This window comes from Muscardinus avellanarius, assembly GCF_963383645.1.
Source record: "Muscardinus avellanarius genome assembly, chromosome: 10".
NCBI lineage: Eukaryota > Metazoa > Chordata > Mammalia > Rodentia > Gliridae > Muscardinus > Muscardinus avellanarius.
In genome coordinates, this window is record NC_137796.1 from 54,968,971 (window position 1) to 55,038,605 (window position 69,635).

Sequence of the window (69,635 nt, forward strand, 5' to 3'; positions counted from 1 at the left end):
GCGCACGCCCCCGCGGACGCCGCGCGCCGTGCCCCCGCCGCCCGCCTTCCGCGGCGCCCCGCCCGCGCCCGCCCGCCGCCCGCCGACGCCCCCGCTGGAGTACTGGGCCCCGCTGCCCCGGCGCGCGGCCGCCCCGGCCCGCCCCGACTGACGCGCGCGCCCGCGCCGGGGGCGGGGCCTCGGGAGGGGGCGGGCCTTCGGGGCCGCATCTGCCCCCCGAGGGCCCCGGGCGGCCTCTGACCCTCACCCCCCTCCCAGGCCGGGAAGCAGGTGGAGGAGACGGCGGCGGCGGCGGCGGCGGCGGCCCCGAGGGGCCGCGTGGTGACCACGGCCGAGCCGGGCGCGGCCTCCCCGCCCCCGCCCGCGCGGCCCCCCCAGGCTGCAGACCCGGGCTGGGACGGCCCCGCGCCCCCCTGCCGGCCGCTCGCGCCCCCGACGGCGGCGCCGCACACCGGCTTCACCGAGTACTTCAGCATGCACACGGCCGGGGGCCCCGCCCCCCCGCTCTGAGCGCCCCGCCCCGCCCCGGCCCCGCCCCCGCCCGCCCCCCCGCCCGTGCCAAACGGTCCCGCGGGAGCCGCTCTCCCCGTCCCCTCCCTCAGCCCCTGCCCCGCGTGGCGCCGGAGTCTGGCCTCCCGCTGTTCCGTGATCTCCGGCCCCCCGGCCCCCTCCGAGACCTCTGACCCCGCCCGGCTGCGGAGCCCCCGAGACGACCGCCGGGACCCTGTCGGCGACCCTCCAGGACTCCACGACCCCGAGCCACTGTTCCCGGGACGGATATTGTGCAGCTGGTCTCGACTCTGAAACCTCCCCTTGGACGTGTGACCTCGGACCCGTGCTCTGCCTGCCCCTGTCTGCATCCCGGGGCCTCCCCTTTGGGTCCCTGGCAGAAAGACTTTGACCCTTCTTGCCAAAATAAAGAGAATTCGTTTTTATCTATAACGTGGCTTCTTTTACTTTTTCTTTTTTCCTTCTTGGTGGCGCTGGGCATTGAACCCAGGAGCATTCTATTTCCGAATTGCAACCCCAGCCCTATTTCATTTTTGTTTGGAAACAGGGTCTCATTAGGTTGATGAGCGTCTCACTATTGGCTAAGGCTGTCTTCGAATCTGCGATCCTCCAGTTTTAGACTCCCGAGTATTTGGGATTACAAGCGTGCGCCACCCCTCCCGGCGTCTTCCTTTTTTTTTTTTTTTTTTTTTTTGTGGGCCTGGAGATGGAACCCAAGTGCATTCAACCTCCAAGCTACACCCCCAGCCCTATTTTTTATTCTATATTTTGGAAGAGGGTCTCACTAAGTTGCAGAGGGCCTCACTAAGTAGCTGTGACTGTCCGCGAACTGCGATCCTCCGGTCTCAGCCTCCGGAATGCTGGGATTACAAGTGTGCGCCACCACGCCCGGCTCCTCACGGTTTCTTTTACATCTTGATGGCGCTCAGCGGTGGGGTCGAACAAGAATGATTTCAGACTCAGGATTCAGTGTGATTATCTATACAATGGCATTCTGGGTCAAGAGATAAGAACCTGCATAACCTGACCTTTATATTGACCCAGGATCTAGGAGCACAGAAAATATCAGACATCTAGCAGAGCCCTAGATTGCACCGCTCCTTTATTTTTACCTTCCCTTTTCCAGGCGGAGATGGAGGCGCCCTCCAGCGGCACGTGCTTAGTTCAGCCGCCGGCCCAAAGCTTGGCTCGCTCTGATTTTGGGTCTCTCTCTTACCATTGCGCATGCGTGATTCTCTCTGCTGGGCTAGGCGAGAATCCCGGGCTGCGCATGCGGCAGGGAACAGATGGGCGGGGAGACTTCCGGAAGTCTTCCTTGGCCGAGGGGCGGGGCTGGGCGCTCTGCGGTCCTCCCAGGGCCTCTCTGACTCGCGTCTCCTGAACTTCTCGCCTCCTCCGCCGGTCCTCCCCCAGCGGCCGCTCGGCTCCCCCTCCCGGCTCTCCCAGCGGGTCTTCCCTGGGCCGCTCTGGCCCGAGCGTCCCCTAGTCTCTCTGATCTGTCCCATCCGGCTCCGGAGGGAGGTGCGGGTGGCTGAGCTAAAGGAGCGCGCCTATGGGATCCGGGCCCGAGCCCCTGAGGACAGGCTCCGCCCACGACACCCGCTCGCGCCCCGCCCCGGGCTGGAGGGGTCTCCCCGGGACCGTCCGGGCCTGGCGGGTCCCGGCCTGCACCTTTTATGGAGACTGTGGCCGGGTCGTAGAACCTTTCGCCCCTGGGGACCTCCCGGTGGATAAGGTCTGTTTTGGTCTGCAGCTGCCCGAGTCTAACGGCTGGACACAGTTTATGGGTTCGAACCTCCTATGGGGGCCCGTGTCCATAAGGGACCTCTCCGGTCCCTAGGGGTCGGATCCATCCACAACGACCCCGTATTTAAGGCCCTCCATGGATCGGTAGGGTCTGCCCCTCGGCTTCCAGAACCCGTCCACAGCGGCTGTTCCTTGGCGGGGACTGCTCCTGGACCTCCCGGGTCTACAAGGCCATGCTACGCCTATAGAGGTGGCATCTGCCGGGCTTCACGCCGGTAGAGGGTCCTCTCCGGGTCTTTAAGGCCCTTCCTGTCTCTTAAGGGGTCAGTGCAGGAGGCGGCGATGGCCTCGGGCCGGGCTCTGGGCGCGACACTGGCCCTGGCCTTGGTGGTGCTGGGGCTGCTGTCTTCCAGGGCCCTGGCTGGGGACTGCAAGGGGCAGCGGCAGGTGCTACGGGAGGCGCCAGGCTTCGTGACAGACGGTGCGGGCAACTACAGCGTCAATGGCAACTGCGAGTGGCTTATCGAGGGTGAGTGGAGCCGCGTGGGTCACTCACTCAGTCTAGTTCATTCATTGGTGCACTCAGCAGTCAGCACATTCCGGGAGCCCGGTTCTGGCCCAGGGCTTTAAAATGCTGGACACCCAGGGGTTGTGGCCAACCCGGGCCCTGTCATGGAAGGCCTGGAAGTCTGGTGGGTGAGATGCCTGCAGACGAACCAGGAGCATCGGTAAGGGGTATTCTGAGTAGTGGCTCTGAGTCCAGTCACTTTGGTTTAGAATTGAAGCTTTGACTTGGAAGCAGGTGTCTTTCTTTCTCTGAGGTTCAACTTTTCTTACCCCAAATGGGGATGACTATAGTACTCACCTCCTAGGGTTGTTAGAATTAAATTAGATCCGCTTTTTAATATGCCTGATACCTGGAACACAGTAAGCGTTCAATAAATAGTATTAGGATGACTAGTGTTGTTATGTTTAAAATATTTCAGTAAGCTGAGCATGGTGGCTCACACTTAAAATCCCAGTACCTAGGAGTCTGAGATAGGAGGAGCGCAGGTTTGTGGTCAGCCTCAGCAACTTAGTGAGGCCCTCTGCAACTTAGCGAGGCCCCGTTTCAAAATAAAGAATAAAATAGGGCTGGGGGTGTAGCTCAGAGGTAGAGGTAGAATGTCCCTGGGTTCAATCCCCAGTACAAATAAATAAATAAATAAAATAAAATAAAGTATGTCAATAAAAGCATTTCTTTCCTGTTATTCATGTGCTACACATTTTATTTGCAGCCAGGACGTAGCAGAATACCAAGACAGCCCCAGTAGTCTCAGTGACTTAGGTCTTGGAGTCCAGTGGGGGAGAAAAACACATTGACAGAGAGTGACAACCTAGCGTGGCCTGTGATGGAGGAATCCCACAGGCCTGGGAGAGCCGAGAGGAATTACTTGGCCCAGGAATGGGAGACAGCAGAGAGGCTTCCTAGAGAAGATGTCAGAGCTGAGGCCTAAGGGTCCAGAAGGACTCAGTCAGGAGGAAGAGCAGGAGCACTCCAGAAAGAGGGAACAGCCTGTACAGAGACTCCAAACCTCCATTATGGGCTCCCGGTCAATAGCAAAGAAACCCAAGAGTCAGGTGCCCAGAGAAGATAGCTGACTTCGCCTAAGGTTTAGTTGAAGGTACGTTTCTCGGGGTAAGCATGTCTACCCATCCCCAGCTCAGGACCATTCTTGCTGCAGGATGAGGATAGAATGGGGAGTGTGTGGTGAGAGGACGAATCATGCTCTGGCTTTGAAGAGGCCCAGACTGGTTGGAAATGGTGGTGTCTTCAGTGTGCTCACTGAGACAGCGCTCGGGGCTGAAGCAGAGGGAGGTGCAGGGGGCTGTGTGGGTGGGCCAAGGGGAGAGGGAGGAATGGGCTGGAAATCATAGAGGAGCCACTGAAGTTTTTTGGGTTGAAAAGGGAGGCTGCTCATCTGGTTTGGCTGCACTGCGGACTGGGAGATGAGGAGGGAGCCAGAGGCAGGGGAAGATGGGCCTTGAATGCTCACACTGAGCACTGGGCCTTTTTCTTGGGGTTGCTCAGGAACTAACCACCCATTTTGAGCAGGAGTGGGACGTGGCTCTCAGGATGAGTGGGGGCAGACTGCAGACTCGGGTGTGCTGGTCTCATAGGAGAATGAGTTCTGAACTGGAGCAGGGCCTAGGGGGATTGAGAGGCATGGAAATTGTAGGGAGATGTATGTGCAGTTTCACCAATGAGACTTGGGAATCCAGCTGGCTGACTATCAGGATGAGGGAGGCATCTGGAAGACTTCCAGGTGCCTCCCTTGATGTCCCATCTTCCCAATGCCTTTTACCTTGAAGAACCAACATCTTCCTTCATCTATTAAAAAGCAATAGGGCTGAGCCTGGCGTGGTGGCGCACGCTTGTAATCCCAGCATTTGGGAGGCTGAGACAGGAGGATTGTGGTTCGAGGACAGCCTCAGTTACTTAGTGAGGCCCTTTGCAATTCAGTGAGAACCTTTTTCAAAGTAAAGAAGAAAAATTAGGGCTGGGAGTGTAGCTTAGAGGTAGAATGCCCCTGGGTTTCATCACCAGTACCACAAAATAAAAAAAAAAAAATATATATATATATAATATATAAAACTAATATAAAAGAAGGCTGGGCATGGTGGCGCACATTTGTAATCCCTGCACTTGGGAGGTGGAGACAGGAGGATCACACAGGTTCGAAGCCAGCCTTGCTGGCTTAAGAGACCCTGTTTCCACATAAAAATTATAAAATAGGTCTGGGAGTGTAGCCTGGAGGTAGAAGGGCTTCCAGGAACCTCAGTACCACCACCACCACCAAAAAAAAAAAAAAAAAAAAAAAAAAAAAAAAATATATATATATATATATATATATATAATAAAAAGAATATATAATATATAATATATATAATAAGATATATATAATAAAAATAAAATAAAAAATAAAAAAATTTAAAAAGCATGTGCTGTAGCACATGCCTGTAATCCTAGTACCTGGAAGGCAGAGATAGGAGAATCTCAGACTTGAGGGCAGCATGTGGTTAATTTAGTAAGATGGTGTTTCAAAAAACAACTAAAGCAAGCCGGGCATGGTGGCGCATGCTTGTAATCCCAGCATCTGGGAGGCTGAGACAGGAGGATCACAAGTTTTTTGGCCAGCTTCAGTTACTTAGTGAAGCCTCTGCAACTTAGTGAGACCCTGTTTCAAAATAAAGAATAAAAAATAGAACTGGGAGTATAGCTTAGAGGTAGAATGCCTCTAAGTTCAACCCCCCAGTACCACCACCGATTAAAAGAAAGTAAATAGAACTGGGTGTGTAGCTCAGAGGTAGAAGCCCCCTAGAACCAGGTGTGGTGGTGCACACCTGTAGTCTCAATACTTGGGAGGCTGAAATAGGAGGATAGGTTCGAGGACAGTCTCAGCAACTCAGTGAGGCTCTCATCAACTTAGCAAGAACCTGTTTCCAAACAAAAAATAAATTAAGGCTAGGGATGTAGCATGGAGGTAAAATGTCCCTGGGTTCCATCCCTAGTACCACCAGCACCAACAAAAAGCCCCCTGGATGCGATCCCTAGTACTACACACGCACATATTCACAATAGGGCTCAGGCTGAAGATGTAGCTCCGTGGTAGAGCATTTGCCTAGCTTGTGCAAGGCTGTTTTCCATCCCTAGCACCCTGTGTGTGTGTGTGTTAGGGGGAAGCAACCCACCGACTTTTATACCATGGTCACACTTTATCTAGTCCCACTTCTAACATCCTCACTAGTGAGAGCATCCTGCTTTTGAGCTGGGGCAGGAGGTGGTGGTTTGGGATCAGATTTCTGTGGGAAGGTTGGGTGGAAATAGGAGACCTTGAACTTAGGGAGGAGCTTGGGAAGGCAGATGGTGAGCTGGCCTCATCTCGGCAGGCACTTGACAAAGATGTGCTTGTAATTCCAGGAACAGAGCTGTGTAGTTTGGTTGAGGCTGGTGAGATTCTGGGAGGTCTGTTTGGGTGGGGATTTGCCTGTGGTGTTCCCTGGGGGCTCTGCCAGCTTCAGCAGACTTTCTTTTGTGCATTTCTTCATTCTGTCATCCAGTATTTGCTGAGCTGTTGCTCAGTGCCAGGCCTCATGCTGAGGAGGGAATTGGGCCCAGGCTCTGGTCCTGCCCTGTGGGCCTCCCTGGGCTGCAGGGAAAGTAGACTTAAGACACAGAAGGCCCTGGTCCATAGGAATGAAGGTTATCACGGGGCTTGAGAACCCCAAAGAGGGGTTCCCAACCCAGGAAAGGTTGGGAGGGGAGGTTTACCAGCCAGAAGTGAAGCCAGGAGGGAAGGTTTACCAACCAGAAGCAAAGATGTGCTCTCCAGAGCTAGCTTATGTATAGACCTCGCCTCCCATGGAGCTGCAAGCGCTGGGGTGATATGAGATACCAGGTTAGGGAGCTGGGTTTCCTCGTAGGGTGGTGAGGAGCCATGCAGGACTTTTGAACAGAGAGACGGCAGGGTTAGATGTTAGGTTGTGAAAGTCCCTTAGGAACCCGTGTTAGGGCAAGGCTGGGGGCCAAGCCCAGGAGGAGGCAGACTCAGTGCTCCTGGTGAGAGAGGAGAAGGCTAAGGGCTGGGCACGTTACTCTATTGAGTGCTCCGGCTCTGGGCTGTCAGGGTACAGCCATTGTCTCAATGAATGTTCACACCAGCCGTGGTAGGTGGAGAGAATCATTCCTGTTTTACAGTTAAGGAAACCGAGGTTGAGAGAGCCCGTGGAACTAGCCTCTGATCACACAGCCGGAGCGAGTGGTAAATGAGCGTCTCCAGGAGCCACACGAGGGTGCCTAGTGGTCCTGCAGGCCTCCGGGCTTCCCCAGCCCGGGCTCCCCGGGGATGTCTGCAGTGGCCTCCTGGGGCCCTCTAGTGCAGGATGTGGACTGAGAGAACCTTCTGGAGCCAGGACCCAGATACGCAGATGTGCATGTGCTAGGCCCATGTAAGCACTTTATGGGCATTGTTGCCTCTCACACAGTCAGCTGGGGCTGCATCATCCGATGTTCACCTGGGCTGGGTGTCCAGGAGGTCCCTGCCAGGGCCGCTGTGGGTGGCTGTGGGTGGCTATGGGTGGCTGTGGGTGCTGGCTGTCGGGCGGAAGCTCAGCAGGGGCTGCGGGCTGAGTGTGTGGCTTCTCCAAGTGGCTGTGACATGCTCTCTTTGTAGCACGTCAGCTGTATTCTGAGAACAAGCAGTCTATAAGGCCCAGGTGAAAGATGTGAGGATTCTTGTTTCCCAGACGTTTTATCCAGAATGTTCTGCTGCCTTTACTGGTCAAGCAAGTGACTAATGGCTCTTTCCAGGATAGAGGGAACAGAGAATTAGATCTCACCTTTTTTTTTTTTTTTTTTTTTTTGGTACTGGAGATTGAACCAAAGGGTATCTGCCTCTGAATTACACCCACAACCCTATTTTATTTTATTTTTATTTTTATTTTTTGTGGTACTGGGGATGGAACCCAGGGGTATTCTACCTTCGAGCTACACCACCAGTCCTATTTTTTCTTCTTTATTATTATTTATTTATTTTGTGGTACTGGGGGTGGAACCCAGAGGCTTTTCTATCTCCGGGCTATACTCCCAGACCTATTTTATACTTTATTTGGAAACAGGGTCTCACTAAGTTGCTGTGAGCCTCACTCAGTAGCTGAGACTGGCTTCGAACCTGTGTGATCCTCCTGTCTCAGCCTCCCAAGCGCTGGAATTACAAGCATGCGCCACCACTCTCGGCTTCATTTTTATTTTTTATTATTTATTTATTTATTTTTGTGGTACTGAGGGTGGAACCCAAGGACTTTTCTACCTCCGGGCTATACTCCCAGACCTATTTTATACTTTATTTGGAAACAGGGTCTCACTAAGTTGCTGAGAGCCTCACTCAGTAGCTGAGGCTGGCTTCCAACCCATGTGATCCTCCTGTCTCAGCCTCCCAAGTGCTGGAATTACAAGCATGTGCCACCACGCCTGTCTTCTTCTTTATTTTGAAGCAAGATCCCACTGAGTTATAAAGGGCCTCACTAAGTAGCTGAGGCTGTCCTTGAACTGCGATCCTCCTGTCTCAGCCTCCCAAGCTCTGGGATTACAAGCATGCACCCCCATGCTTGGTTTTATTTTTTATTTTGAAACAGGGTCTCACAAGCCTGAGATCCTCCTGTCTCAGCCTCCTCCCAGTGCTGAAGTTACAGGTGTGCACCACCACACTCTGCTTAGTTCTCACCTGTATTATTTTATTTTTGTGGTATTGGGGGTGGGATCCAGGGAAATTCTATCTACAAGCTACACCGCTGGTACTATTTTATTCTTTTTTATCTTGAAATGAGTCTCACTAAGTTGCAGATGACCTCACTCACTAAGTAGCTGAGGCTGGCTGTGAACCTGTGATCTTCCTGTCTCAGCCTCCCAAAGTACTGGGATTACAAGCATATATTACCAGTTCTCACCTTTAGTTTTTTTTGGGGGGGGTGATACTAAGGATTGAACCCAGGGACATTTGACCTCTGTGCTAAATTCCTAGCTCTGTCTTTTACTCTTTTCTTTTCTTTTCTTTTCTTTTTTTAACAGTACCAGGTATGGAACTCAGGAATACTGTACCTCTGAACTACAACCCCAGCCCTATTTTTTTTTTTTAGTCTCTTTATTTTATTTATTTATTTATTTTTGATTATTATTATTTTTTTTTTTTTGGTGGTATTGGGGGTGGAACCCATAGTCTTTCTACTTCCGGGCTATACTCCCAGACCCATTTTATATTTTATTTGGAAACAGGGTCTCACTAAGTTGCCGAGAGCCTCACTAAGTAGCTGAGGCTGGCTTTGAACCTGCGCGATCCTCCTGTCTCAGCCTCCCAAGTGCGGGGATTATAAGTGTGCGCCACCACACCCGGCATTTATTTTATTTTTTACAGTACTGAGGATGGAACCCAGGAGCATTCTACCTCTGAGCTGCACCCCCAGCCCTATTTTTTAAATTCTTTTTTCCATTTATTTATTTATTTATTTATTTATTTATTTATTTATTTATTTATTTTTGCAGTACTGGGGTTAGGACCCAGGGGCATTCTACCTCTGAGCTACATCCCTAGCCCTATTTATTTTTATTTTATTTTTATTTTATTTATTTTTTTGGTGGTACTGGGGTTCCTGGAAGCCCTTCTACCTCCGGGCTACACTCCTAGACCTATTTTTACATTTTTTTAATTTGGAAACAGGATCTCCTAAGCCAGCGCGCTCCTTTTGTCTCTGCCTCCCAAGCGCGGGGATTACAAGCGTGTGCCACCACGCTCAGCTAGCCCTATTTTTTTATTCTTTATTTTGAAACAGGTCTTACTGAGTTGCAAAGGGCCTCACTAAGTAGCTGAGGCTGTCCCCAAACCGCGATCCTCCTGTCTCAGCTTCTCAAATGCTGGGATTACAAGTATGTGCCACCATGCTCGGCTTAGTCTCTTTATTTTGAAACAGGGTGGCACTGAGTTGTGAAGGGCTTCACTAAGTAGCTGAAGCTGTCCACAAACTGTGATCCTCAGGTCTCTGTCTCCTGGATGCTGGGATTACAAGCATGGGACACCACACCAGGTTTATTCTTTATTTAATTTTATTTTTTGGTGGTACTGGCGGGCTACACTCCCAGACCTATTTATTTTTATTTTTATTTTTATTTGGAAACAGGGTCTCTTACACCAGCACTGCTGGCTTCAAATCTGCATAATTCTCCTGTTTCCGCCTCCCAGGCGGGGTGGGGGGGTGGGGGGGGGACGGACCACACCCGGTTTATTCTTTATTTTGAAACAGAGTTTCACTAAATTGAATGGGCCCTATTAAATTTCTGAGACTGGCTGTGAACTTGAACTTGCAATTTTCCTGTATTAGCCTCCTAAGTACTGTCACCTTTAATTTGAGAAGTGAGCTGAGTGTGGTGTCACACACCTGTAATCCCAGTATTTAGACAGCTGAGACAGGAGGATGGCAGCTTCAAGGCCAGCCTCAACAATTTAGTGAGGCTCTCAGCAACTTATTGAGATTCCGTTTCCAAATAAAAAAATAAAATAGGGCTGGGGTTATAGCTCATGGGCAGAATGTCCCTGGGTTCAAACCCCAAGAAAAATATTTTTTTTTTTTTTTTTTTTTTTGTGGTCCTGGGGATAGAACCCAGAGGCTTTCTACCTTCGGGCTGCACTCCCAGACCTAGTTTCTATTTTATTTGGAAACAGGGTCTCACTAAGTTGCCGAGAGCCTCAGTAAGTAGCTGAGGCTGGCTTCGAACCTGCACAATCCTTCTGTCTCAGCCTCCCAAGTACTGGGATTACAATCACGCACCACCTCGCCTGGCTAAGAAAAACATTTTTAAAGAAGTTCCTAGAGAGCCAGGCTCTGGTGCACACTTGTAACCCTAGTACTTGGGAGGCTGAGACAGGAGGAACTACTGAGGAAGACCCTCTGCAACTTGGTGAGACCCTGTTTCAAAATAAAAAATAAAATAGGACTGGGGATATAGATTGGAGGAAGAATGCTCTTGGGTTCAATCCTCAGTACCGGAAAAAAAAAAATTGTGGTCTGAAAAGTTTCTTTTGTAGTGCCTCATGTATGCTCATGGCCTCATGTATGCTGGGCAAGTGCTCTGCCAGTGAGCCGCATTCTAGCTCTGGCCCAACAGGTGTTTGGATCAGCTACCGTATTATTATATCCCCACTTTACAGATGAGGAAATAGAGCCGGGCGGAGTAGGTGACTCTCCCAAGGTCACACAGCTAGTGGCTCTTTAGTGGAGCCAAGACTTGAGCCTGGGTAATCTAAGTCCAGAGTCTGTGCCTGTAGCCACCACAGTAAACAGAGTGAGGAGACTGTGAGTGCAGAGGGGGACTGTGATATTGCAGGAAAGTCTGGGCTGGGTGTGGTGGCATACACCTGGAATTCCAGTACTTGGGAGGCTGAGTCAGGAGAATCACAGGTTAAGAGGACAGCCTCAGCAATCTAGCAAGTCCCTGTTTCAAAATAAAACATAAAAAGGTCTGGGGGTATAGCTTGGAGGTAGGATTCTCCTGAGTTCAATTCCCAGAACTACAAAATGAATGAATGAATGAATGAATGAATGAATGAATGGTCAAGGCTTTGTTAAGGGGTGGCAATGGGATTTCCCTTGGAGTGTGTTGGGCTCTGCACAGGGAGTCCCAGGGCCTGGAGTGTCTGAGGCTCAGGTATGGATGAGGCGAATGAGGCATTGGGAAACACTATAGCCCTGTGACTGCTGGCCTGGGCTTTCCTCTCTGCACCTTGGTTTTTGCATATGAACAGTGGGGAGCTGTTCAGCCTGGTCATGGGGCTAACACTGGTTCCTTCTCTGGGCTCCTGCCCCTCTGGCTGTCACAGCTCTGACCTTTTTGGGCTGTGAGACTGGACGCCCCTCAAAGTGGACCCAGGCCTGACTTACCTTTCAGCCCCCACATCAGCCCAAGGCAGGGCTTGGTGCCTGTGGGCGGGTCGCATGGAGAGCTGGGGAAGACGGGCTCCATGTGAACCTGGTCCCTCTGCTCCCTCCCAGCCCCGAGCCCTCAGCACCGGATCCTGCTGGACTTCCTTTTCTTGGATACAGAATGCACATATGACTACCTGTTTGTGTATGATGGTGACTCCTCCCGAGGCCCGCTGCTGGCCAGTCTGAGTGGGAGCACCCGACCTCCACCCATCGAGGCTTCCTCAGGCAAGGTTAGTGGGGACCAGGCGGTGGGGCCGGAGCTGGAGGGTCTAATGGGGCATGGGGAGAGAGGGGTAAAACAGGGAAAAGGAAGAAGCCAGGAGGGACCAAGAGACTGCCAGAGGGCATCAGAGAGAAGGATGCAGAGAATGTGGAGAGAGGCCAGATGTGGTGGCCTGTGCCTGTAATCCCAGTACTTGGGAGACTGAGGCCAGAGGATTGCAGGTTTGAGGCCAGCCTCAGCAATTTAGTGAGATGATGTATCATGTTTCAAAATAAAAAGATAAAAGCCGGGCATGGTGGTGCACACTTGTAATCCTAGCATTAGGGAGGCTAAGATAGGAGGATGAGGTTTGCAGACAGCCTCAGCTACTTAGTGAGGCTCTTTGAAACTCAATGAGACCCTGTTTTTCAAAATAAAGAAGAAAAGATAGGGCTGTGGGTGTAGCTTGGAGGTAGAATGCCCCTGGGATCCATCCTCAGTACTGCAAAAAAAAAAAAAAAAAAAAGATAAAGCCGGGTGTGGTGGTGCATGCTTGTTATCCCAGTACGTAGGAAGCTGAGACAGGAGGATGGCAGGTTTGCAGCCAGCCTTGACAACTTCATGAGGTCCTCTGCAATTTAGTGAGACACAGTTTCAAAGTAAAAATTTAAAAAATAGGGCTGGGAATATAGCTCAGGGGTAGAACGCCCCTGGGTTCAATCCCCATACCACCCCCAAGATAAATAAAAAAATAAAATAGGCCTAGGCATGTGTCTCGGAGGTAGGATGCCCCTGGTTTAATCTCTGTACCAGGCGGTGGGGCCCTGGGTCCCCGCGGGGTGAGCCACCTTCTTGGTCTGGCGCCCGGAGCCCGCAACCTGCCCAGCCCCTTGTCCTGCAGATGCTGCTGCACCTCTTCAGCGATGCCAACTACAACCTGCTGGGCTTCAATGCCTCCTTCCACTTCTCCCTGTGCCCGGGGGGCTGCCAGAGCCATGGACAGTGCCAGCCCCCAGGAGTGTGTGTCTGTGAGCCGGGCTGGGGGGGCCCTGACTGCAGCCTGCAGGAGTGCGCAGCCTACTGTGGCAGCCATGGCACCTGCGCCTCGGTGAGCTGTTCCCAGCTGTGTTCCCTGGGGCCCTTGATCTGTGACCACACACACACACCACTCCCAGCTCTGAGACTGGACCTTGTGCCAGTCTGAAACTGCCCCTCCACCATAATACCCCTGCCCCCCTGCTTCCAGATCCCACCCCCACCTGTGGCTCCAGCCCTGTCCCACCTCTGCCCACAGGCCTCCCCCACTCCATTCTCAGCCACATCCCTCCCTACCCGGGAGCTCTGCCTCTGTTCTGTTGCCACCCCTGGGTCCCTCTTCCCGCCTGCTGCTTGGTGTGGCCCTCTGTCAGGACTGTCGTTCACCTCTAACCTTGCACCCGAGCCCTGCACTTGCACCTCGGCATCTGAATTGTGTTCTGAGTCCTTCCTGCCTCGTCCTTCTAGATCCTTCAGATACTCTCTCCAACCTGCCGTCTTCTGCCTGTGATTATTTTTTGATGGGCCTTTGCCTTTTCTGTTGGCATGTCTTCTTTGCTTCATTTCTGTGTCCTCTGTTTCTTTCTCTGTTCATCTATGTCTCTTTTTCTGTCTCTCTCTCTTCTGCCGCTCTGTCTCTGTTTTACCATTCTTTCCCTTCTCGTCTCTCTCTCCTTCTGCCCTGTGTCTCTGTGCCGTGATTTCTCTCTGTGTTCACTTCTTTGTTTCTGTCTTTCTCCGCAGCCCCTGGGACCATGCCGCTGCGAGCCTGGCTTTTTGGGACACGCCTGTGACCTGCACCTATGGGAGAATCAGGGGGCTGGCTGGTGGCACAATGTGAGTGCCGGGGACCCTGCCTTCTCTGCCCGTATTGGGGCAGCAGGTGCATTCCTGTCCCCACCAGGGCTGCTGGCTGTTTTTGGAGGTGAGCAGATGGGGTGAGTATGTGGGGTCTGGAGGCATGGCAACCTGTGTCCAGGGCTTGACACCATCCATCCCTGCACAGGCCAGGACCTCAACAAGGCTCTAGGTGACCTCGTTCTTTACAACTTCTCCTCCAATACGTGGGAGCGCTGGGATCTGCGTCCTGCACCGGTATGGACCCTTCTTTTGCCCTGGCTGGAGGCTTTCTGCTTTGTCAGACCCAGCCAGGGCTCCCCAGAGTGACCCTTATTGCCTGATAGTCCCCAGCCCCATACCCTGATGTAGGAACCTGCTTTTCCTTTTTTCTGCTTTTGCATTCTCTGATCCTCTGGTTTTCTTTCTTCCTTCCTTCCTTCCTTTCTTCCTTTCTTTTCTTTTCTCTCTCTCTTTTTTTTTGGTGGTACTGGAGATTGAACCCAGGTGCATTCTACCTCCAAGCTACACCCTCAGCCCTATTTTTTCTTCTTTATTTTGAAACAGAGTCTCACTAAGTTGTGGAGGGCCTCACTATGTAGCTGAGGCTGGCCGTGAACCTGCAATCCTGTCTCAGCCTCAAATACTGGGATTACAAGTGTGTGCCACCACAGCTGGTCTGAACCAAGAAGCATCATTCTACCTCTAAAAAAAAAAAAAAAAAAATACCCCCAGCCCTATTTAAAATTTTTCTTTTGAAACAGACTCTTACTAAGTTGCGAGAGTCTCACCAAGTGGCTGAGGCTGTCCTTGAACCTTCGATCCCCTTGTCTCAGCCTCCCAAGTACTGGGATTACAGGTGTGTGCCACCACGGCCAGCCCCCCAGCCCTTTTTTGTTTTGTTTTATTTTGAGCCAGAATCTCTCTAAGTTGCTCCCACTGGTCTTGACCTTGCGATCGTCCTTGATCCTCCTGCCTCAGCCTCCCTAGTAGCTGGCAGGCCGCCATGCCTGGCCTGCTCCTCTTTCTTTCCCTTTCACCCTGCATTTTACTTTGTCTCTGTTTTTGTGTCTCTTATTCTTGGGCTTTTGTTCTCTCTTGGTCTCCATCTCTCTGGATCTGTTTCTCTCTCTCAGCTTTTCTGTTACTTCTATTTCTGTCCCCCCCCCCACCCCCCGTGCTTCTCTCTCTCACTTTGTCTTCATTTGCACGTCCCCGTCTTTCTGGGCCTGTCTCTCCTTTTCTCTCTGCCTGTCTCTGTCTTTGTCTTTATCTCGCCATCTGCCTTTCTGTCTCTGGTCTCGTGTCTGGCTCTGGCTCTCTGCATGTGTCGCCATCTGCCTCCCTCTCCATCTCTGTCTCCTTGTCTCTTCCTCACAGGCGGCCCGTCACTCCCACGTGGCCGTGGCCTGGGCCGGCTCCCTGGTGCTGATGGGCGGTGAGCTGGCTGACGGCTCTCTTACCAACGATGTGTGGGCCTTTAGTCCGCTGGGCGGTGGCCACTGGGAGCTCCTGGCACAGCCTGCCTCCAGCGCCTCAGGGCCCCCTGGCCTGGCAGGTCATGCGGCTGCCCTGGTGGACGACATCTGGCTCTACGTCTCTGGTGGCCGCACCCAGCACGACCTCTTCTCTTCTGGCCTCTTCCGTTTCCGTCTCGACAGCTCCAGTGGTGGCTATTGGGAGCAGGTGGCTCCGGCAGGTGGGCGGCCCCCTGCCGCTACTGGCCACTCCATGGTGTTCCATGCTCCCTCCCGTGCCCTGCTGGTCCATGGTGGGCACCGGCCCTCCACTGCCCGGTGAGTGACCTGCCCATGACCTCTGTCCCTCAGGGCCAGACCGGCCCGACACTCCAGGAGCTTTGGTCTTTAGAGGTCTTCACCTACTAACAGGTCCCTGTGGTTCCTTAGCCCCTCCTTCTTTTCTTCCTTTACTCATTCATTTATTTAGCCTTTCATTATCTTCTCTTCTTGTATGTGTGTGTACGGTATTGGGGATTGAACCCAGGGTACTCTAGCACTAAGCTGAGTCCCCAGCCCCTCCCCTATTTGTGGCACTGGAGTTTCAATCCAGGGGCTTTCTCTTTTTGAGCTATACCCCAGCTCTATTTTCTGGGGATAGAACCCAGAGGCACTTGACCTCCGAGCTACACCCCCTGCCCTATTTTTTATTCTTTATTTTTGAAACAGGGTCTTACTAAGTTGCGGAGGGCCTCACTAAGTAGCTGAGGCTGTCTGCGAACCGTGATCCTCCTGTCTCAGCCTCCGAATGCTGAGATTACAAGCGTGTGCCACTACGCCCGGCTTTATTTTTTGTTTTGAGACAGGGTCTCACTAAGTTATTTCACACTGGCCTCAAACTGAAAATCTTTTGTCTCAACCTCCCAACGACTGGGATTATAGGTGTATACCATCACATCTGGCTTTCAGAGATATATATATATATATATATATATATATATATATATATATATATATTTGTGTGTGTGTGGTGGTGTTGGGGATTGAACCCAGGGACATTCTACCTCCAGGCTATACCCCAACCCTAGTTTTTATTCTTTATTTTGAAATAGAGTCTCACTAAGTTGCAGAGGGCCTTACTAAGTAGCTGAGGCTGTCCGCGAACCCAGATCCTCATATCTCAGCCTCCCAAGTGCTGGGATAACACCTGGCTTTGATCTTTAATCTTTTGGTCACTTGTCTCCCCATACTCTCATTTATCTACTCTTAATTAAGCCCCTCATTAGTGTCTAGTCCTTGTCAGATTATACAGGTAACCTAGAGATGAGTCAGGCCCGGTCCTGCCCACAGAGGGGACATAGACCTGGTTGTGTCTAGCCTCAACCCTGGGTTGAGCTCCTAAGAGGAAGGAGAGAGGCCCTTCCTGCCCTGATCCCCTGCCTTGCCTCCCCCCTATAGGTTCTCTGTGCGAGTGAACTCTACCGAGCTTTTCCACGTGGACCGACGGGTGTGGACAACCCTGAAGGGCCGGGATGGGCTTCAGGGCCCTCGGGAGAGAGCCTTCCACACGGCCAGTGTCCTGGGCAACTACATGGTAGTCTATGGTGAGGAGGTTCTCCAATTCTGCTTGCCTGCTAGGGGCCTGAGCAAGCCTCCAACTGAGGATCCCTGCATGGTGTACCCACCTCCTCGAGGCTTGCCCGCTATGCCCCTTTCTTCCTTTCTCAGGGGGAAACGTGCATACCCACTATCAGGAGGAAAAGTGCTATGAAGACGGCATCTTCTTTTATCACCTTGGCTGCCATCAGTGGGTGTCAGGGGCTGAGCTTGCCCCCCCAGGAACCCCTGAGGGTGAGTGGCCCTCTATTTCTCTGAGGCCTCCTGAGGGCCCCACCTTCCACTGCAGTGCATCTGAGCAGGAGCCGCTGTGGTTCTGGCTGAGAGAGCCAGGCATCTTGTTGGAGCAGCCTCTGGAGGCAAGCCTGAGCCTGAGACAGGACTAGGGCATTGCTACAATGGAAGGGGAGGCAGTCACGCAGCATCAGGCCTAGGCTTCAACCCAGGCCTTGCCAGTTTCTGGCTTTCCCCAGGAAACTGCCTAAGAAGCAGCAACTTTTTAGGGTTAGGGTTATTTTTTATTTTTATTTATTTAATTATTTAGTTATTTTTTGTAGTACTGGGGATGGAACCCTTCTACCTCCGAACCACATTCCCAGACCTATTTTATATTTTTATTTGTAAACGGTCTCTTAAGCCAGCGCGGCTGGCTTCAAACCTGCGCAATTCTCCTGTCTCCACCTCCCAAGCGCAGGGATTCCAAGCGTGCGCCACCACGCCTGGCTATTTTTTATTTTTTGTGGCATTGGGGATGGAACTCATGGACATTCTACCTCCGAGCTACACCCCCAGCCCTATTTTTTATTCTTTATTTTGAAACAGTACTGGAATGACAAGTGTACGCATCACACTCGGCTCCTTTCTTTTTGTATAAATTTCCTAGGTTGGGTGTGGGGGGCACATGTCTGTAATTCCAGTACTTGGGAAACTGAGACAGGAAGATCACAGGTTTAAGGAAATCAAATAGGGCTGGGAGTATAGCTCAAAGGTAGAATGCTCCTGGGTTCAATCCTAGTACCGCCAAAAACATTTTTGTTTTCTTAGCTGGGGATGGTGGTATACTCTATATGATCTCAGTTCTTGGAAGGCTGAGACGGGAGAATCACAGGTTTGAGGACAGCCTCAGAAATTTAGTGAGACTCTGTTTAAAAATAAAAAATAAGCCGGGCATGGTGGTGCACGCTTGTAATCCCCACGGAGACAGGAGGATCGTGCAGGTTTGAAGCCAGCCTTGCTGGCTTAAGAGACCCTGTTTCCAGTTAAATATAAAATAGGTCTGGGAGTGTAGCCCGGAGGTAGAAGGGTTTCCAGGAACTCCAGTACCACCGGGGGAAAAAAAATGCCGCGCATGGTGGTGCGCGCTTGTAATCGCAGCATTCGGGAGACTGAGACCAGAGGATCACGGTTCGTGGAGAGCCTCGGCTACTTAATGAGGCCCTCTGCAACTTAGTGAGACCCTGTTTCAAAATAAAGAATAAAAACTAGGGGAGAGGGTGTAGCTTGGAGGTAGAATGCCCCTGGATTCCATCCCTGGACCTGCAAAAAAGGGCCTGGGATATATCTCAGAGGTAGAATGCCCCTTGGTTCAATCCCCAGTATCACAGAAAAGGAGAAAAAAAATGACTTCTTAGCAAAGTATGGTGGCACATGATGCTGATAATCCCAGTATTTGGGACAGGAGGCTCACAGGTTTGAGGACAGCCAGGTGAGCTTTCCTAGGGCTCTCCAGTCTTCTCTACTCCTTGAAGGTGGGGTGATGGTTCCATTTATAGAGAAAAAAAACAAGACTCAGAGAAGTTGAGTCTCCTGCCTAAGGCCACACAGCTAGTAGTTGATTAGTGATTAAAACCCAAGTAAGTGGTAGACTCAGGATCTGACCCAAGTCTTTCTGACCCCAAAGATCATGCTGTGTCTGAGATATGATTTGGGCGGGGAGGATTGGAGCTCAGAGAGGTGAGAGAATTGCAGCCAGTGGAGGATGGAAAGGTTTCCTTGGATAGGTGGGGTTGAAACAGAAGTAAGAAGGCTGGGCTGAGGCTCAGCAGTCAGGGGCGCCACCGCAGGGAAGCCAGGAAGGTGGCAGTGGGGGTCTGGGGCTGATGTTCTTGGGTCTGTGTTTTCCTAGGCCGAGCAGCGCCTCCCAGTGGTCGGTACTCACATGTGGCGGCTGTGCTTGGTGGCAGTGTCCTGTTGGTGGCTGGAGGGTACAGTGGTCGGCCTCGTGGGGACTTGATGGCCTACAAGGTGCCCCCCTTCGTGTTCCAGGCGCCTGCCCTGGATGTGAGCACCCGGTTGACAGGGAGAGGGGGCTGGGGAGGAGGTGGCGTGGCTCCCGCAGGTGAGAGGAAGACTAGAGTGGGCTCCCTGGCCATTAGAGGAGGGAAGGAAGTTCTGCAGTTGAGGGAGGAGGGGACAGATGGCCCCTGGGCTGGGAGGAGAGGGATGGGGTCCTCAAGGAACTGCACAGCTGAGGTTCCCTGGGATGCCCAAAGTGCGTGAGCATCTGGGGGACAGCCCTGTGTCTGAGTACCCTCTTCTACCCTCCTGTCTCTACAGTACCACTTGGACTATTGCTCCATGTACACAGACCGCAGTGTCTGCTCCCGAGATCCTGAATGCAGTTGGTGTCAGGGGGCCTGCCAAGCTGCACCTCCTCCCGGGACCCCCTCAGGGGCTGTGAGTGACTGCCTGCCTGGACTCCCTGTTCCCTAGTACAGAGATATGCCCTGGCTTCCCTTTGCCTGAACCAAGTGGTCAAGGACTTTCCCGCAGCGGGATGGCTTGTAATCACATCTGAGATCTTCATTCCTGCCCTCCCTCACCAGCCTGATTCCCTTTTTTTTCAGTACTGGGGTTTGAGCCCTGGGCCATTCTACCTCTGAGCTACACCCCCAGCCCGAATTTATTTTTATCTTTGAAACAGGGTCTTGCCAGGTTGTCTCACTACTTGCTATAACTATCCTTGAACCTGTGACCCTCCTGTCTCAGCCTCCCAAGCACTAGGATTACAGGAGTGTGCCACTATGTCTGGCTAACTTGATCCTTTATTTTTATTTTTATTTATATTTTTATTTTTTTATTCTTTGTGGTTCCAGGCATTGAACCCAGGGGCATTCTACCTCTATTTTACTTTTTTTTTTTTTTAATTTTAAAACAAGCTCTCGCTAAGTTGCTGGGGCTGTCCTGGAAACTGCAATCCTCCTGTCTCAGCCTCCCAAGTACTGAAATTACAGATGTGTACCACCACGCCCAGCTAACCTGATCGTCTGAGTCCATAACCCTATGCCTGGATTCTCCAACCCCTGTCTTTGATCTCAGTTCCCAGATTTCACTTCCCCATGCAGTTTACTAGCCCATTCCCCCTCAGGACTGTGCATCCTCAGCCATTCCCACGTCCCTTGAGCCCCAGTGGACACTAAGCCCCGTTCCCTCCCATCCTTGCAGTGTCCAGCTGCCAGCTGCCTGGGCCTGGGCCGCCTCCTGGGGGACTGCCAGGCATGCCTTGCCTTCAGCAGCCCCACGGCCCCTCCTCGGGGTCCTGGCGCCCTGGGCTGGTGTGTGCACAATGAGAGCTGCCTCCCTCGGCCTGGTGAGTGTCCAGTGGTGGTGGTGGGAGGGGTGGCAGAGCACCGGCCACTGATTCCCAGCCCCCCACGCCCCTGTCCTCTCAGAGCAGGCCCGCTGCCGAGGGGAGCAGATCTCGGGCACCGTGGGCTGGTGGGGGCCAGCGCCTGTCTTCGTCACATCTCTGGAGGCCTGTGTCACCCAGAGCTTCCTGCCTGGCCTGCACCTGCTCACCTTCCAGCAGCCGCCCAACGCCTCCCAGCCTGACAAGGTGGGAACCACAGGCTGGGGTGTGGTGGTGATGGTCCTGGGCCCACCTGGGCATAGGGTTTGGGTATTTTCAAGTGGTTCTTGGGTTTTTTGTTTCATTTTGTTTTGGTAGGGGGTTGGGACCCAAGGCTTCATACATACTAAATAAGCACTCTGCCACTTAGCTAAGCCCCCAGCCCTAAATGGGTCCTATCACTCTGTGTTTACCCTGAAAGTCTTTATGTTCAAGGGTCCGATTTGCCTTATGGACTTGAAAAGAATATAGGTAGCTGGGTCCAGTGGTGCACTCCAGTAATCACAGATACTCAGGAGGCTGCAGTGGGAGGATAGCAAGTTTGCTACCAGCCTTGGCAACTTAGTGAGATCCTGACTTAAAATAAAAAAATAAAATGGCATGGGGGCCGGGTGTGGTGGAGCATGGCTGGAATCCCAGTCTTTGGAGGCTGAGAGGAGGATTGAAGGTTTGAGGCCAGAATCAGGCAACTTAGCAAAACTCTTAGCAACTAAGTGAGACTGTATTTTTTTTTTTTTATCTTTTTCTTTGTGGTACTAGGGATTGAACACAGGGGCATTTTGCCTCTGAGCTATACTCCCATCTCTATTTTATTTTTATTTTGTAGTACTGTGGATTGAACCCAGGGGCATTCTACTTCTGAGCTGCACCCTCAGCCCCATTTTTTATTCCTTATTTTGAAACAGGGTCTCACTAAGTTACTGAGGGCCTCACCAAGTAGCGAACCTGTGATCCTCCTGTCTCAGGCTTCCAAGTACTAGGATTACAAGCATGTGCCACCACACCCAGCTCTATCTATCTATCTATCTATCTATCTATCTATCTATCTATCTATTTATTTGTTTTGCAGTACTGGGGATGGAACCCAGGGGCATTCTATATCCAAGCTACACCCCCAGCCCTATTTTTTTTTTTTTTTTTTAACGGGCCTGGGGATGGAACCCAGGGGCATTTGACCTCCGAGCCACACCACCTGCCCTTTTTTTTTTTTTTTTTTGGTGGTACTGGGATTCCTGGAAGCCCTTCTACCTCCGGGCTACGCTCCCAGACCTATTTTATATTTTTGAAACAGGGTCTCTTACGCCAGCGTGACTGGCTTCGAACCTGCGCGATCCTCCTGTCTCCGCCTCCCAAGCGCGGGGATTACAAGCGTGCGCCACCACGCCCGGCATTTTGTTCTTTATTTTTTGAAACAGGGTCTCACTAAGTTGCAGAGGGCCTCACTAAGTAGCTGAGGCTGTCCGCGAACTGCGATCCTCTGGTCTCAGCCTCCCGAATGCTGGGATTACAAGCATGCGCCACCACCAGCCCTATTTTTTATTCTTTATTTTGAAACAGGATCTCACTGAGTTGCAAAGGGCCTCACTAAGTAGCTGAGGCTGTCCATGAACCATGATCCCAGCTTTTATTTATTTTTGAAACAGATCTTGCTAAGTTGCGGAGGGCCTCGCTAAGTAGCTGAGGCTAGCTGCGATCCTGCAATCCTCCTGTCACAGCCTCCAAGGACTGGGATTACAGGTGTGTGCCACTATGCCCTTAGATTCTGTTTCAAAATAAAAAAAAAAATAAGCTGGACATGGTGGTGCATGCCTGAAACCTCAGTATTTGGGAGGCTGAGACAGAAAGATCATCAATTTCAGGAGAGCCTCAATAACTTGGCGAGGTCCTTAACAACTTAGACCCTTTTTCAAAATAAAAAATAGGGCTGAGGGCATAGCTCAGAAATAGAACATCCCTTGGATTCAATCCCCCCACATAAAATAAAATAAAAACTGGGCATGGTAGTGCATGTCTATAACCTCCATACTTGGGAGGCTGAGACAGGAGGATTGCAGATTTGAGACCCCCCCTCAGCATCTTAGTGAAGCCTTCAGCAACCTAGTGAGAACCTGTTCAAAACAAAAAAAGAAATGAGGATGTAACTTGGAGGCAGAATGCTCCTTGGTTCAATCCCCAGTATTATAACAACCAAACCAAATAAAAATGGTAACAGCCTGGCACACTGATATGTACCTGTGATCCTAGTACTTGGGAGACTGAGAAAGGAGGATCACAGGTTGGAGACTAGCTTTAGCGACTTAGCAAGGCCCTCAGTAATTTAGTGAGAACTTTTTTTTTTTTTTTTGTGGTACTGGGGTTCCTGGAAGCCCTTCTACCTCTGGGCTACACTCCCAGACCTATTTTTACATTTTTATTTGGAAACAGGGTCTCCTAAGCCAGCGCGGCTGGCTTCGATCCTGCACGATCCTCCTGTCTCTGCCTCCCAAGCGCGGGGATTACAAGCGTGCGCCACCACGCCCGGCTAGTGAGACCTTTTGAAGTAAAAAATAAGGCTAGGAGTGTAGCTCAGAGGTCGAACGCCCCTGGGTTCAATTCCTAGTACTACAAAATAAATAAGTAAGTAAATTAAAAAAGGGGGTTGAGGCTATAGCTCAGTGGTAGAGCCCCCAGTTTGATCCCCAATACCATATACATATACTATGAAACACAACAAAATCACACAAGCAGCATAAGCCATGTACTATGCCCATCGCTTGAAATGTTAGGTTTGGGCTTGGAAGCGCTCAGGTGGGGAGTTGGGGAGGAGGATACTGAAGGCACCAGTCCTGGACTTGTAAGTTGAATTGGAGATAAGTGGGCACTTTGGGTCAAGATGGGATCTGGGACCCTGTTTCTGATGTCTGGATGTGAGTCCAGACTCTTCCCAGGGGATGATGGGCAAGCCACCTAACCTTTGCCCCACTCATTTCTCACTTGCTAAAATAGGGAAGGAGGTTGGTCGACTGGTCTTCTCTGGTTTTGATGTGGTCCGACAGGTAGGAGGAGTTGGGATTAGTCCAAAGAGGGACTCACTTATTTACCCCATCCCTGGCTGGTGCAGGTCTCGATCGTCCGCAGTACAACCATCACCCTGACACCCAGCCCAGAGACAGATGTGTCCCTGGTCTACCGTGGCTTCATTCACCCGCTGCTACCTGGAGGCCCAGGTGGGCCAGGGGCTGAGGATGTGGCTGTGTGGGCCCGGGCCCAGCGCCTCCACGTTCTGGCCCGGATGGCCCGTGGCCCCGACACAGAGAACATGGTGAGGCAGCCTTGGACATTTGGGATGTAGTTTTGGGAAATGTGGTACTAGAGGTGTGGTGCGGGGCATGCATGATGCTATGAAGGTCCCAGGGGAAGACTAGGGAGAAATAAGAAGCGAAGCGTGAGGTAGATCCTGACAGGAGGGTGAGGGCACTGGAGTCTTTAACTGTGAACAGGGTTTAAGGGATTTTGACAAAGTTGAGGAAGGTTTGAGTTCCCAAGTCAGACATCCAAGGAAGAAGTGGTTCACTGGAAAATCCAAGGAGCTCTGAGGCCTTCTTCCTAGGAGGAAGTGGGGTGCTGAGAGGACTGGGGGGGGGTCTTGAGAAAGCAGTATGAAGAATTCTGAGGCCCCTGTCTGTTGCTCACTCCTACCCAGGAGGAGGTGGGACGCTGGGTGGCTCAGCAGGAGAAGGAGACGCGGCGACTGCAGCGCCCTGGGTCTGCCCGCCTCTTCCCGCTGCCTGGGCGAGGCCACAAGTACGCGGTGGAGATCCGTGGCCAGCTCAACGGCTCTGCAGGCCCTGGGCACAGTGAGCTCACTTTGCTGTGGGATCGAACTGGTGTACCAGGTGGCAGCGTGAGTGATCAGCCCAGCCTGTGATCTGTGACCCTATCCCCATCGTGGTCCTCACTCGGGTCCCCTGAGCTCTCTGAACCCCAGGCCACAAACTAACTCCCTGAGTGCTGGCTTCTGACTCTGACTCTTGACCCCTTCTTGACCCCAGCCTCTGACCCCTGACCCTGATACGATCCCATATTCTTTTTTTTTTTTTTTGGTGGTACTGGGGTTCCTGGAAACCCTTCTACCTCCAGGCTACACTCCCAGACACCTATTTTTTTTATATTTTTATTTGGAAACAGGGTCTCTTAAGCCAGCGAGGCTGCCTTCAAACCTGCGCGATCCTCCTAACTCCGCCTCCCAAGCGCGGGGATTACAAGTGTGCGCCACCATGCCCGGCCCATTTTCTTTTAGTTTTGGTGTTGGTGCTGGGATGTAACTCAGGGCCTCGAGAATGTCAGCAAATGTTCTGCCATTGAGCACATCCCAGCCCCAGATCATGTTCTCACCCATGGCCACATCCGGCTCCTCTTGCCCTGACCCTAGCCCTCCAAATTTTGACCTCTAGTCTCTAGCTTCTTTGGGACCCTGATCCTCTTTTGTCTGTTGGGTTTTCTAAATCCTAACTTTCTCATGTGCTAAGTTCTCAACCTGGTTTCCAAACCCGTAACTCCAGTCCTTAGCTCCAAATACGACCCCACCTTAAGGTTTGACTCCAGACCTTCCTGTGGTCCCTTCCCCAGGAGATCTCCTTCTTCTTCCTGGAGCCCTACCGCTCCTCAGCCTGTGCCTCCTATTCCTCCTGCCTGGGCTGCCTGGCAGACCAGGGCTGCGGCTGGTGCCTGAGCAGTGCCACCTGCCACCTGCGCCAGGGTGGGGCCCACTGCGAGGACGACTGGGCTGGCGGGACCCTGCTGGTGCTGGTGCCTGCCCTCTGCCCACTCTGTGAGGAGCATCGAGACTGCCATGCCTGCACCCAGGTGCCCACCGTGCCACAGAGTGGGGATCCTGGGTGGAGACTTACCTAGCTCTTCCCCCAAAAAAGATGGAGGCAGCCAGAGCAGATGTCTGGGATGGCCCCCCAGGAGCTGGCATGGGCAGCCTCGGGGCTCTGGTGGGGAGCAGGAGCAGATAGCTGGGGCTGTTGTCCTGCATCTAGATGTGAGAGCCAGGTGGGATGTGGAAAGATGGGCATCTGATAGTCAGGATATGTCCTGGTGTGGGGCCAGAAAGTGCAGTTGAACCCCTTTGATCAGGGGCCTTTTCCCTCAGGCAACTAGAGTCTCTGAGATGGCCTTTAGGCCTGCTAGCTCCAGCTGTTCAAACGGTGCCAGTTCCCTTTGTCCACATCCTGTTTCTTGGGGGATTTGTTCTAGTGACTGGCAGGGAAGTCCCCAGGCTCTGGACTTTGATACCCCCACTCAGCCCCAAGTGAAAAGAGCCTTTCTCTGTCTGTCCCAACCTCACCCGTACCACTGGCAGTTGGATAGAAGTACAGGAATTTTATTGGCTCTGATTGGGTATTGTGAAAACTGGTCCAGTCAGAGGGTACCATGGTCTCTTGCCCACCTCTGGATCTGCCCTACCCAGCCCCACAGCCGGTGCTGTGGCCAAAAAAGGGTGGATGCTGGGCAGGCAGGATGCATGTGTGTCTGAGGGGAAGTGCGAAGGCAGGCCGCGGGGGAGGGCCAGGGAGGAAGGCAGCTGCACGTTGGGCAGGTGAGGGTGGGCACTGGGGTCCCAAGGGAGTGGGCTGAGCTGAGCTCTGACCAGTTGTCCAACCCCTTCCAGGATCCCTTCTGCGAATGGCATCAGAGCACCAGCCGCAAAGGGGACGCGGCGTGCAGCCGGCGGGGCCGGGGTCGGGGTGCCCTAAAGAGCCCGGAGGAGTGTCCCCCCCTCTGCAGCCAGTGAGCCAGGAGGCTACCAGGGAGCGGGTGGGTGCGCACAGGGGCGCGGGCTGGAGTGACGTGGCCCCTGCTCCCATCCCAGGCGTCTGACCTGTGAGGACTGCCTGGCCAACTCCAGCCAGTGTGCCTGGTGCCAGTCCACCCACACCTGCTTCCTGTTTGCTGCCTACCTGGCCCGGTACCCACATGGGGGCTGCCGTGGCTGGGATGACAGGTGGGTCCTGGGGTGGGGCTGAGGGAATGGAGGTGCCAGCTGACGGAGGGGCCTGGGCTCTCACACCCCTCCCCTCTGCACCCTGCAGTGTGCACTCGGAGCCCAGGTGCCGGAGTTGCGATGGCTTCCTGACCTGCCACGAGTGTTTGCAGAGCCACGAGTGTGGCTGGTGTGGCAACGAGGACAACCCCACGCTGGGGCGGTGAGCAGGGCCGGGCCGGGGGTGGGGCCTGGCCGTCCCTCCTCAGTGGCTCTAACGCCTTTTTGTCTCTCCCCTTGTCCTGTCTGTACCGTCTGCTCTTCCTTTACCTTCTTCCATCCCTGCTTTTCTCCTCTTCCCCTCCTCCTTTTCTTTTTCCTCTCACCTTTCCTTCTCTTTTCCTTCTCCTGCTCTTTATGTCTCTGTCTCCTCCTGTCACTCTTTCCCTATCTCTGGCTTCTGTGTTTATATTGCCCCCGCTCCAACTCCAGGTGCCTACAGGGGGACTTCTCGGGGCCCCTGGGTGGGGGTGACTGCTCCCTGTGGGTGGGAGAAGGCCTGGGGCTGCCTGTGGCTCTCCCTGCCCGCTGGGCTTATGCCCGCTGTCCAGATGTGGATGAGTGTCGCCTGGGCCTGGCACGGTGTCACCCACGGGCGACCTGCTTGAACACACCCCTCAGCTATGAGTGTCACTGCCAGCGTGGCTACCAGGGCGATGGCATCACGCATTGCAACCGCACGTGAGTGAGGCCTGGGTTGTCATGGAGACAGTGTTACAGGGCTGGGGCTCAAGTTGGAGGAAGCCATCGTGGTTCAGGGCTCCCTCCTATGGATCCCCAGTTAGTCTGGGTTTTTACCTTGTAGACTAGGTCCTCATTTAAGTGGCAGGTTCTCCAAGGCAACCCTAGTTACCATGGAAACAGGACACTCACCGGCTGGCCCATAGGCTTCAGCATTGCTGTGGAGATGTAGGACTCTGAGGAGGTTGAGGGTGGGTTTTCACAGTAGTGCTATATGGTTGCTATGGAGACAGATGTCACCACAGATAAGGAAGTTACCTAGGAAACTGAGTCTCCCACACAGCTCGGGACAGTGAATATAGGCAGCCCCTTGTGATGGTGGTGTGGTGGGTGGAGATGATGGGAAGGTGTTTGAGGGCTCTGGCCCTGCCTAGCCCTTCCCCCACCCCTGCCCTCAGGTGCCTGGAGGACTGTGGCCACGGAGTGTGCAGTGGACCCCCGGACTTTACCTGCGTGTGTGACGTGGGCTGGACATCAGACCTGCCCCCACCCACACCTCCCCCGGGACCCCCTCCCCCACGCTGCTCTCGAGACTGTGGTTGCAATTTTCATAGCCACTGCCGCAAGCGGGGACCCGGCTTCTGCGATGAGTGCCAGGGTGAGCAGCCCTCCCTTGTCCTGAGCCTCTTGGCACAGCCCTGGAGGGAGCCTTCTCCCTTTTTGAGGCTCCAGCTTCCTGTTCTCTAAGTGGGGTTAAGTATCCCCTTGTGCAGCTCCATGGCTCCCTACCCCATTTCCCTGTGCCTGACCCAAAGGTTGTCACTGTCTCTCTAGCAGGGCCTCAGTTTCCCTTCTTGGGGCTTACCATTTCTCCCTGGGTAGGAGCCTTGGTGTCAGTCCTTTGAAGCAGTGGTGTTGGGAGTCAGGGATCATCTAAATCAGTTGGTCTGGGCCCCTTCCTGCCCTTGTCCCTGACCCACCTGCTGGGGCCTCCACAGACTGGACGTGGGGGGAGCACTGCGAACGGTGCCGGCCTGGCAGCTTTGGCAATGCCACGGGCTCGGGCGGCTGCCGGCCGTGCCAGTGCAACGGGCACGGGGACCCACGCCGGGGCCACTGCGACAACCTCAGCGGGCTCTGCTTCTGCCAAGACCACACTGAGGGTGCCCACTGCCAGCTCTGCTCTCCAGGCTACTATGGGGACCCCCGGTGAGCCAGGGGCCAGAGGGGCTGGGAGGGTGAGCTTAGGGACACAGCGGGGTGGGCAGCACTGGTCTGATGCTGGCTTCCCTCTGTCTCCCCAGGGCCGGTGGCTCCTGCTTCCGGGAGTGTGGGGGTCGTGCCCTCCTTACCAACGTGTCCTCAGTGGCCCTGGGATCCCGCCGATTTGGGGGACTGCCGCCTACAGGTGGTGGGGCGGCAAGAGCCGGGCCTGGCCTGTCCTATTGTGTGTGGGTTGTCTCGGCTACTGAGCTGCTGCAGCCCTGCGCCCCTGGGACCCTCTGTCCCCCACTCACCCTTACCTTCTCCCCCGATAGCAGCACTCCCTGCACGGTGAGCACTGAGGGTTCAGGCGCACAAGCAGAGCCATATCCCCAACCTTGTCTGGATCCCCAGAGACCCAGATTTCAAATCCAGACTCGGTTTCTCAGACTGTCCAGCCCTTTATTGCAAGGCCTGCAGACCCTCCCATTCGCTCATTCACTTTCTGTTTCCTGAACTCCCCTCCCCCATTCTCTAGATCCTCACACTCTCCTTTCTCAGACCAGGGATGGCAAATTCTTACACTTGTATGCCAACTCTGATCGATTGGTAATGGCTACCAGAAGCTGTGTATTTAGAAAGAGGCTGAATATAAGAGTGCCTGATTGAGCCGGGCGTGGTGGCGCATGCTTGTAATCCCCGCGCTTGAGAGGCAGAGACAGGAGGATCGCGCAGGTTCGAAGCTAGCTGCGCGCGCTGGCTTAGGAGACCCTGTTTCCAAATAAAAATGTAAAAATAGGTCTGGGAGTGTAGCCCAGAGATAGAAGGGCTTCCAGGAACCCCAGTACCACAAAAAAAAAAAAAAAAAAAAAAAAAGAGTGCCTGATTGATTAGCTGCTTTGAATACAGGAGCAGACATGGTGGCCTCTCTGCTACAGTTGAGAGTCTGCCCTGGATATTTTAGTAGCCCATTTTCCAACCTCAGATTGCCCTTTCTTCCTGAAGCCTTCCTTCCAGACCCCAGAGCCCCTTTCTTTTCCTCATGGTCCCCTGACCTTTGAATGCACCCCTCCAGCTGAGCTACGTCCTGGCCTTTGATGGATTCCCACGTTTCCTGGACACTGGTGTCGTCCAGTCGGACCGGAGCCTCATAGCTGCCTTCTGCGGCCAGCGGCGGGACAGACCCCTCACTGTGCAGGCCCTGTCTGGTACGGGGGATGGGGGAAGTGGAGCCTTTGTGCTGGGCTGTATCCCTTGCCCCTGCCCTTGTCTGGTTGAGCTCAGGACTCCTTTCCAGCCCAGGACTGCCGCCAGCTGACAGTCCTTACCCAGGTGCTGCTGTTCCTCTCCAGTTCTGGGCCTCAGTTTCCTTAGTTGAGTGGAAAACATGATTTCGTGATTGGGCTGGCTCTGGAGAGAAAGGCCAAACAGGGACTGTCTTTGAGCGCACAGAATGTGGCTGGTGTGAGGCCCCTGAGCATCTCCGTAGCTTAGTGGTTCTCAACCAGGAGTGGTGTTTTGTCCCTCTGGACATTTGGCGATATCTAGAGACTTTTTTTTTGCAGAACTGGGGATGGAACCCAGGGGCATTCTACAGAGCTACACCCTCAGCCCTATTTTTTATTTTGAAACAGGGTCTCACCAAGTTTCAGAGGGCCTCACTAAGTAGCTGAGGCTGTCTGCAAACTGCAGTCCTCCTGTCTCAGCCTCCCAAATGCTGATTAGAAGTGTGTGCCACCACGCCCAGCTGTCTAGAGACAGTTCGACTGTCATGATTAGGGGTACTTACAGGAATCTAAGTGGTAGAGATGAGAGATGGGGCTGTGCATTCTACATTACACAGTGCAGTCTCTGCAACAAAGAATGAATCTGGTCCAGTGTGCGCAGTGCAGAGAGGTGGAAAACTTCTGAGTGGATGGGGATGTGCTAGAAAAGATTTGTTCTCTGGGGCAATTAAAGAACTAGAGTTGGAAATGCTTCCCATTGTGAGTCAGAGTGGCTTCAGGGCTAGAGGTGGAGACAGATGTGGTTGGCCTGCTGGAGACTGCATGAACCCCCAACCTCCACAGGAATCCCCTAGACTAAGGGGATTTTTTTGTGTGTTCAGCAAGTGTTTACAGAGCACCATGCTGAGGGGCCCTGGTTCGACACTGGGGGGCAGCAGTGAACAAGGGCTGCAGGCGCTGCCTAGGTGCAGGGACAGACTGCAAGGACAAGGCAGCTACTTAGGACTTTCTTGGGGAGTGGGGATGGAAAGCGGGAGAAGGTTTCTTTGCAGATGGTGGACTTGGCTGGAGTGGGATGCTGGAAGTGTGGGGAGTGGGACTCCTCCAGTGGGGAGTCTAGTGACATCAAGATTCCAAGTGCATAGCCGGGCGTGGTGGTACACGCTTGTAATCTCAGAATTTGGAAGACAGGAGGATCCTGGTTTGCAGACAGCCTCAGCTACTTAGGGAAGCCCTCTGCAACTCAGTGAGACCCTGTTTCAAAATAAAGAATAAAAAATAGGGCTGGGTATAGCTCAGAGGGTTTCATCCCCAGTAAACACACACACACACACACACACACACACACACACACACACACACACACACACTAGGGCTGGGGGTAGAGCTCAGAGGTAGACTGTCCCTAGGTTCCATCCCCAATACCCCCCACCCCAAAAGGAGGTAGGGCTGGGAATGTAACTTGGAGGTAAAATGCCTCTAGGTTTAATTCTCAAGACCACAAAAATAAGTAAATATTTAACATATGTAAATTGACAGGTTCTTTCTTGCCCACTTACACTGGGTTTCTCCACACCTGGGGGGTGACTGAGTGAGGCTTTGACTTGCCCCCACTGCTCTCCCCACAGGGCTGCTCGTGCTGCACTGGGAGGCCAATGGCTCTTCATCCTGGGGCTTTAACGCCTCTGTGGGCTCTGCCCGCTGTGGGTCTGGGGGCCCTGGGAGCTGCCCTGTGCCCCAGGAGTGTGTACCCCAGGATGGTGCCGCAGGTGCTGGGCTCTGCCGATGTCCCCAGGGCTGGACTGGCCCACATTGCCGCATGGCTCTGTGTCCCGAGAACTGCAACGCTCACAATGAGGCTGGAATTTGTAACCAGGTATGTTTGTGACGGACCCAGCCAGGTGGGAGGGGTGGTGATCAGGGCTCCCCTGAGCCTCCTTCTGCTGTCTCCAGAGCCTGGGTGTGTGCATCTGTGCTGAGGGCTTTGGGGGCCCTGACTGTGCCACAAAGCTGGATGGCGGGCAGCTGGTGTGGGAGACCCTCATGGACAGTCGCCTGTCAGCTGTGAGTTTGGGGCCCCCAGTTGTATTTGTCACACAGTGTGTCTCATTTGCCCACCTCTATTCCTGGGACTATACCCTAGACCGTCCACTTAGGCCTAACACTTTGTCACGGCTGTAGTCTGACCCTTGACACCCCTATTCCCTCTCCCAGGACACTGCTAGTCGCTTCCTACACCGCCTGGGGCATACTATGGTGGAGGGACCTGATGCCACCTTGTGGATGTTTGGGGGCCTGGGCCTGCCCCAGGGGCTGCTGGGAAACCTGTACAGGTGAGGCCTGCTCTGGGGAGTTGAGATGCCTGAAAGAGAGGTTACCCCACGGGCTGCTGAGATGTCTGTCATCCAAGAGTCACCTGGGGGGGTGTACACAGAAACATCTAAGGTGAGGGGCACCCCAAGGAATGCTGGGACACTCATCACATGAGATTCATTTGTAACACTGTTTGGGTGGTGCTGTCCTAGGGAATGGTAAGATGACTGTCATAGGAAGGCCACCCCAAGGAATGCTGGGGTATCAGTCAGGGAGGGTTCCCTTTATGGATGCAGGGATGACTGTGCAGTGAGGCTGCTTTTTTGCACCTTGGTCCCAGGTACTCAGTGAGTGAGCGTCGGTGGACGCAGATGCTGGCAGGAGCTGAGGATGGAGGCCCCGGCCCATCACCCCGCTCCTTCCATGCGGCTGCCTATGTGTCTGCCGGTCGGGGTGCCATGTACCTGCTGGGGGGGCTCACAGCCGGGGGTGTCGCCCGAGACTTCTGGGTTCTTAACCTCACTACCCTGCAGTGGCGGCAGGAGAAGGTGAGCATCTGTTCCCACTCGACCCCCTTCCCCATGCTGTGTCTGGCAAGGCCAGCCATTGTAGCTCCTGCAAACTTCGCCACCAGAAAAAACAGTATCCTCCCAGGGTTCCATCAAAAGCCCCCATTGAATTTTACTGGCCACGCTGGGTCATGTTGTCCCACATCAGTCCCTGGCCAAGGGCTCTGGTTGGCCAGGCTGGATCACAGCCCCACCCAGACAAGAACAGAGGAACAGGGGCTTCCCAAAGATGCATCAGCTACATGGATCTGAAAAAGTGGACAAGTTGCAGGTCGAACTGACCACCTACCTGGCAGGGCCCTGGCTGGTCGGGAGGCCAGGGTCTGACCAGCTCCGAGGAGCCCACTGCCTCTGCTGCCTCCTTAGCAGTTGAGAGGGAACAGACCATGGGGCTGAGTTCTGCTTCTCCTCACAAGGTAACGCCAACCCATGGCCCCTTGGTGACCTTGGCCCTCTGTCCTCAGGCCCCTCAGACTGTGGAGTTGCCAGCAGTTGCTGGTCACACCCTTACTGCCCGCCGAGGCCTGTCTCTGATCCTGGTAGGTGGTTACTCTCCTGAAAATGGTTTCAACCAGCAGTTGCTCGAGTACCAGCTGGCGACCGGCACCTGGGTGTCTGGAGCCCAGAGCGGGACACCCCCCACAGGTAGGCTCTCTGTCCACTCCAGTGCCCAAGTCACTGCCCACTGTGCCCTGCTACCTTCCGGTTACCCGTGACCCCACCCACATTCTCAGGTGTTTCATCTTCTCTCCCCTTCCCAGACTCTGTGATGAACTGCCCTCCTGCTGCCCAGTGTGGCCGCCACCTCCCTCCCCGTGTTCCAAGTGCCCTCAGGGCTGTCCTCTCTCTATCGGTGTCCCTGGACATTCTGTCACTGCGTCACCCATCTCCCTCCTGTGAACTTAGCACGACTGCCCGACTTTGATTACTCTTCCCTTTCCCTGAATCTCTAATTACTGTCCTTTAGGACCCAAGGAGAGAGAGGACTCCTGCCTCTGGCCTCAGGGTGCAGCGGGGTAGTGGTGTGGTCACCAAGAAGGGGAGCCCAGGAAATTGATGGTGGAGCTAGATGTCAGCTCTGCCCTGCCACTGTGTTCACTCTGCCCCCCCTCCAGGTCTTTATGGTCATTCTGCAGTCTACCATGAGGCCACCGACTCCCTCTACGTGTTTGGGGGCTTCCGCTTCCATGTGGAGCTGGCGGCCCCCTCCCCGGAGCTCTACTCCCTGCACTGTCCTGACCGCACCTGGAGCTTGCTGGCCCCTTCTCAGGGAGCAAAGGTCAGGAAAAGTGGTTCAGACAGATGCCTGTAGAGGCCGGAATGAGGTCTCCCTTCCCAGTCCCCAGGGATTGGCCCTCCTGGATCCTGCCTCCCTTTCCAGTCTCTTCTTTCTCGTCCTGATTTGGGGAAGAATCTCGGCTAGGTGGTTGGAGTCACAGATTCTGCCCCATCTCTGCCCTGGCTCTCGGAGTGGCCCTGGCAGGTTTCTTTCCCTCTCTGAGTCCCATCTATAAAAAGTAGGACCAAGGCCCCTGAGTTTCCTGCCTTACCAGGCCAAGGTGGCAGGATGTACAAAGAGACAACTGAGTGTGCTGTACACACACATTCCCAAGCCTCTCTCGGGAGGGGAGGGGAGGTGGAGAGGACCCAAGGGAGTTCACGCCCCCAGCTGAGGCTGGAGCTGGCAGGATCAATGAGGAATGTGGGTGTTCATCTCTAGGGCTCTGGGTCAAGTCCTAGGGGAGTAGCATGGGCTCCAGGAGCTCCAGGGAAGATGTCCCTGTGGGCTGCTCTGGGAGAGCTGGGAGGTTTCCCGGAGGAAGGAGGTGTGGTTTGAGGAAGGGAGGATTGGATGAGCTGGTTGGTCCCAGGAAGGGAAATTCAGGGGTGGTAGGTGAGCTAGGAGGGAGCATGTGGAACAAGGGACTGGGCTCTGATGGGCCACCTCTCCCATGTGCCTCCCCAACAGCCCCGTCCCCGACTTTTCCACGCCTCAGCCCTGCTAGGGGACACCATGGTGGTCCTCGGGGGACGCTCAGACCCCGACGAGTTCAGCAGCGATGTTCTGCTCTACCAGGTCAACTGCAATGCCTGGCTCCTGCCTGATCTCACTCGTAAGTCCTCTTTGTTCTCCCTAGGAGGTTGGGGGATGTCCAGGAGGATCGTTGTCCCTGTCTTGTAGAAGTCACTCAGGCCAGCTGGGTGCAGTGCCGCACTCCAGGAATCACAGAAACTCACGAGGCTTAGGCAGGAGGACCACAAGTTTGAGACCAGCCTCAGCAACTTAGTGAGACCCTGTCTCACAATAAAAACTAAAAAGGGACGCCGGGAGTGGTGGTGCACGCTTGTAATCCCCACGCTTGGGAGGCGGAGACAGGATTGCGCAGGTTCGAAGCCAGCTGTGCTGGCTTAAGAGACCCTGTTTCCAAATTAAAAAAAGTATAAAAAATAGGTCTGGGAGTGTAGCCCAGAGGGGTAGAAGGGCTTCCAGGAACCCCAGTACCACCAAAAAAAAAAAAAGTATAAAATAGGTCTGGGAGTGTAGCCTGGAGGGGTAGAAGGGTTTCCAGGAACCCCAGTACCACCAACAAAACAAAACTAAACTAAAACTAAAAAGGAGCTAGGAGTGGTGGTGCATGCTTCTAAACCAAATACTTGGGAGGCTGTGACAGGAGGATCTGGGTTTGCAGCCAGCCTCAGCAACTTGTGAGGCCCTTCATAACTTAGGCCCTGTTTCAAAATAAAAAACAAAATAGGGCTGGGGTACTGCTCAGAGGTAAAATGCTCCTGGGTTCAATTCCCAGTACCACAAACAGAAAACTAAAAAGGGCTAGTGGGTAGCTCAGAGGTAAGAGCACCCCTGGGTTCAATCCCCACTACAACAACAACAACAAAAAATCAGGCCTCTTGGACCCATCAGCAAAGTACTCATCCCTCCATGTTATTCTAAAGACCATGAAGATGCCTCCCTTTTTTCCTTTCCTTTCTTTTCTTTTCTTTTTCCTTCCTTCCTTCCTTCCTTCCTTCCTTCCTTCCTTCCTTCCTTCCTTCTTTCCATGCTGGGGATTGAACCCAGGGGCATCTACCTCCGAGCTATTCCCCTAGCCCTATTTTTTATTCTTTATTTTGAAACAGTCTCACTAAGTTGCAAAGGGCTTTACTAAGTAGCTGAGGCTGTCCGCGAACTGTCTCAGCCTCCCAAATTCTGGGATTACAATGCCCAGCACAGTTTACAATATTAAAAAAAAATACATATTTATTTATTTTGCAGCCCTGGGAATTGAATCCAGGGGCCTTCTACCTCCAAGCTACACTCCCAAGCCCTGTTTTTTATTCTTTATTTTGAAACAGGGTCTCACTAAGTGGCTGGCCGCAAACCTGTGATCCTTCTGTCTCAGCCTCCTGAGTACTGGGATTACAAGCGTGGGCCATCACACCTGGCTCTTTACAGTGTTGTAGGACCACCACCTCCATCTGGTTCCAAAATATTTGTCTCTGTTCTTGTTCCCTTTCTGCTTCTTTTTTCTCTGTTTCTCTCTCCCTCTCTTGCTGTTGGATTCTCCTGCCTGTCTGTCTTTGTCTATCTCCTTCTGTCCCTTCCCTCCTTTGACTCTGTCTGTGTCCTCTCTGGGTGTCCCTCCTGACCAGCCTCTTTGTATGGGTTCCCCCTCACCATGTCTTCTGTTTTCTCTGAATACCCCATTTTTCCTCAGGCTCAGCCTCTGTGGGGCCCCCAATGGAGGAGTCTGTGGCCCATGCAGTGGCAGCAGTGGGGAGCCGCCTCTACATCTCTGGGGGCTTCGGAGGTGTGGCCCTGGGCCGGCTGCTGGCGCTCGCCCTGCCCCTGGACCCTTGCCGCCTGCTGCCCTCACTCGAAGCTTGTAATCAATCTGGGGCCTGCACCTGGTGCCATGGGGCCTGCCTGTCTGGGGACCAGGCCCACAGGTAAGCTGACGACTGGCAGCCCATTGCAGGCTGCACCGGTGCCCTCTGAGGGAGGCGCTGCCCTAGGCCAGGCTGGGGAGGGGGCTCTGGAATGTACCATCTGGTTCAGGGCAGAGGCTTACGCTAGGAACTGAGGTGAAGCGCCACAGGGAGGGGCAGCCTGGGCGGCTCCAGCGGGGAGGCTTACCTGTAGGTTAGAACCTCATTATGGACGAGCTGGATCTAAACTGGGCCCTAAATGACCAGTGGATTTAGACCAGCAAATCTAAAAATGGGGTGTGCTTGACATATTTGGGAAATGATCTATATTGAGGGACAGTAAGACTAGCCAGGGTGGTTGGGATTGGCTTACAAATGGCATTCACTGCCTGGCTAATACACTGGGCCATGTCCAGTTCTAGAGTCTCCTCCCCTGCTGTTTGGGAACCAAGACATCCCAGGAAACCAAGAGGTTCCTGGGTTCCCACCAAGTCATTTATTTGGCTCATTAGATCCCTGGATTCAAGGACTGATTATCCTGAACTGATGCGAGGCTATTTGTGGGCTTCCTTTGACCGGTGACGTTTGTTATTACATCTACTACAGGCTTTTTCTTTTTCCTTTTTTGTTACTGGAGATTGAACCCAAAGGGCATTCTACCTCTGAGCTACACCCCCCAGCCCTATTTTATTATTTTATTCAGAAACAAGGTCTTACTAAGTTGCAGAGGGCCTCACTAAATTGCTGAGGCTGTCCTTGAACCTGTGATCTTTCTGTCTCAGCCTCCCAAGTACTGGGATTACAAGTGTATGTCCCAAGCCCAGCTAGGAATGTGTGTATTTTTTTTTTTTTTTTTTTTTTTTTTTTGTGTGTGTGTGTGTGTGTGTGTGTGTATGTATGGGGGGGTACTGGGGATTGAATCCTGATCTACACCCCTAGGTGCATATATATATTTAATTTTTTTGTGTGTGGTACTGGGGGTGGGACTCAGGGGCATTCTACCTGTAAGCTACATCCTCAGCCCTATTTTTAAGTCATTATTTTGAAACAGGGTCTCACTAATTTGCAAAGGGCCTTACTAAGTAGTTGCTGAGGCTGTCCTCGAACTGAGATCCTACTGTCTCAGCCTCCCAAATGCTAGAATTACAAGCGTGTGCCACCACACCTGGCTCTATATTTTTTTGTTTTGAAACAAGGTCTTGCTAGTTTCCTAAGAGTCTTGCTATACTGCTGAGGGTGTCCTAGAACCTGTGATCCTCCTGTTTTAGCCTCCAAAGTATTAGGATTATAGGTATATACCACCATTCCTGGCTTACTACAGGAATCTTTTTTTTTTGGTACTAGTGTGTGTGTGTGTGTGTGTGTGTGTGTGTGTGTGTGTGTGTGTGTTACTGGGAATGGGACTCAAGGGTATTCTACCTCTGAGCTACACCCCCTGCCCTATTTTATTATTTTATTCAGAAAAAAAGTCTTACTTAAGTTGCAGAAGGTCTCACTAAGTTGCTGAAATTTGCCTAGAATCTGAGACCCTCCTGTCTCAGCCTCCCAAGTACTGGGATTACAAGTATGCACCACCATGCCTGGCTGTACTGAGAATTGGACCCAGAGGCATCCTACCTTCTACACCCCCAAATCTATTTTATTTTATTATTTTATTTTACTTTTTGTGGTACTGAGGATGGACCCAGGGGCATTCTACCTCTGCATTATACCCTCAGTCCTATATTTTATTCTTTATTTTGAAACAAGGTCTCACTGAGTTGCAAAGGGCCTAAGTGGTAGCTGAGGCTGTCTGCGAACCGTGATCCTCCCATCTCAGCCTCCCAAATGCTGGGATTACAGTCATGCACACCACGCCCTACTTTATTTTCATTCATTTATTTATTTATGTATCTATCTATCGATCTATTGTGGTATTGGGGTTTGAACTCAGGGGCATTCTACCTCTGAGCTATACCCCCAGCCCTATTATTTATTCTTTATTTTGAAAGAGGTCTCAGTTGCAAAGGGCCTCAGTAAGTAGCTGAGGCTGTCCAGTTTCAGCCTCCCAAATGCTGGCATTACAAGTGTGCGCCACCACGTCCAGCTCTATTTGTTGTATTTTGAAACAGTTTCTCACTAGGTTACTGAGGCTGATTTTGAGCCTGTGACCTATTATCTCAGCCTCCTACATACTAGGGTTACAGGCATGTGCCACCACACCTGGTTTACTATAGGAATTATTTATGTATGTATGTATGTATGCGCATATATAAGTACTAGAGGTTGAACCCTGGGGCATTCTACCTACAAGCTACACCCCCAGCCTTTTATTTTTTTTAAATTATGAAACAGGGTCTAAGTTTTGGAAAGCCTCACTCTAAGTTACTGAGGTTGGCCATGAACCTGCAATCCTCCTGTCTTAGCCTTTTAAGTACCAGGATTACAGGCATGTGCCACCACATCTGACTCACTACAGGAATATTAATGGGTTTGATTGTGGGGTGCTTCCCTGACCTCTGGGCATAGTGGATATACCTACCACTTTTCTAAAATATGGGATGTGTGTGTGTGTGTGTGTGTGTGTGTGTGTGTGTGTGTGTGTTACTGGGAATTGAGCCCAGGAGTATTCTACTTCTGAGCCACATCCCAGCCCTATTTTATTTTATTTATTTATTTATTTGGTGGTATTGGAGTTCCTGGAAACCTTCCGGGCTACACTCCCAGATCTATTTTTTATATTTTTATTTGGAAACAGGGTCTCTTAAGCCAGCAAGGCTGGCTTCGAACCTGCGCGATCCTCCTGTCTCCGCCTCCCAAGCGTGGGGATTACAAGCGTGCGCCACCACGCCCAGTGTCCTATTTGATTTTTATTTTGAAACAGGATCTCTTTAGTTTGATGAAAATCTCACTAGTTGCTAAGGCTGTCCTTGAACCTGCGATTCTCCTGTCTCATCCTCCCAAGTACTGGGATTATATAATAAAATCTGAAAAATTCTGAAGTATATGTACCATCAAGAGCTGGGGGAAGGGATGATGGAGCTGCACCACAGGTAGAAAGCTGTGGAAGGTTTGAGCAGGAAAGGGCAAGGCAGGGCTGGGTAGACAGATCCTTGGAGCTGTTGTGAGGGATGGAGTGGCAGGGGAGGTAGCCCTCCATGCTGGCTGGGGTGAGAGGAAGAGCCCTGAATTGGCCCAGGAGCTGTAGGTTGAGGAGAAGGGATAGCCAGAGAGAAATTCAGGAAGCAGAAGGCCTCAGTGGCAGGACATTGTTTCTTTCTGGTGTCCCTGATCTGGGCGACAGGTGGAGGTGGGACCTTCCTTTACCAAGGGTTAGGGAAGACCAGAATCGGGAGGCCTATGCTGCGTCCAGCTCGGGACACGGCATGGAGGGCCTGCAGGTCCAGGTCCAAGAAGCAGAAATATGGGGCCTGGCTGGGTGTGAGTGAGCCAGGCTGGTGTCATGCCCTCTAGGTTGGGCTGCAGCAGTGCCCCCTGCTCCCCAATGCCTCGGTCCCCGGAGGAATGCCGGCGACTCCGGACCTGCAGCGAGTGCCTGGCCCGCCATCCCCGGACCCTGCAGCCTGGAGATGGAGAGGTGAATGCCCTGTGCAGGGTAGCGAGGGAGGGCCTGGGCTCTGCCTAGTCAGCGGTCCCACCCACCTTAGGGTCTCAGGAACCCCTGAACCCTTCAGCTGTGATTGGGTGGGAGAAGCTGGGTCCGGAGAAGTGCTGGGGGCCTGCAGACCCTCTGTGCCTGACTTCTCCCACCAGGCATCAGCTCCCCACTGCAAGTGGTGTACCAACTGTCCAGAGGGCGCCTGCATCGGGCGCAACGGGTCCTGCACCTCAGAGAACGACTGTCGGATCAACCAGCGAGAAGTTTTCTGGGCAGGGAACTGCTCGGAGGCCGCATGCGGAGCTGCAGACTGTGAGCAGTGCACACGGGAGGGCAAGTGCATGTGGACACGCCAGTTCAAGAGGACGGGTGAGCAGGAGGGAGTGGTTCCTGGGAGGCGAGCTTGGGGCATGAAGCCCCAGGTCTATGGGAGGAAGACGGGGTGTGGACCCCTGGGTCTGAGGGAGCAGGGCTGGGGCCTGCACCCCTGAGTCATAGGGAGGAGGAGTAGAACCTATACCCCTGGGTCTGAGGGAGGAGGACTGGGCCCTGGCCTCCAGGGTCTAAGGCAGGAGGGCTGAGAACCAGACTGGATACCAATGCCTGTGTCCCTGATGCCAGGGGAGACCCGCCGCATCCTCTCGGTGCAGCCCACCTACGACTGGACGTGCTTCAGCCACTCTCTGCTCAACGTGTCCCCGATGCCGGTGGAATCATCGCCCCCGCTGCCCTGCCCAACGCCCTGTCACCTCCTACCCAACTGCACCTCCTGCCTGGACTCCAAGGGCGCAGATGGGGGCTGGCAGCACTGTGTCTGGAGCAGCAGCCTCCAACAGGTACTGTCCCTGGCCTCTGCCCAGCCCTGACCTTCCTTCCTCCGCTGTCCCCTCTCTCCATCCCCTGGCTCCAGCCCATCATCCTCTTTCTCCCTCCTGCCACCATCGCTTCTTCCCTCCTCACTGGCTGCCCCCTGCTGCCTGGCAGCCACTCTCTGCACCTCCTTCCTGGCCTCCCCCGCCCTTGTGTCTCTGGCCTGTTCATCGTCTCCTCTCCCAGCCCTTCCCATGAGCGTCTTTCCCATGCCTCTTAATGCCATGCGATTCAACTCTCTCGTCTCCTTCCTCCTCCATCTCTTTGTCTCTCTGCATTGGAACTTTTGTAAGAAACAGACACCCTCTCAAGCTGCTTTTGTGATAGGAATTGGGGATATTCAGTGGAATCTGAGAGCAGGGAGAGCTGCTGCTCTGTCCTCTCAGGCCACCTGGCCTGCACCTCAGTGGTTCTTCACACATCTGTGTCCTTGGGTTTTTCTTGGCTTCATCATCAACACATAGGGCCTCCAGTGTGTGTGTGTGTGTGTGTGTGTGTGTGTGTGTGTGTGTGTGTGAGAGAGAGAGAGAGAGAGAGAGAGAGAGAGAGAGAGAGAGAGAGAGAGAGAGACTGGTGTCCTACTTCCCAATCACCTCCAGCCCTACTTTATTTTTATTTTGAAACAGTTGCCAAGTGTCTAGCTAAATTTCTAAGGCTGGCCTGAACCTCCTGCCAGCCTCTGTCTCAGCCTCCCAGGTACTGGGATTACAGGTGTGCACCACCATGTCTGGCTTGACACTCAGCTCCAGAGGGCACAGTCCTGCTGGTCATTGGTTAGCTCACGTTCTCAGGGAGAGGCTGCGACTCTGCTCATGAGTCAGGTGTCTAGCCTTTGACCCACTGCAGCGTGGACAGGCAGGGCCAGGAGCTCACAGTTCAAACGCGGCAGGGCAGGTGAGGACCTAGTTTGTGTTCATGTTTTGGAGGGCGACTGATGAAGCTGGGTGTGTCCATGACAGCCCCTAGACTGCCCAGCACATCATCTGTTTCTAAAAAAGTTCATTTCAAAGAAGCCTCTGCCTGGCATAATTAACTGTCTCAGTAGCAGATAGGCATTTGCCTCCACCGAACCCAGTGGGAGCAAGAAATGAGTCTGAATTACACTGATGCCCACTCCTCCTTCATACCTTGATTATGCAAGGCCCAGTGGAGACACATCTGCTCACCAGGCCGCAGCCCAGAAACTAAATGATCGGTGAAGCCACCACCCCGTCTCCTGGTAGGCAAGAGTGCAGACACACTAGATGTGAAAGCTTGCGTTTTGAGAGATGACTATAGAAATAAACCAGCGTGTTTCTTCCTGCGTGTTTCAGCCCAGCAGGGCAGGGCAGGAAGAACTGCAGGCAGCTAGGGCTAGTCACCCCCCCTAGGGAGGAGTAGCCCACTGACTAATTGGCCATGTGACCAGAAGCTCAGGCTCCAAGCTCAGCTGGGCCTGGGTTTGAATCCAGCCTTGCCACCTCCAGCTGCTTGACTTGGGGGCGAATGGCTTCCCCTCTCCTAAGCCTCAGTGAGTGTTTGGTGAAAAGGGAATCATCTCAACAGACTCCATCCCATGGGGAGGGCATACCAGTTAAATGGGAGGATCAGTTAAATGGAGCAGTGCTTGTACTCAGGAAGGACTCAGCGATGGCCAGCTGCTGCTGCTGCTACTGTAATGAGCCGTCCCCCGTTCTGCCCACAGGGAGGATTCCCTGTCACCACCTGAGACACTCCAGGAGGGTCCCTGTGAGGGATCCACAGGGGACTCTGCATGGCAGAAGGGCAGAGGCCCCCCCATGATGTTGGTCAGCAGCAGAGGTATCGCCCCTTCAAACCTGGGGTCCTTCTGATCATACAAGCCCACCCCATATTCTTGAGAATTTCATGATTTGACTTTGTGGGGACTTTGGAGACCAGAAGGCAACCCCAGGGCATGTAGCCCCCCTCCCCATCCCAAGCCTGCCAGGCTCAGATGCCCGAAGAGCCTGGCAGTTCAGGAGATAAGGGAGCAGCCAGGCAAGAGGCAGGAGGATGTGATGGGCCAGTAAATTAGAAGACACAGCCTGCTCACGGGCGCCGGACAGGACAAAGTCCATGTTCTGTGTGACCTTGAAGGACTTTTGCCAGATTTTTTTTGTGTGTGTGGGTTTGGGGATGGCCCAGGGGCATCCGACCTCCGAGCTACACCCTCTGCCCTATTTTTTATTATTTATTTTGAAACCGGGTCTCACTGAGTTGCAGAGGGCCTCACTACGTAGCTGAGGCTGTCCGCGAACCGCGATCCTCCGGTCTCCGCCTCCCGAATGCTGGGATTACAAGCGTGCGCCACCACATCTTCTGATTTCAGTGAAATCTAGCTTTGAAGTGTTGGCTTTCATGTTTAAAAGTATCACTGCACAGGTCAAACTGACAGGTGTGTGGGCCAGCCTGTTAGGATATGTTACTTGTAATGGCTTTTGACTTCAGAGCCTAGGGCAAGCAACTGACTGTTCTCCCTGGCCGGCCTCCTTTCCTCCCATCAACAGTATTGAGCACTTTCCTTGGACACTCTACTAGGCTGTGTGCTTCTGGAACTTAGGGTCACATGTCTTTTCCAGGAACATAGGAAGTACAGCCTCTAGTGTTGGGCATTATTGCATTTGCCACTAGGCAGGTCACAGTGGAACGTACTGGAGTGCTGTTTAGGATTGAGGACTCGGTGCTCTGCCCCCTCCTGAATTGTCCTGTATTCTACCTCCCAGTACACTCAGCCCTATTTTATTTTTATTATATGTGTGTGTGTGTGTGTGTGTGTGTGTGTGTGTGTGTATGTATGTGTATGTGTATGTGTATATGTATATGTATATATTATTTTGTACTGGGGATGGAATCGAGGGGCATTCTACCTTTTAGCTACACCCCCAGCCCTGTTTTTTATTCTTTATTTTTGAAACAGGGTTTCACTGGATCACAAAGGGCCTCGCTAAGTAGCTGAGGCTGTCCACAAACCGTGATCCTCCTATCTCAGCCTCCCCAGTGCTGGGATTACCGCCACCATGCTCGGCAACCTGGTTTATTTTTATTTTTGAAACAGGGTTTCACTAAGTTAATGAGAGTCTCACTACTTGCTGAGGCTGTCCTCCAAATTTTAATCCTCCTGTCTCAGCTTCCCAAGTACTGGGATTACAGGTGTGCACCACCACACCCGGCTTGAGCTTTTTTCTAAATAGGGAAAAAGAGCACATACTTTCTTACATCCTAAGGTTTGGGAGCATTAGACCCCTTGGCATGGAATCTGCCTCTGGCAGTTCCGCAAGGCACAGTTCATGGCTGGCGCAGTCCTCACCGTCTTAGGGCTCTGGCCACAGCAGTCAGGCTTTCCCTTGCAGGATTGCAATGGATGGCTTCAGTTCCTCTGCTTTTTCCTATGTGCTTTTGGGCAACCAGCCCAAATTGATCTCTCCGCTCTTCTACTTAAGGCCCATGTGGTAAATAAGAGGCTCTTACACACCAAGATAAGTTCTCAAGGGTCTGAACCTCACTGTGCACATGGTCTGGGTCCTGATTCAAAAGTAATGGCGTGTGTGTTCTGCCCAGCAGGCCTCCTCCCCCAGGACTCCTCAGCCTCCCAGCCCGGGGCAGGAAGACCCTTTTGGCCCAGCAGCCAGATCTGCAGTTGTTAACAACTGTGGCTTGTAATCCTGGTCCTGACACTCCTTTGTCTTTATCCAGAGTCATTACCTTCCTTCGGCTCTAGGAAATGAAAGGGCCCTGAGCTGAGTAGGGAAAAGGAACTTGCTATACCAAATACACTGGTACCTTTGGGACATGAGGTAGAAAGTACAGCTGAGCCTTATGAGGGGCTGGAGATGGAGCCCCGAAAACTGCCTCTCCCTTGTCTTCAGGATGTGCGCTCTCATCTCCACCTCTTTATGTACCCGCTCTTTTCTGGTCCTTCTGTGTCCTCTTCATTGGTGTCATCTGCATGTCCACATCTTCCTCTGTCCAGGTTTGCATGATTTTCCATTTCTAGGACCTCTTTGGTATGCGGGGTCCATGAAGGCCCAGGCAGTGTCCTGGGCTGATTATGCCAGGGAGGTGGGACCCGGGCAGATAGGGAGTGGTCTTGGGGCCCCACCACGTGTATTTGACCTTCTTTTCCTGTCTCTCCTCTCCACCCCGCATATCCTCTCCCCGGACAGTGTCTGAGCCCATCCTACCTGCCCCTGAGATGTATGGCCGGAGGCTGTGGGCGGCTGCTCCGGGGCCCTGAGAGCTGCTCCCTGGGCTGTGCTCAAGCGACCCAGTGTGCCCTGTGCCTGCGGCGCCCCCATTGCGGCTGGTGTGCCTGGGGGGCCCAGGATGGGGGTGGCCGCTGTATGGAGGGTGGACTCAGCGGCCCCCGTGATGGTAAGTGGGGTTAGGAGTGCGGGCCAGAGGGCTGACTGGGGTCTGGTGCAGAGAACATTGGGGTTCTGGAGGGTTGTCCCAGAGCTGGGGCTCAGAGGAAGTAGGGGTGACGGCCTGGGTGGCTGGGAGTGGGTGGTGTAGAGGCCCCCAGCTGAAGCCCTATTTCCCCGGGGCCAGGGCTGACATGTGGGCATCCTGGGGCGTCCTGGGCCTTCCTGTCATGTCCCCCCGAGGATGAGTGTGCAAACGGGCACCATGACTGCAACGAGACCCAGAACTGCCACGATCAGCCCCACGGTTACGAGTGCAGCTGCAAGACAGGCTACACCATGGACAAGTGAGGCTGTGGGTGGGCATGCGAGGGAGCCGTGGGCAGGGTGCTGCCGGGTGGAGAGTCCCTGGGAGCAGTGAGGGATGCTTCTGGAGTGGGGACGAGACGGTGGGGTGTTGATCTGGGAATAGGGAGGGTGGTGGGAAGGACAGGATGGTGAGATAGACCAAGGATGGAGGAGTTTCTCCCCCTCCCCCAGAAGAGTAGCGTGTGGGCTAGCTCCTGGAGGAGGTGGTGGGCTGGACCCTGGAGGGGAGAGTGGTGGAACGGGCTAGGGTCTCGCAACCAGTTGCTAGCGGGTAAGGCAGACTGGGTAGCTGGGAGAGGGTGGTGTAGAGGCTTTGGGACAGAGGGAAGGAGGCAGCCTAGGACCTACCTAACAGACTGGCCCTGACCCCCGCAGCGCGACAGGCCTCTGCCGCCCCGTGTGCGCCCAGGGCTGCGTGAACGGCTCCTGCGTGGAGCCTGACCACTGCCGCTGTCACTTCGGCTTTGTCGGCCGCAACTGCTCCACGGAGTGCCGCTGCAACCGCCACAGCGAGTGTGCTGGCGTGGGGGCACGCGACCACTGCCTGCTCTGCCGCAACCACACCAAGGTGGGCCCCGGGGGAGCCTGGGATCAGCGCTCTGCCGCTGAGTGAGAGCCCAGCCCTCCTGCTCAGGCAGCTTGGGCCTCATCCTGAGCTCTCACAAGCCACGAAGAGGAAAGTGATGCAGAGCGCTGGGTCCCAGGGAGTGTGCGAGACCTTGGGGATGCTGTGGTGTGGACAGAGTGGAGGCTGGGCTGGGTAGGACGGACATGCGGAACTCAGGAAGTAAGCCGCAGGCTGGGACATCCCACCAAGTACCAAGCGCTCGGTTCCCTAGCTGATTCCAACCCTCTGACCACTCTCTGCTGGGTTCCCAGGGCAGCCACTGTGAGCAGTGCCTCCCGCTGTTTGTGGGCTCAGCCATTGGGGGCGGGACGTGCCGGCCTTGCCATGCCTTCTGTCGCAGCAACAGCCATGTCTGCGTCTCCAGGAAGGAGCTTGAAATGGCCAGGAGGGAGCCAGAGAAGTATTCACTTGATCCAGAGGAGGTGAAAGAGGCTGGGCTAGGACCCCTGGTCTAGGGGAGGATAGCTAGGGATGGGCCCCTGGGTTCTGAGGGAGTGGGCTTGGTCTGGAGCCCTGGGTCTTGAGGGAGGAGGACTGGGGCTGGACCCCTGGGTCTGAGGGAGGAGGGCTGGGCCTGGAGCTCTGGGTCTGAGGGAAGAGGACTGGGCCTGGAGCCCTGGGTCTGAGGGAGGAGGGCTGGGCCTGGAGCCCTGGGTCTGAGGGAAGAGGAGGGCTGGGCCTGGAGCCCTGAGTCTGAGGGAGGAGGGCTGGGGCTGAAGCCCTGGGTCTTGAGGGAGGAGGCTGGGGCTGGAGCCCTGGGTCTGAGGGAGGAGGGCTGGGGCCTGGAGCCCTGAGTCTGAGGGAGGAGGACTGGGCCTCTATCCCAAGTGTGGAGGAGGAAAGGGCTGGTTTGTCTCTTGTGACCACCCTGACCTTCCTTGGCCAGATTGAAAACTGGGTGACCGAGGGTCCTAGTGAAGATGAAGCTGTGTGCGTGAACTGCCAGAACAACAGCTATGGGGACAAATGCGAGAGCTGCCTGCACGGCTACTTCCTCCTGGACGGGAAGTGCACCAAGTAAGGCCAGGGTCGGGACCTCACCCTGCTCACGCGGGTGGCTGTCAGTCAGGAGGAGATGGAGTCCAGGGAGCCTCCAGCCGGGCATGGGCTGGGATGAGATTACACACATGCACCACTGTGCTAGGCTCAGTGTTCCTCATTTTTTTTTTTCTTCCTTTCTGTGGCCCTGGGAATGGAACCCAGGGGCATTCTACCTCCAAGCTACACCCCCTGCCCTATTTTTTCTTTTTATTTGGGAATGGTCTCACTAGGTTGATGAGAGCCTCACTATCTCCTTAGGCTGTCTTTGAACCTGTGATCCTTTTGTCTCATCTTCTCAAGTGCTGGGATTACGAGCATGTGCCACCACGCCTGGCTTTAATGGCCGTCCTTTAAAATGTTCCCAGAACTTGAATCACTTCAGCTCGTGTTCCCACTTAACCTCTCTGTGACCTTGGGGAATTGGCTTGACCTTTGAAAGCCTCAGAGGTCATGTCATGGGAACTCCATAAACCCCATTTTCTTTTCTCTCCTCAGATGCCAGTGTAACGGACATGCAGACACCTGTAATGAGCAGGATGGGACAGGCTGCCCATGTCAAAACAACACGGAAACTGGAACATGCCAGGGCAGCTCTCCCAGTGACCGCCGAGACTGCTACAAGTACCAGGTACGGTTTGTGAGGGGAGTTCTGGGCCAGGGTAGCCACACACCCAAAGGGTAAGGGCTGGGATGAGGCCCCCAGGCCCCAGCAGGCCTGATGACATGGTTCTGAGTCTGGTTTTGAGATCCAGTTCAGCTTACTAGACTGTTCCTGAACTCTGTTCAGTTTCAGGCACTGGGTAGTGATGCTGAGGACCCAGACATGGGCCTCTCGGCTCCCTGACTGGTGCAGAGACAACCTACATTACAGATAGTCACAACTCAAAGGTTGCAAGTGCTAGAAACCCCATCTCATGGTAGCTGAAGAAAAAAAAAAGAAATCTATTTTTTTTCTGGTACTGGGGATTGAACCCGGGAGCATTACCTCCGAGCTACACCCCCAGCCCCACGTTTTATTCTTTATTTTGAAACAGGGTCTCACTAAGCTGCAGATGGCCTCACTAAGTAGCCGAGGCTGGCCAATAACCTTTGATTCTCCTATTTCAGCTTCCCAAGTACTAGGATTACAAATGTGCGCCACTACGCCTGGCTAAAAGAAATGTATTAACTCTCAAAACTGAGCTCTGGCCAGGCACAGTGACACATACTTGTAATCTCAGTACGTGGGAGGCTAAGACAGAAGGATTGTAGGTTTGAGGCCAGCCTCAGCAACTTAGACCTTCAGCAACTTAGTGAGACCCCCCCATTTCAAAATAAAAAATAAAGCCGGGCGTGGTAGCACACGCTTGTAATCCCAGCATTTGGGAGGCTGAGATGGGAAGATCATGGTTTGCGGACAGCCCCAGCTATTACTTAGTGAGGCCCTTTACAACTCAGTGAGACTCTGTTTCAAAATAAAGAATAAAAAAGAGGGCTGGGGGTGTAGCTCGGAGGTAGAATGCCCCTGGGTTCCATCCCTAGTACCGTAAAAACTAATTAATAAAATAAAATAAAATAAAAAATAAAATGGGGATGGGGTCTAGCTCAGAGGTAGAATGCCCCTGGGTTCAATCCCAGTAACAACAACAAAAACAAAACCCCACCTGCGGCCCGGGTCTACTGCTGCCTACAGGAAGGGATCCAAAGTTCGTGATGTGCCAGGCTCTTCTCAACCTCATCTTTATTTCCAGCCAGTCACTGCTTCCCAGACTCACTGCTCTTTCCATGTCTTCTTAGCAGGCTGAGCCCTTCCCAGCTCCTTGCTTTGCTCTTGTTTCCATTGCCCAGAATGCATCCTCTCTTGCCTTTTTGGCCACTCCCACTTTGAGATCCAGTATAAACATTATCTCTGTGATGTTTTTCCTGATTATTCCAGATTTTCCCCCAATTTCTTATTTCGCCGCCGCTGCCGCCGCCTCCTCCTCCTCCTCCTCCTCCTCCTCCTCCTCCTCCTCCTCCTCCTTTTCTTCTTTTTCTCTTTTCCTGGTACTGGGCCGAAACCCAGGGGCCTTCTACCCCCAGGCTACACCTCCAGGCCTATTTTTTTTTTTTTTTTTTTGGAAATGGGGTTTTGATAAGTTGCTGAGAACCTCACTAAGTTGCTGATGCTGACTTCGAACTGCCATCCTCTTGGCTTGGAACCTGCCATCCTCCTGTCTCAGCCTCCCAAGTACTGGCATTACAAGTGTGCACCACCATGCCCGGCATTTCGCCTCTTAGAACACTTAGTACAATTTTTTTTTTTTTGGTCCTGGGAATTGAACCCAGGGACATTTCTACCTGTGAGTTACTCCCCCTGTACTTTTTATTTTTTTGTTTGAAACAGGGTCTTACTAGGTTGCTGGGAGTCTTACTATACTGTTGACACTGGTCTTGGACCTATTCTAACTGCAGGATTGTTCTCTCTCAGCCTCTCAAGTAGTAGGACTACAGGCATGCACCACAACACCCTGCTTATTTATTCATTTTTTTGCCACTGGGGTTTAACTCGGTAATTCTATCTTCAAGTTACACCCCTAGCTCTTTTTAATTTTTTTTTTTTTGAAATAGGGTCTTGCTAGGTTGCTGAGAGTCTAAGGTGCTAAAATTGATCTCAAACCTATGATCCTCCTGTCTCAGCCTCCCAAGTACTGGGATCACAGACATGCACCACAATGTCCAGCTGCACTTTGTACATCATGGAAATTAAATTTGAAACTGTCTTCTTTCATGGCATAGCATCTGGTATAGAAAGTCTTTGGATACCTGCTTCTTGAATGTTTCTGATGTTAGAATGATTACCAGGTTGGCAAAATTAAGGTGTGTGTGTGGTGTGTGTGTGTGTGTGTGTGTGTGTGTGTGTGTTACTGAGAATTAAACCCAGGAGCATTTTACCTCTATACTCCCAACCCTATTTTATTTTTATTTGGAAACAGGGTCTCCCTAGTATTATTATTATTATTTTTTGGTGGTACTGGGGATGGAACCCAGGGGCTTTTCTACCTCCGGGCTATACTCCCAGATCTATTTTATACTTTATTTGGAAACAGGGTCTCACTAAGTTGCTGAGAGCCTCACTAAGTAGCTGAAGCTGGCTTCGAACCTGTGCGATCCTCCTGTCTCAGCCTCCCAAGCGCTAGGATTACAAGCGTGTGCCACCTGCCTGGCTCCTAGCATTGTTAATGAGCATCTCACTATTTGCTGAGGCTGTTCTTGAATCTACTATCCCCCTGTCTCAGCCTTCCAAGTACTGGGATTTCAAGCATATGTCACTATGCCCAGCCACCCCTAGCCCTTTTTATTTTTTGTTTTGAAACGGGGTCTTGCTAGGTCACCGAGGGTCTCAATAAGTTGCTGAGGCTCATCTCTATCCGGTGATCCTCCTGTCTCAGCCTCCCAAATACTGTGGTTACAGATCTTTGTGTGTTGTGCTCTCTTCCCCTGAAGATGCTCTAGGATTAATAGTCAGTGGGGAGTCCCTGCCTTCGAGCTGCAGTGTGCTGTGAAGACAGTGGCAACAGCATAGATGTGAAAGGCTTGTCGAGGCCCTGCAGGGGCCTTGGTGTGGAAGACAGGCTCAGAAACTTTAAATGTTCTGCCCCAGCTCGGCACCCAATTGGATTTGGAGCCTGGACAGATTTGAGTGGTTTCCACTAAGCTTCAGGGTTCTCTTGTAACAGCTATGTCATCCATCCACCCACCCACCCACCCATCCACTAGACACATATTTACTGAGCACTTACTGTCTGTCCAGCACTGTGTGAGGCACTGGGGTCTCAGGAACGATGGAGTGGGCACAGTGCTCTATCCTCAAGGGCCTACATTCTCATGGAGAAATCAGTCAACGAGCAAACTAGACACCCGGTGTTAGGCGTAAGGAGAATATCAAGGCAGGAGGGTGGGGTGCTGGGGAGTAGCAGTGGTAGATACAGCGACCCAGGAGGGCCTTGGTGAAAAGACGGCACTTAAGGGGGAAGCTAGGGAGTCAGACAAGTGGACAGGTGGGGACCGAGCCACCCAGGCAGAAGGACACCCAGGGCAGAGGCCCTGAGGCAGGAGAGTGTTTAATACCATGCTGAAGCAGCCAGGTGGGCAGCGAGCTGGCCAACCCTGTACCAGCCGCCTGTGTGGGATGGCAGCAGTCACCCGAGCGAGCCTCGGTTCCTCCTGTGGAGAGGAAGAGACTAGCTTAGTGAGGCTAAGTTTCTAGTCCAAGGCCATAATACTAGTGAGGAGGCGGAGCCAGAACTCAGCCGAGCTCCCCATCACTGTGCCCAGTGCCACAGCCCTCAGCACCAGCCGCTAGGCTCACTGGGTTTGGCACCAGGGGTGCAGTCCTGAGTGCCCACACCATGGCAGGGACCTTCTGGAGGGCTGTCATAGGAAGTGGCTGGGTACTGGTTGGCGCTGGCCATTAGGCACAAGGTGCCAGTCCTATTGGGCATACAGCCTGCTCTGAGTTCAGTCCTGATGGCCACCTCTGTCCCCACCTTCCCGCAGTGTGCCAAGTGCCGGGAGTCTTTCCACGGGAGCCCGCTGGGTGGCCAGCAGTGCTACCGCCTCATCTCGGTGGAGCAGGAGTGCTGCCTGGACCCCACCTCCCAGACCAACTGCTTCCACGAGCCCAAGCGCCGGGCACTTGGCCCTGGCCGCACCGTCCTCTTTGGAGTGCAGCCCAAGTTCACCAACGTAGACATTCGCCTGACACTGGACGTGACTTTCGGTGCTGTGGACCTCTACGTCTCCACCTCCTATGACACCTTCGTGGTCCGCGTGGCCCCTGACACCGGCGTCCACACCGTGCATATCCAGCCCCCCCCACCCCCACCCCCACCACCACCTCCCGCTGATGGCGGGTCCCGGGGGGCTGGGGATGCTGGGGGACCAGGGGCTGGGACTGGGCCGGGCACCCCAGCGGAGCCACGGGTGCGGGAAGTGTGGCCACGGGGCCTGATTACCTATGTGACGGTGACGGAGCCATCGGCGGTGCTGGTGGTCCGCAGTGTGCGGGACCGGCTGGTCATCACGTACCCACACGAGCACCACGCTCTCAAGTCCAGCCGCTTCTACCTGTTGCTGCTGGGCGTGGGAGACCCAAGCGGGCCCGGTGCCAACGGCTCAGCCGACTCGCAGGGCCTGCTCTTCTTCCGCCAGGACCAGGCCCACATCGATCTGTTCGTCTTCTTCTCTGTCTTCTTCTCCTGCTTCTTCCTCTTCCTATCGCTCTGTGTGCTCCTCTGGAAGGCCAAGCAGGCCCTGGACCAGCGGCAGGAGCAGCGCCGGCACCTGCAGGAGATGACCAAGATGGCCAGCCGTCCCTTTGCCAAGGTCACCGTCTGCTTCCCGCCTGACCCTGCTGCCCCGGCTCCCGCCTGGAAGCCACCAGGGCTCCCACCACCTACCTTCCGCCGCTCAGAGCCCTTCCTGGCACCCCTGCTGCTTACAGGGGCTGGTGGTCCCTGGGGACCCATGGGAGGGGGGTGCTGCCCACCGGCCATCCCTGCCACCACTGCCGGCCTACGGGCTGGGCCCATCACCCTTGAACCCACAGAAGATGGTATGGCTGGCGTGGCCACGCTGCTGCTCCAGCTGCCTGGTGGGCCCCACGCTCCCAACGGCGCCTGCCTAGGCTCCGCCCTGGTCACGCTGCGGCACAGGCTGCACGAGTACTGTGGAGGTGGCGGGGGTGCTGGGGGCAGCGGGCACGGGGCTGGCGCAGGCCGGAAGGGACTGCTGAGCCAGGACAATCTCACCAGCATGTCCCTCTGACCTGCCGAGGAGCTTCAGCCACAGCCACCGAGCCTCCTGATGGGGCCAGCCTGGACTGGGGACCCCTGGACACTGTCCCCTCAGAGACCACTGCTCCCTCCCCCAGGGCCCCTTCCTTCTGCATTCAGTGACTATTTATCGAGCACCTACTCTGTGCCAGGCTCTGCTGTAGGCCCAGAGCAAAACAGGAGGTGAGAGGAGGGTCCCTGACCTCACGGGACTTGGGTCCTAGTGGAGGGAGACTGTGGGTGCACACGTGGACGCACATGCTTGTGCAAGCAGGATGGGTTCTGGGCAAGGAGCCCTGAGGCCTCAGTGGGTGTCGCAGTGAGGGATGCTGGGGTAAAGTTGATGTGCATCCAGAGACGCTAGACTGAGAAGGGCAGAGGAACTGGCCATGGCAAGTTTTGGGAAGCAGCTCCGGGCAGAGGGCGCTGCAGAGGCACCGAAGAGCCCGGGATGGGAATCGGCATGTCCCGGGAAGCACCTGAAAACGGCCCACCATAGCCCAGATCAAGTGTGGGGAGATGAGGTTGGGGACAGGCAGGACCTGAGCCCAGATGAGGTTTTGGTCCTGTTCTCAGGGCAGTGGGGAGCTGTTGGGCGGTTTTGTGGAGGAGAATGACAGGACCCATGTGTATTTAGGAATGGACCAGAGGGGCCAGGAGAGGCATTGGGGACAAAGGGTAATTGTAATGGCTAGATCCGAGTGAGGTGCAGTCAGGGTTATGCAAGGTGAATGGGGGATGATGCTATGATGTCAGGGTGAGGAAGGGGATGCATTCAGGGTGACACTACTTATGGCCTGAAATGTGGGTAGGCAGTGGGGTCATTTGTTAGGATGGGGCAGATTGGGAGCTTGGAGAGATGAGTCCAGGTTTTGATGTGTTGGACATCTTTTCAGTCAGGAATACAGGAACTGCTCTGGGTATTTCAACAGAAGGAATCGAGTGCAGGGAATTGGTAGTGCAGGTGAGGGCAGAGGCTGAGGGGAAGAGGGCCAAGTGAGCAGGAGCAGGAAGGAGCTGCGGCCACCTGGGCCTCAGGACAAAGCTCAGGAGTGGCCTTACCTAACCCCAGGATCAGGGTCCCATTGGGAGGGAGCCTTTGAGGAAATGAAGCCTTTGCCTGAGATGCCCCCCGGGTGGGCAGGGGTGTCAGTGGGGGCAGGGGTGCTGAGATTGGAGAGAGGAATAGTGGGGTCATCCCCTCGCAGCTCTATTCCAATTAGTGCTGCCTTGGTGACTCTGGGGGCTCTCCTCAGGGGCTACCCCCACCTGAGCCACCTCCTTAGACTTCTGAGCTGTATCCTTGGAAAACCTCCCCTTCCCCCCCCCCCGCCCTAGCCATCTTCTTGAGCCTGGGACTCCCTCTCAAGATTTTAACCCCCAGCTGCTGTTTTGGTCCTTGGGTGGCTGGACCCTGCATCTTCCCCTTGCTGGGGTGCCCCATCAGAGGGCCCCCCACTGACATATGCATGTCAGAGGCAGCAGGGGCTATGTCCGAAGAAGAGGGGAGTGACTAATTTCAACAAATAAAAGTGTGGGGAAGACCCAGGTGTCGGAGTGCAGTCTGCACACAGGAGAGGGAGGGATGGGCCTCAGCTCCCTGGGTAAGTTGGATAAATGCCTTTACTCTGGTTTCATCTCCAAGCTGTGTGACCTGGGCCTGGCTCCTGGCTGTCCCTCATTGGTGGTGGGGGGCGGCATGGCAGGAGCTTTTGCTCCCTAGGGGGGAGAAACCAAGGGTAGATGTGGGCAGGGAGGCCTTTGACCCTTCCTTAGGCCTCTGCCACAGGGAGACTTCTGTTCTGGGCCTGAGGTAAGATGGAATAGCTCAACCCAGCTGAGTGTGGTGGCACATACCTGTAATACCAGTACTTGGGAGGCTGAGAGGAGGATCACAGGTTCAAGGACAGCCTCAGCAAGTAGTGAGACTCCTTATCAGCCTAGGGAGACCCTTTTTCCAAATAAAATCAGGCTGCGGATGTAGCTTGAAGGTAGAATGCTTCTGGGTTCCATTCCCAGTACAACACAAACACACACACACACACACACACACACACACACACACACTTCCACCCAGACAGTTATGGAAGCTGAAATAAGGCCCTAGCACAGTGAGCTTTCTCTAATTCTGGTAGACTCAAGGCCAGAGCTGAAAGCACCATGGGAGCCATTTCCTCTCATTCCTCAGGGCAAGCAAAGGCCAGAGTGGGGCAGGTAGGAGCCAGAGATCGTGTCCTCATCGGCCTTGACTCAGCGTGGGCATCTTGCTGGGAGAGTTGAAGATGCCTCCCCTGCGCAGCGCGGCCCTAAGTGCCAGTTCGTCATTTTGGTGCTCAGCCAAGGTCTCAGCCATGTGTGGGACGTAAGGGGTGAATAAGTCTCCAGTGTGGCCCATGAATAACACGGTATTTATAGACTCTGTGGGCAGTTTAAGGGATCTTTAGAGATTGGCCTGACCACGAGTTTTGCCTTTATGTGCTGACTGTAGTACCCACCCTCTGAGAAGCGACTATGAACTTGTCATTTATTAAGCACCGTATGATAGATGGTTCGCTTGGCGCATCATTGCTGTGGTTTTATATGATCATTCCAGCAACTGTATGAGGTAGGAACCATGTGACCTCCACTTTGCAGAGAAGAAACAAAGGGTCACAGACATCCTTTAGTTGTTGGTTGACAGGTGCCATTTGAACTCTGGCCCACGGATGCGTGGATCCACATGCTTAGCTGCCACGCTGTTCTGCCTCCCAGGGAAGGAGCCCCTCACTTAGTCCAGGTCCACACAACTGAGAGCTGACCCAGCATGGAGCAGGGTGTTCAGTGGGGGATTTCTGCAGGAGACAGGCAGAATGGACTGGCTGGGGAGCTGGCAAGCAGCTTTTCCTTGGGACACAGAGCCATTGACTCCTGTCATGATGTGTGTGCTGCTGTATATGTATCCCCTGCGTGTGTCCCTCTTCCCTCCACATCTGCCTCTCGGCTCTCATTTCTCCCTGGATGCACCTCAGTGTGAGAAAGCCTGTGCACAGAAGGCCAGAGGCCTGGGCTTGAGGGAAAGAAGGGAAGTCTCACAGAAGACCTACCGCTCTGGAGGCACTGCCAGGTGCGCGGCGTGAGTCTTTTGGGCATCCTAACATCACCACTGGGAGGATTAGACTCTCACTTTGCAACTGAGACAGGAGGATCACAGGTTCACAGCCAGCTTCAGCTACTTAGTGAGGCCCTCTGCAACTTAGTGAGTCCCTGTTTCAAAATAAAGAATAAAAAATAGGGCTGGGATGTAGCTCGGCAGTAGAAAGCCCCTGGGTTCTATTCCCAGTATTGCAAAAAAATTAATAATAATAATAACCCTAGGGGTGTAGCTCAGAGGTAGAATGCCCCTGGGTTCAATCCCCAGTACTATTAAAAAAAAAAAGAAAGAAAGAAAAAGATAAAGGACACATGTCAATCCCCAATACCACAAAAAGTAAACAAAACAAGATGGGTATGTTGATGCACACCTGTAATCCTAGTCTTGGGATTATAAACAAGTACCATCACACCCGGCCTGTTTTTATTAATTAATTAATTAATTTATTTATTTATTGCAGTACTGGGGCTGGAACCCAGGGGCATTCTACTTCCAAGCTACACCCCAGTCCTACTTTTTATTCTTAATTTTATTTGTGTATTTATTTATTTATTGCGGGTCTGGGGGTGGAACCCAGGAGCATTCAACCTCTGAGCTACACCCCCCTGCCCTATTTTTTATTCTTTATTTTGAAACAGGGTCTCACTGAGTTGCAGAGGGCCTCGCTAAGTAGCTGAGGCTGTCCTCGAACCGTGATCCTCCTGTCTCAGCCTCCCGAATGCTGGGATTATAAGCGTGCACCACCATGCCCGGCCAACCTGTTTTATTTTTTTATTTTGAAATAGACTCTAAGTTGCCCAGAGTCTCACTAGATTGTTGAGGCTGGCCTTGACCCCATAATCCTCTTGTCTTAGCCTGTTAAGTATTGGGTTTACAGGCATGCGTCACTATGCCTGGCTAGATGCAGTATATGGGGATTGAACCCAGGGGTGCTCTACCACTGAACTACTTTATTTATTTAATTACTGGTACTGGGGATTGGACCAAGAAGCATTCTACCTCTGAGCTATACCCCCAGCCATATTTTTATTTTTTATCTTGAATCAGGATCTCATTAAGTTGCATAGGGCCTCAAAAAGTTGTTGAGGCTGGCTGTGAACCTGTGATCCTTCTGTTTCAGCCTCCTAAGTACTGGGATTTACAAGCATGTGCCCCCATGCCTGGCCCTTTTTATTATTATTTATTTATTTATTTATTTTTGCGGGTCTGGGGATGGAACCCAGAGGCATTTGACCTCCAAGCTATACCCCCTGCTCTATTTTTTATTCTTTATTTTGAAACCGGGTCTCACTGAGTTGCAGAGGGCCTCACTAAGTAGTTGAGGCTGTCTGCGAACCGCGATCCTCCGGTCTCAGCCTCCCGAATGCTGGGATTACAAGCGTGCACCACCACGCCCATCTCCCTTTTTATTTTTTGAGACAGGATTTTGCTCAATTGCTAAAATCAGCCTCAAATGTACAATCTTCCTTTCTCAGCCTCCTGAGTAACTAGGATTACAGTCATGTGTCGTCAAGCCCAGCTTCATAGTGGCTTTTTGACATTAGGGATTACTATCCTCAGAGGACTCATAAAAGTTTATGAACTCACTATGATAATATAGCTATTAGCCAGGCATAGTGACGCATGCCTGTAATCCCAGTACTTGAGAGGCGAAGACCGGAGGATTAGAGTCAAGGCCAGCCTCAGCAATTTAGTCAGACTCTGGGCAACTTACTGAGACTCTATTTCAAAGTAAAAAAATAAAACAGGCTGGGTGTGATGGTGCATGTTTGTAACCCTGGTACTTGGGAGGCTGAGACAGGAGGATCAAGGTTTACAGCCAGCTTCAGCTTCTTAGTGAGGCCCTCCACAACTTAGTGAGACCCTGATTTTTTTTTTCAGTACTAAAGATTGAATCCAGGGGCATATTACCTCTGAGCTACATCCCCAGCCCAATTTTATTCTTTATTTTGAAATAAGGTCTCACTAAACTGCAGAGGGCTTTACCTAGTAGCTGAAACTAGCTGAGAACTCCTGTCTCAGTCTCTCCTCTCAAGTACTAGAATTAAAAGCATGTACCATCAGGCCCAGAGTGAGACCCTGTTTCAAAATAAAGAACAAAAAATAAGGAGACAGCTGGGCATGGTGGTGCACATTTGTAATCCCAACATTCAGGAGGCTGAGACAGGAAGATCGCAGTTTGCAGACAGCTGCCGCTACTTAGGCCCTTTGCAACTCAGTGAGACCCTGTTTCAAACTAAAGAAGAAGAAATAGGGGTAGGGGTGTAGCTTGGAGGTAGGATGCCCCTGGGTTCCATCCCCAGTACCGCAAAAAAAAAAAAAAAAAAATTAAAAATAGCCCTGGGGCCAGGCATGGTGGCAAATGCTTGTAATCCCAGCATTTGGAAGGCTGAGACAAGAGGATTGCAGTTCACAGACAGCCTCAGGTACTTAGTAAGACCTTGTTTTAAAATAAAGAATAGCCGGGCATGGTGGCGCATGCTTGTAATCCCCGCTCTTGGGAGGCGGAGACAGGAGGATCGTACAGGTTCGAAGCCAGCCACGCTGGCTTAAGAGACCCTGTTTCAAAAAAAAAAAAAGTATAAAATAGGTCTGGGAGTGTAGCCCAGAGGAAAAAGGGTTTCCAGGAATCCCAGTACCACCAAAAATAAAATAAAATAAAGAATAAAAAATTGGGCTGGAAGCTGGGCATGGTGGCGCACGCTTGTAATCCCTGCGCTTGGGAGGCTCAGACAGGAGGATCGCACAGGTTCGAAGCCAGCCTCAGCTACTTAGTGAGGCTCTCAGCAGCTTAGTGAGACCCTGTTTCCAAATAAAATATAAAATAGGAAATATAAAATAGGTCTGGGAGTATAGCCCGGAGGTAGAAAGCCTCTGGGTTCTACCCCCAGTACCACACACACACACACACACACACACACACACACACACACACAAAATTGGGCTGGAGGTGTAGCTCGGAGATAGAATGCCCCTGGGTTCCATCCCCAGTACAGGAAAAAAAAAAAACGGATCCCAGCTCTATATAATTTTGAGACCTGAAAATTTCTCTAATCTGCTACTTGCTTTTGTTGTAAATGTTACCAGGCAAAGCTCCTTCTACTTGCCGTACGATGGAAGCCAATTAGTCAAGAGGCAAGGTAGTAGTGGAGAAAGGGCTTTATTACAATGAGCTATTTGATCAGGAGATGGGTGGGTAGTCTCAAAGGACCATCTTGGAAAGAAGCTAATTTAGGAGCAGTTCTCACAGGAGATGGTGATCCCTCTAGTGGTGCCTTCTGGCTGTGGAATGTTTGTGGCCAGATGATGCACATCTGGTCCTAAGTCCAGTTGCAAGATGTTTTTCAGTTCTAAAGATCTCAAGGAAAAACTGGTTTTATGTGCAGTTCCTGATAGATTACACGTGATACATATTACATTAGAGGGGTGGCTGCCCAGAGACCCTGTTACTGATCACCAAACTCACCACAATGCAGAAGGTATACTTGCCGAGTGTGGTGGTGCAGGCTTGTAATCCCAGCATTTGGGAGGCTGAGACAGGAGGATATGGATTCATGGCCAGCCTCAGCTTACTTAGGCCCTTTGCAACTCAGTGAGACCCTGTTTCAAAATAAAAAATAAAAAATTGGGGCTGAGAGTGTAGCTTGGAGTTAGAATGCCCCCTGGGTTCCACCCCCAGTACCGAAAAAAAAAAAAAAAAAGAAAAGAAGAAAAGAAGAAAGAAGGTATACTACCTAGTGAGGCGGTACACGTCTGTAATACCAGCTACTTGGGACTTGGGAGGCTGAGGCAGGATTGCATGTTTGAGGCCTGCCAGGGCCACTTAATGAGACCCTGTTTCAAAATGAAAAATAAAAAGGGGATGTAGCTTAGTGGTAGAGTGCTTGTCTGGCATACATGAGGACCTGAGTTCAATCCCCAGTACTGCAAAAACAAACAAACAAACAAAAAACAACAACAACAACAACAAAAACCTCACCTGATTACTGTAAAGTTAAATATGGAGTCAGGCATGCTAAGGAACAGAGTCTGGTCTCAGTATCCTACTTCATAAAGAGGGTTGATTGAGCCGGGCCCTTGGTGGTGCACACTACCAAGGGCGCACACTTGTGGTCCCATACTTGGGAGGCTGAGACAGGAAGATGGAAGATTCGTGGTCAGTTTCAGCTACTTAGTGAGACCCTCTGCAACTTATAGTAAAACCCTGTTTCAAAATAAAGAATAAAAAATAGGGCTGGGGGTGTAGCTTGGAGGTAGAATGCCTCTGGGTTCAACTACCAGTACCACCTCAAAAAGAAAAAGAAAAGAAAAGAAAAAAAGATAGGGAATTGGCTAAGGAGTTGGTGGTTTGATTTGGTTTGGTAAGGGCATGTGAGCCCCCAGAGAGAAGACTGGCCAAAGTCACTCAGGCAGCCAGTCCTGCCCACCGTGCAGGACGCCCCCTCCACACCTCGCCTGGTGCCCCACCTCGCCACCAACCTCCCTCTTCACCCAGATTCCTTCTCTTCCCTGGGGAGGGGGGAAATAAAACGGATGTAGGCGGGATTGGTTTTCAGGTTTTTATTGTGGGTGTATTTTTGGCGATGGGACAGAGATGGTGGGGCGGGCTCTCCCAGGAGCAGCCAGAGGAGGCCGGGCGTGATGGGTGGACTCGAGGAGGAACGGGGGTACCCTCTTTATTCTCGGATCTTCAGTTCCCGCGCCATCTGACAGAGCGCGCAGGGCAGGCAAAAGGTGAGGGCCGCCCAGTCGTGTCCGACGGAGCCCTAGAGGGTGGGAGAGAGAGGTCAGGCGCCCAGCCTGGGGTCCCAGGACGCCCGTCCGCAGCCGCCTCCCCGCGGGCGCGCACCTGGATGCGGTAGCGCTCGCGCATGCCGGTGCGGAGGGAGTGCAGGCCTCCGGGCAGGTAGGGCGCGCAGCAACACTCGCCGAAGTCGTCGGAGATGCGGCAGGCGAGGCACAGGGGAGCGAAGGTGCCGCACAGACCTGGGGCGGGCGAGAAGGGTCAGGAGCTCGGGCCCGGGCGGGCGCGGCTCCCCAGGGATGGAGTGCTGCAGGAAGTGAGGAGGGGTCCCAGAGGGGGTTCGGGTTCGGGTTAGCCATTGGGAGGCAGCTGGAGAAGGGTCTGGGGGTCACGGTAGGGGGAAGTTGAGGATATAAGTCAGAGGTGGAGGGTCCTAGGGGGAGTTGTGAGGTCGGGATCCCAGGCATGTTGGGGTCCCAGGAGGGGTGAGGGCTGGAGGTGGGAAATCAGGGTCCAAAGAAGGGAGCTGGGAGAAGGATGAGAAAGGAGGGCGGAGTCTGAGGGCTCGGAGGTGAGCGGCCCTCCCCTCCCACCGCCCCTCGCCCTCCACTCACAGACGGGCATATCGTTGCAGCAGTCCGTGAGGCCCGTGTGCCAGTCACTGAGCTGGGTCTGATAGCAGCTGCTGGCACACTGAGGCTGGCTGGTCACCGGGTAGGACATGGCTGCAGAGATGGTGGGCGGAGGGTCAGCGGGCAGCCCGGTAGCCCCTGACCTGCGCCCTGCCACCCGCCCCGCTGCCGGGCAGTCTGGGCAGGGCCACTAGGCCGCCCACTGAAAGGACACCCCTGCGAGGACCCTGCTTTGCCCCCCTTTCCCTTCTGGCAGAGCTGGGCATCATGGCCCTAGTCTGTCCCTGTTGCTGCTGCCTCCTGCACATCTGGTTGGGGGCGTGGGGGGCTCCTGCAGGTTGAGGAGGGTGGCACCACATCTGGGCAAGGCCTGGGCACGCCGCCTCCTCCTCCACGTCTGGGCCTGGGGGGCTGAGTTCCAGCATTTCGGGGCCTCTGGGAGTGGAAGCAGGCGCCATTTGTCTTCGCAGTCAGGGTGCCCCGGGGAGGGTTGCCGGTCCATCCAGTGACCCCACCTTTGCCTTTCACGTTGTCGTGCATCTCAAACTGCATTTCGCTGGCCCCGAGGAGGCGGAGTTGTGGACGACTGGAGGTGGCTGCGCAGTGTCTGTCCAAGGGATGCTGGATACTGGGGAGGGCAGGGCAAGGGCCTGGGGGACTGGGGGCTGGGCTCTCAGGGGCAGGGAATCTGGGGAGAAAGAGGCCAAGTCAGCCTGCCAGCTAGCAGAGATGTGGAACTGGGATGGATAGGGTGGGGCGAGAAACTCGCCCATGTCTTCACAGCTGCCCGACAGACCCCAGCGGACCCTGCCCCAGAGCCCAGGCAGAGCTCAAGAGAGAGAGACCAAGAGACAGAGACAGGCAGAGGCAGAGACAAGGGGGAAACCAGATGCTGCTAGCAACACCCTTGCGTGCCCAACACTTTGAGGTGCTCTGCAGACTCATTCACAGAAGGAACACTACGGCTGAGAGTGGGGAGAAATGCTCCAAGTCTGAAGACCCAGGTCAGGGGATTCAGAAGAGGAGGAGTTTCCCATCTTAGCCAGTGCCGCTCTGGTTGAGAAGGCCAGGCGCAGGTGGCATTGAGAAACGCAGAGATGTACAGACAGACAGATTGTCAGAGATAGGAGGGGCGGCAGACGTGAGGAGGTCAAGGAGAGAGATCAGAGGTGCTGGCCACGGAGCCAGTGCTGTGGGAAGGGAGGGGTCCTCCTACCTGCAGTTGATGCGGTGATGGTGATGGAGACAGAGGTGTGGGTGACTGGAGTACTGACTTCTCGGTTCTCTGTCTAAGGGCTGCTTATATGGGCTGTGCCATGGGTCCTGGGCGGGGCTCTGACAGAGGCGCTCAGGGAGCCTAGCCGGTCTGGCCCACCCTCTACCCCCACCGGGATTTCCTGCCCTCCCTCTCCATTCCCCACCCCCTTCCCCTTGTGCCTCACCTGCGTGTGTGTGTGTGTGTGTGTGTGTGTGTGTGTGTGTGTGTGGCGCGCGCGCGTGCATGGGATGTCTGAGGATGAGGAGGTGGGGTGGACATAGAAACAGGAGTGGAAGGGAGAAGAAGGCAGAAGGGCACCACTGGGTCAGAGTGCAGAGGCCAGAAGAGGTGGGGCAGAGGTGGGGAGAGGAAAGGAGGAGAGAGAGAGAGAGGGAGAGAGAGAGAGGAGGAGGAGGCAGGGCTGTGGCAAGATGGGAAGGAGGAGAGATGGAGAGGGTGGAGGACACAGAAAGATGGAGAAAGGTGCTAAGAGACAGAAAGGCATACAGATCTGGGGAGAAATAACAAAAAAGAAAGCTGGGGTTTACAGAAGAGAGGAGCTGAGGGAGGGCAGGTAGAAGGAGAGGAGGGGATGGGCAGCCAGGGAGAAGGGGGTGCAGGAGAGAGTTCAGAGCACTCCCCTTTAAGGCTCTCTCTCTCAGTGCTTAGTGACTTTGCCAAATCCTGGGGAAAGTGGGGCATTGTTTTCCCACTCAGGGACAGGAGACACGGGTGGGGGCCGGGGGGCAGTGTATCTGGGGGAGTGATTCATTCTGGGGCCAGAGTCAGTACTCACACTTTACCTCAACTCCAGGTTGAGTAGGCTGTGCACTGAAAAGGGAACTGAAGGATGTGGGTGTGACCCCCAGTTTGACCTGGGTCCTCAGGGGCAAAAGATGGGAGTGGAGGGAGTCTGAGGGAGGAGGGCTGGGCTGGGCTTGGACCCCTGGGTCTGAGGGAGGAGGGCTGGGGCTGAGTCTTATCTGGTTAGACCAGGCTACACATCCCTGGGTCATTAGGGGTTCTGGGTTCTAAACTTCGGGGCTCCAGGGGTGAAGGAACTAGGGGCTAGATGCCTGAGTTGCCAAAGTCTCCCCCCAACAGGCCTGACGGGGTTGGTGGTGAGTCAGTGAGGGAGTCTGTGTTAGAGCTGGGTGGGGTTCCCGGCATGGGTGTCACCCCAAAAATCTAGGAGGCACCAGAAAATTGGGGTGTCACCTGTAGAGAAGGTGGTGTCATCATTCCACTAGGCATGGACATGGGGTGATGGCAGGTGGCTGGCCCGGGATCCCAGCCTTCCCCCACGCCCAGCACCAGCACCCAAGCCTTGGTCTGGCAGCACCGCAGGGATGCCTGGCTCTCTTTCTTCCCGGTACTACACACAGGTGCTCATCGTGTTGCTGCACACGTCTTGGGGCCTGACTGTCTAGGGACGTCTCCCATTTGCCTCTTCATCCCTGTCCTACCATCTCCACGTCTTCATCCCTCCCTCCCTCCTTCCCTCTTTTCCTTCTTTCTTTCCTCATTTCTGCACATCTATTCCAAATCTCTGGGTCTGTCTCCCCCATCTCTCACTCTCTCTTCCCCTGGGGTCTTGCCTCCTGTCTCAGGATCTCTCCCCCTTTCCAGTCCTGCTCCATAGAGGCTGCCAGAGGCCCCATCCTCTCCCGCCCCCGGCCAAGGGCTTCAGGTGACTCAATCACCTCTCAGGACCCTCAGGCTTCCAAGATGACGGTCTGAGTTGTCCTCAAGTTTCCTCTTCTGACAGGGCCTCAGGGACCAATTAGACATAGCAACTCATATAGATGAGGAAATCGGGACTGGGGGAGCTGTGAGGGGCGCTTAGGGCTGCGAGGTGCCAGGAGCAGAAGGAGGTGAGGCCTGGGGGGCTCAGGAGTGCATAGTGGCCCCCACACAAGGCATCTGGCCTCCATCCCCCTCAGATGGGTTAGTGAGTAAAAATCAGAGGGGCAGATAAACAGCAAATACATTTTCTTTGTGTATGTGTAGTACTGGGGATTGAACCCAGGGGTATTCTACCTCTGATCTACATCCTCAGCACTTTTTATTTTTTGTTTTGAGAGTCTCACTAAGCTACTGAGGCTGTCCTCAAACTCGTGATCCCCTTGTCTCAGCCTCCCAGTACTGGGATTACAGGCATGCGCCACCATGCCTGGCTTGTTTTGCTTATTTGTGGGGTTTCCTCCCTCCCTCCTGCCCTTCCTCTATTCTGGTACTGGGAATCCAGGATTATACTGCCCCCAGCCTTATTTTCTTTTTGTTTTGAAATAGGATTATTTTAATTAATTAATTAATTAATTAATTTTTGCAGAACTGGAGATTGAACCCAGGAGCATTCTACCTCTGAGCTACATCCCTTGTCCTATTTTTTTTTTTTTAATTTTGAAACAGTGTCTCACTAAATAGTTGAGGCTGGCCTTGAATCTGTGATCTTCCTTTCTCAGCCTCCCAAGTACTGGAATTACAAGCATCAGGCGTAGGCACTATGCCTGATTCTTATTTTTATTTTGAAACAGGGGTGTATGCGGTGGCACACACTTGTAATCCCAGTATTTGGAAGGCTGAGAGGAGGATTGCAGGTTCAAGGACAACCTTAACAAGTTGTGAGATTCTCATCAACCTAATGAGACCCTGTTTCAAAATAAAAATAAAATGGGGAAGGGGATGTAGCTCAGAGGTAGAATGCCCCTGGGTTCAATCCCCAGTACCACACACACACAAAAATAATCAGGGTCTTGCTAGGTTGATGAGAGCCTCACTATTTGCTGAAGCTGTCTTTTGAACCTGTGATCTTCCTGTCTCAGCTCCCTAAGTACTAGTATTAAAGGTATACACCTGGATCCTAGCCTTTTTTTTTTAAGTTTTCTTTTCTTTCTTTCTTTCTTTCTTTCTTTCTTTCTTTCTTTCTTTCTTTCTTTCTTTCTTTCTTTTTTTTTTTTTCAGTACTAGGGGTTGAACCCAGGGATATTCTATCTTCAAGCAACATGCCCGGATTGAACCCAGGGGGCATTCTACCTCTGAGCTACACCTTCAGCCCGATTTTTTTAATTCTTTATTTTGAAACAGGGTCTCACTAAGTTGTGGAAGGCCTCAATAAGTAGCTGAGGAGATGGGTTAGCAAGTAAAACTTGAACCTAGATCCTCCTGTCTTAGCCTCTCAAGTACTGTTATTACAAGCCTATGCTACCATGCCTGGCTGCTCCCAGCCCTTTTTATTTTTTGTTTTGAAACAGGATCTTGCTAGGTTACTGAGAGTCTTACTATGTTGCTGAGGCTGTCCTTGAACCTACAATATTTCTGTCTTAGCCTCCTAAGTACCAGGATTACAGGTGTGCACCACCATACCCAGTTCTCCCAGCCCCCCTTTTTGTGGTACTGGTGATGGAACCCAGGGTATTCTACCTCCGAGCTACACCCCCAGCCCTATATTTTATTCTTTATTTTGAAACAGGGTCTCACTGAGTTGCAGAGGGCCTCACTAAGTAGCTGAGACTGTCTGTGAACTGCGATCCTCCTGTCTCAGCCTCCCATATGCTGGGATTACAATCGTGCGCCACTCACTACGCCTGGCTCTTCCCAGCCCTTTTTAAAATGTTATTTTGAAACAGAGTCTTACTAAGTCACCGAGGGCTGGCCCTAGAACCTGTAATCCTTTTGACTCAACCTCCTAAATACTGAAATACTGAGATGACAGGTGCATACATTTTGCTTGGCCTTTTAAAATTTTTAAATTTTATTTTTTTGAAACAGGGTATCGCTATGTTGCCCAGGCTGGTCTGGTACTCACAGGCGGGTTCAAGTGATCCTCCTGCCTCAACCTCCCGAGACCTGGGTCTACAGATGTGTGCCACCATGTCCTGCAGCCTTGTGGATTTTTATCTGCCAGATCTGTAACTCTCCTGCCAGATCCGACCTTCAAAGATAGGAATCTACGACCCAGGAGTCTGAGTTCCTGGTCCTCCCGCCTCCAGTGCTGAGTGTCCAGGTCCCAGGCCCCCTCCTCTTCTCCCTGAGGATGATTGTGCACCCAGCCCTGCCTCCCTCAGCAAGCAGGGGTCCAGGCTTCCAGCCCCGGCCTCCCCAGAAGCCAGCCGTCCAGGTCTGAGCTCAGTTGCCCAACACTGGGTTTCACAAGGCCTATTGTGCCATCCATGGCCTCTGGTGAAACTGGTCTGGCTGAGCGGACAAGTAGGGGCCCCCCCCCTTTCATCCCAAACCTGCTGTTTCCTTAAGGGACTGCCCGGCAGGCCAGGAGGGACTCGGGGAGCTCTGGGTGTGCCACTGTCTGGTTTGGGTGTGTTGTGTCTCTGTGTGGTTGTGTGACTATATGGCTGAGAAGCGTAGCCATATGTCTCTCTGCATGGCTCCTGTGGTCTGTGGTGTGGGACACGGGAGGGGTCTCTGCTTGTGTGTTGTATTGCACGCCTCTGATTCTATATGCTGTGCACCTGTGTTAGGGAATGTTCTGTTATCACGGTCCTGTAATAATTTTGGGGGTGGTATGTTCTGGAAGTGAACCAGGAGTATTCTCCCTCCGAGATACACCTTAAGCCCTATTTCTCTTTCTTTTTCTTTTTCTTTTTCTTTTTTTTTTTTTTTTGTTTGTTTTGGTACTAGGGATTGAACTCAGGGGCATTTTACCTACAACCTACACCTCCAACTCTATTTTTTAGTCTTTATTTTGAAACAGGGTCTCACTGAGTTTCGGAGGGCCTACGCAACTGAGGCTGGCCTTGTGATTTTCCTGTCTCCACCTCCCAAGTACTGGGATTCCAAGTGTGGGCTACCATGCCCAGCTCAGCTCTATTTTTTTTTTTTTTTAATTTCCACTGGGGATTGAACCCAGGGGCATTCTACCTCTGAGCTATGCCCTCAGCCTTATTTTATTTTGAAACAGGGTCTTGCTAGCATGAGAGTTTCACTAAGTTGCTGAGGCTTTCTTTGAGCCTTCAAGCCTCCTTTGTCAGCCTCCCAAGTACTGAGATTACAGGCATACACCACCATGTCTGGAAACTTCCCCCCCTCCTCCATGTCTGGAAACTTCCCCTACTCCTCCTCCTCCTCCTCCTCCTCCTCCTCCTCCTCCTCCTCCTCCTCCTCATGTTGGGGAGTAACTCAGGGCTGTTCTATTTCCAAGCTACACACCCAGCCCTACGTGTGTGTGTGTGTGTGTGTGTGTGTGTGTGTGTGTGTGAATGGAACCCAGGGGCGTATGACCTTCGAGTTACACCCCCTGCCCTATTTTGTATTTATATTTTGAAACAGGGTCTCACTAAGTCACAGAGGGCCTCACTAAGTAGCTGAGGCTGTCCGAGAACTGCGATCCTCTGGTCTCAGCCTCCCGAATGCTGGGATTACAAGCGTGTGTCACCACACCCGGCTCTAATTTACTTTTTATTTGGAAACAGGGTTTGGCTAAATTGATGAGGCTGGCTTAGAATTTATATGATTCTCCTCTGTCCGCCAAGTACTAGTTTTACAGGCATATGCCAACACACTCAGTTTATTTTATTTGGGTACTAGAGATTGAACCCACAGGCATTCTACCTCCAAGCTACACCCCAGCCCAATTTTATTTCTTATTTGGAAACACGATCCTACTAGGTTGCTGAGAGCCTTCATAAATTGCCTAGGCTGGCTTTGAACCTGCAGTCCTCCTGTGTCAGCCTCCCAAGTACTGGGATTGCATGCGTGTGCCATTATGCTCAGCTGCATTCTCTCATTCTCTCTCTCTCTCTCTCTCTCTCTCTCTCTCTCTCTCTCTCTCTCCCACCCTCCCTCCCTCTCTTTCTTTTCTTTCTCTTCTATTTTTTATGGAACTAGGGGTTGAACCCAGGGGCATTTCACCTCTGAGTTACATTCCCATCCATATTTTTTATTCTTTATTTTGAAACAGGGTCTCACTAAGTTGCAGAGGGCTTAAGTAGCTGAGGCTGGCCTTGAACCTGTGATCCTTCTTTCTCAGACTCCCAAGTACTGGGATTATAAGCATGCACCACCACGTCTGGCTTGCTTTATTTATTTATTTATTTACTTGCGGCACTGGGGGTGGAACCTAGGGGCATTCTACTTCCGAGCTACACCCCCAGCGACACCCCTAGCCCTATTTTTATTCTTTATTTTGTTTTTTGTTTTTTTGGTGGTCCTGGGGTTCCTGGAAGCCCTTCTACCTCTGGGCTACACTCCCAGACCTATTTTATATTTTTTAAATTTGGAAACAGTGTCTCCTAAGCCAGCGCACGCGGCTGGCTTCGAACCTGCGCGATCCTCCTGTCTCTGCCTCCCAAGCACGGGGATTACAAGCGTGCGCCACCATGCCCGGCTTATTCTTTATTTTGAAACAGGGTTTCACTGAGTCGCAAAGAGCCTCACTAAGTAGCTGAGGCTGTCTGTGAACCGTGATCCTCCTGTCTCAGCCTCCCAAATGCTGGGATTACAAGCATGCGCCACGACACCTGGCTATTATTTTTATTTTGAAAAAGAACCTTGCTAAGTTTCTGAGGCTGACCCCCTACTTGTGATCCTCCTGTTTCAGCTTCTCAAATACTAATTTCACAGGCATGTACCACAGCACTGGATGGGTTCTCTAATTCTGACTGTATAAAAGCAGCCTGTACCTGTGCACTGGGGATTGAGCCCAGACAGAGGCATTCTACTTCTGAGCTAGACCTCCAGGCCTATTTTATTTTTATTTGGAAA

At 53.0% G+C, this 69,635-nt stretch overlaps 3 protein-coding genes across 4 annotated transcripts in view; 2 read left to right on the forward strand and 1 right to left on the reverse strand.

Annotated features, from left to right (window-relative positions):
- Positions 1-683, forward strand: part of TMEM145 (transmembrane protein 145) — a gene marked incomplete at both ends in the record, with an annotated part of 11,583 nt that extends 10,900 nt beyond the window's left edge. The window contains one exon of one of the 2 annotated variants that reach the window (XM_080703107.1): positions 603-683. In XM_080703107.1, coding sequence (XP_080559233.1) covers positions 603-683 — 81 coding nt within the window. Of the gene's footprint in view, positions 152-602 lie in introns of those variants that run through there. The other variant, XM_080703106.1, reaches the window with a different exon arrangement.
- Positions 684-2,598: 1,915 nt separating this feature from the next.
- Positions 2,599-53,143, forward strand: MEGF8 (multiple EGF like domains 8; the record flags this gene model as incomplete). Its single annotated transcript, XM_080703081.1, has 41 exons — positions 2,599-2,785; positions 11,836-11,999; positions 12,873-13,079; positions 13,751-13,931; positions 14,013-14,101; positions 15,224-15,639; positions 16,759-16,904; positions 17,029-17,151; positions 19,043-19,197; positions 19,474-19,593; positions 20,362-20,506; positions 20,589-20,752; positions 23,646-23,846; positions 24,228-24,428; positions 25,154-25,390; positions 26,202-26,320; positions 26,403-26,534; positions 26,623-26,736; positions 27,006-27,254; positions 27,713-27,912; positions 28,253-28,463; positions 28,559-28,808; positions 29,533-29,665; positions 31,312-31,559; positions 31,637-31,747; positions 31,898-32,016; positions 32,337-32,544; positions 33,030-33,210; positions 33,681-33,844; positions 34,535-34,679; positions 36,279-36,510; positions 39,943-40,066; positions 40,243-40,456; positions 40,709-40,923; positions 45,121-45,328; positions 45,506-45,665; positions 46,063-46,255; positions 46,567-46,737; positions 47,202-47,332; positions 47,852-47,984; positions 51,875-53,143. The coding sequence occupies 41 exons, from the start codon at positions 2,599-2,601 to the stop codon at positions 53,141-53,143; spliced, it is 8,370 nt and encodes a 2,789-aa protein (XP_080559207.1).
- Positions 53,144-60,957: 7,814 nt separating this feature from the next.
- Positions 60,958-62,209, reverse strand: CNFN (cornifelin; the record flags this gene model as incomplete). Its single annotated transcript, XM_080703120.1, has 4 exons — positions 60,958-61,047; positions 61,131-61,267; positions 61,640-61,750; positions 62,173-62,209. 4 exons carry the CDS (start codon positions 62,207-62,209, stop codon positions 60,958-60,960), a joined length of 375 nt encoding a protein of 124 aa, XP_080559246.1.
- Between the last annotated feature and the right edge of the window lie 7,426 nt (positions 62,210-69,635).